Genomic DNA, 68,809 nt, shown 5'->3' on the forward strand with positions numbered 1-68,809 from the left:
CTGAAAGAAATGGAGTCACAAGAAATTCACCAGGAAATTCAGGAATTGGATTGTTAGGATGATGTTCCAGAAGATGATGACATGATTATCATTGAATAAATGAGTAAATTCTTGATAATGTAGGATTCAGTTTGTCTGGTTTGTGTTGACAACTACGGTACTACCGTACCATATACAGGTAATAAATTAGCCACATCCTTTATTTTCATTTAACAATAAATGTGTACCATATTCTTCTTCATGGAAAAATAAGACATCCCCTGAAAATAAGATCTAGCACATCTTTGGGAGCAAAAATGAACATAAGACACTGTCTTATTTTTGGGGAAACGGTATTAGTAATGGTAATTATGCCGATGCTAATATCTATATGTATGAAAGGCTAATATGCAAAGTGTCCCCTGGGGAGTTCTGGAGACTGAGTTAGATCGCTTGCTATGACGTGCGCCGACCACCAGGGGGTGGTGTGGAACTAAGGAAGGCCCTGGCTGGCCTTGATCACTGGCCAGGCCTAGGGACCATACCTGTGCACGAATTTCATGCACTGGGCCTCTAGTAATAATGACAATAGCAGTAGAGAATACAGGCCTAGAATCCTCCCCACCACTTCTCCACTGTGTGATCTTGGACACACCACTTAACCTTTTTGTGTCTTCATGTGTAAAGTGAGATAATCATGGTGTTTAGGACTTCTGTGAGGAGTACATGAGGTCCCAGCAGCTGTGCCTGGTAGAGTCAGGGACAAAGTTAATCATAATCATGACAATGACGGAAACAACGATTCACTCTTTATTATGTGTCACGTGCTTTATGTGTATGATCTCATTTAATCCTCAGATCACCCAGATCGGGTAGGCACTATTATCACTCCCAGCTGACAGATGAATAAACTGAGGCTTGGGTGGCTGAAGGCTCTTGTTCAAGGTCACACACATTGGTAGCCAACATCTGAACTCACCCTGTCTGACTCCAACGCTAAGGCTGATGTGGGGGAGTGGTGGGAGGGGTGGAGAGGAAGGGACTCAAGAGCTCTCTGGTGATGGGAAGTGGCCGACATCTTCTCACAAAACTGAGCATCCATCAGAACAGTGTGAGCAAACTGCTTTGCAACGTGCACAGCGCTTCCTGGTGGTTCATGGTGGAGCTTTTAAAAAAGAGCTTTTTTTAAAAAAAGCTGGGAGCTTTTAAAAAACGCCAGTGCCCATGCCCCACGCTGAGGGCTCTGATGCACAGCCAGGGTGACGGCCGGGTGTGTGTGGTGAGTTGGCCAAATGAATGAATTGGGCTCATCCTGTTGGCTCAGGGCACAGTGAGCGCCTGCTGTGCGGTAGAGTCCCCGGCATGCTCCCCCAGAAGGAAACCAGGCGGGAGGAGCATGGGCTTTGGGGTCACCCAGCCCAGGGGAGCCGGCTTGAGTCCGTTGACCTGTTGAGTCCGTTTTCTTGTTTGAAACAAAGCTCAGTGGGTGGTCATGGGAATGAGCAGGATCATAGACGCCAGGGCCTGGCACAGGGCACGGTGCCGGATGGACAGGTGTCACTCACAGGTCACGGCCTCCGTGGGCGAGGCCTCGTGGAGAGGCCGAGAGCCTTTGGAGATCCAGAAACCCGAGCCCTGAGCTCATCGGAGGGTGCACAATGCCCCCGTGTGGTTACAACTAAGCCTGCCGGGGAACAGCAGCGCCTGGGATGTGAATTTAAAACAACACGCACTGCTTTTAGCGGCACCACCTCATACTCGAGGTCGGGGCTATTCCGGTAACATCGGTTTGGCTGTTCACAAGCAGCTTCTGATGCGTAGGACTCCGCTTCAGCTCCCGGGGGATGTTAACAGGGACAACAACGTCTCATTTAGAGAGTCGCAGACGTGTGGTGGGGCACTGCAGTGCTGTCCCATGTAATAGAGGAGAGACCGCGCAGCTGGGAGGGCTGCGAATTAGACAGAACACGCCACCCGGCCAACCTGACACGGCCCCACCGGCGGCTCTAATTTGAGAGCCAGCCCTGTGGTCGCCCGGGCTGCGCGCGGAGGGAAAGGCCTTTGAAGTTCTGGGCCTTCTCCAGAAGCCACGGGGTCTCAAAATATCTTCGCATGTTTTAAAGAGAGGTATAGTTAAGAGAAGGGGCAGCTAGCTTCTGCCCAAACCAAAACCTCGACCAGGAAAGACAAACACGGCTTCCTTTGGAGGGGAGGGCGGTCTGAGGCTGTGAGCTGGAGTTCCAGGGATTTTAGCTGGCACTCGGCTGTGGGTGCCTCAGAAGGCCACCCCGGCCCTGAGCCCACAGCCCGTGTGCAGACAGTTCGGCATGAACCAGGTGGTCTCACCCGTGCGGGGCAGGGCCCCGGACGAAAGCAGCTTCTTCCCCGTGGCGTGGCTCGTCGGCCGCCGTCCACATTAGTGTCACCTGCCCAGACCTGACGCAGAGCCCTGGGCTGCATCCTGTATTTTAAACCCAGTGCCCAGGGGCTCCGTCCCTGCATCTGGCCCACAGCTTCAGGGTACTGTGTGAGCCAGCCTTGGCAGATTTCAGATTTCATAAATGAGTGAAATTACAAAAAGAATCTCCTGGTCTCATTTCGAGTTGTCCATCCGTTGTTACTCCGCAGAGAACAACCCAAAGGGCCGGTCCCCTCCTTCCACCCGCCCCCCCCCGTTTCCTAAGCATGGCGGTCTCTGTGCCCCCCTCCCGCCCGCTGTGCTCGGAGGGAGCACTGATGCCATGGCCCAGCACTTGGGGACCCAAGGGGCTCTGGGCAGCACTCTGGGGCGAGTGAAGTTCCCAAGAGATAAGGCTCAGGGGAGAAAACCGTTGTCTCACATTCCTTAATTTATTATATATATATGCAGATCTGTCTTATGTACAATACTTGGTTCTATCAAACAATCATACAAGGCATTCTATTGGTAATCCTCCCCAAAACAGATTCAGATAAAATAGATCTTTGTGCACTCCATGGACTAGCAAAACTCAAGACTTACTGATTGCACTTTTGAGGCTGTACACTCCATTCAAAATATACAGAATTAGGATTAAGGCGGTGCATGTGTGCTGAAAGAAACCACAGGATTCGGAACGAGTGAACTGTATTCTGCTGGCATCAGAGCCGCGGTGTGAACAGCAAGTGCCATGCATATGGCCTTCCAGTGCAGTGCGAGGGGCTTCTGAAGTCTAAGGGGATAGCGCGGGGCGGGCAGGCAGCTGAAGGCCCTGCTGAGGGCATCGCCGCGGCTCATTCCTTCTCCGCCTCTCCTTTCTTGGGCTCTTGCTTCAGTTTGTAATCAGCCAGGGCGGCCTTGATGGCGTCTTCAGCCAGCACTGGAAGGACAGGAAGGAGAGAGCCTGAGTTTCTAGACAGAAACAGTCTTAGGAGGGAATTTCTAAGAGGCGAGGCCAGTGGTTGTTGGGCAGGGCTTCATGGTTACCCAAGTTAGTTTCTGAGACTGTGGATCGACTTCCTTTTCTGTAAAACCGGACAATCCTGCTTTTCTTGCTGGGACTGTGTAAGGACTTACAATGTGGCTGGCACACAGTAGGGACACAACAAATACTCGTTCTCATCTGCTCCCAGGAGAGACTGAAGTGAACGTAGTGGGTGCTGGTTAAGCTAGCTGGCATAACTTAGGTCATGTCATTTGTGGATAGGATGGTGTCGGCCACATGACTCTCTAGTGATCTTAAACTTGAACACTTACTTAGGAGTGAGGCTGTGGAGGAAAAGAAAAACCGAGAGGGCTGGAATGAGAGCCTCGGCTCAGGCCTCAGGACCCGAGAAGCCGGAAGGAAAGGCTGGGGTTTTTCTGAAGGGGGAGGGAATGTTTACAAGCTGTGCCCTTTATTCACGGCTACTTGAAATTCCAACTCAAGTGGAAAGAACCTGGGTCTCGGCAGACTTCCTGAAGACTGCATCTGCGTGTCCCTGTCCCGGTCCTCGGCTCTCCTGGCAAAGGCCCAACTCTCTGCTGGTGTTTAACTAATTTGGTCAGTAAACCCCATCACTGTTAGGAATGCGGTTTCTCATTCCCTCCTTTCCCAACAAGGTTGAGAGAAGAGGGAAATAGCTTTAAATGTAAGCCAGAGACTGAGCTGGAAAGCCAAGCCTCAGTCTTAAGGCATCTGGGCTTAAGTCATCCCATAGACGCAGATACAGAGCAACGAATGTGCACAGGAAGTGAGGAAATACACACGAGCGGGTTTTGTGGAAGATGAATTTTCTCCTGTGGCCCTCACTTTCCTGCAAGGGGGGAAGGGGGGAACAGCACAGATTCTGGAATCAGAGACCGGGGTGTAGATTCTGGCTTTCTCGCTTAAGAGCCGTGTGACTGGTGCTTTCACCTGAACCTGTTCCCTCACCGTAAGGGGAGCGGAAATGGCACTTCTGTGGCCCCCGGGATGTCCCTGAGGTTTACAAAGGACGCTATGGAGTGCTCAGCAGGAGGCCTGGCTCACACCACCTCCCAGAGGCTGTCCTGGCGATGGCTGAGGCCGGGCTTGAGCCCTGGAGAGGTTATAGACGGACTCCATGACCACAAAGGACCCGTCATTACTGTCACAAATGCAGGTTGACTCCATTACCAAATTCCTCCCCAGTGTCCGGCCGCAGAGACTTACTGGAGCAGTGCAGCTTCACCGGGGGCAGGCACAGCTCCTTGGCGATGTCTGTGTTCTTGATGGTCAAGGCTTCCTCCACCTGAGGCACATGGGAAAGACACGCGGTGGTGTCAGCGATGCTGTCTAGAGGGACAGACAATACCCTGGGAGGCCCCAGAGGCCCTCAGGACAGGGTGAATGGGGGAGGTTGCTGTTAATGACCTTCTCAGGACCCCACCTGGGTGTCAAGGCTGCAGGTGGGACTCTGGGGCAGGAAGTGAGCACAGCGGGGGGCTGGGGTGAGCAGGGCCAGCACAGACACTCTAGGAGCTGAAGAGAACCTGTGAGAAGTCTCCTAGGAATTAGACTTTCTGGAGGCCAGAAACACGAGTCTTTTTCTTTAAAAGGCAGTGACTTCCTATTGCTGGTTTTGTGAATATCAGCTTCTCCGATATCCTTGTACCAAATGTTTAGAGTAAGTCCCTTCAACTAGCAGTGCTGATGGCACTAGGCGGTCGGAGGGACGGACAGGCAGTGGCACAGGTGGGTCCTGGGCTGGGAGCTCCCTTTAGGCTCATCCTCTGCTGAAAGGAGATCAGCTCTACCTGCTTGGGGCTCGGAGCAGAGTCCGAGGGCAGAACAAGAGGCAGGCGGCTCCCTGCCCACCTGGAACAGCCCCAGCAGCTTAAGGAAAGCCAGCTTGCCCCACCTGTCCCCTCACTTCCCAGTGCCACTCACTCTACTCAATTATGACTTAAGTTCTGTTCCTGGGAACTCAGATGGGAGGGTGTCAAGGTCAAAGAAAGGTCTTCTTCCCCCATTTTCTGACCACATCTCAGAGGTCCTGGAGCACAGGTGCCTGTCTCCTCTTCCCCCCTTTCCCTGCAGACAACTGGTGACATATCACCGCAGAGCCACCTCCTGCCAGTCAGGCCAGGCCTGGGCCTCCTTGGCCCAGAGGAGCTTGCCAGCCAGAAGGCCCCGAGCCACGGAAAGCAGGTGGTGTGCGGTGTGGCATATGCTGTGCTGTTGAGCTGCCCAGCTCCCCAAGCGCACTTCTCTTTAACCCTGAACTTGGTCCCTCAGGGCTATAAGGATGAGCAGCCTGCGGGTTAGCTTTTCTGAGAGGGTTGAATGACTAGGTTTTAGAAAGTCCAGTTCTTTACTGGGTCTGGGACCTTCTGCTTCTGCAGCTGCTGGGGAGAGAGGCGCTGGCAGAGAAAAGGATGGAAAGATGTTCCCGCTTTTCTCCACTCTGGGGGCCTGCAACCAGCCACCTGGGTCACTGTTTTGATTAGCTTGCTCACCCTGCCCCTCCCCTCGATGTGTATGTGATCCTTCAATCCCTCTGTTAGTACAGGCCGGTTTGTTATTCCACGAATCCTTAAAAGCCACCTGCAGTCCTTCCCGCAACAGGATGGGAGGACATAAACAAGAAAACAAACCACTACACAACACTCCCTGACCTGACGACAGTCCTAAGAAATTACACCACCAGCAGCCCTGGAGAAAGCTAAGGTTTCTCTTAAGCTCTATCTTGTTAGATGGAGAGGTGAGGATCTCTTTTCTATTTAATTAGAAAGAAAACATCACAGAAAATCCCAAATGAAAATAATCAACAACAACAAAAAACCCAAACTAAAAAACACTTAACAAAACAAGCCACTGTTCTCAATGTGGAGAATTTAATAAAAATCTGGGTAGGAGAAATTAAAAAGAAATTTAAAAAAATTATCAGAATGTATTTTTTTTAAAGTCAGTTATTTCTCTGCCCGCCTCCCCCCCCCCCCCCCCCCCCCCCCCGACCTTTCCCTTAACTGAGAGCCAAGTTTGTGGAAAACGTGACTTGATTCTGTCAGGCTTGCGAGTGACCTTACCGTCTTTCCTTTCACCCATTCGGTGGCCAGCGAGCTGGAGGCGATGGCGGAGCCACAGCCAAAGGTTTTGAACCTGGCGTCCACGATCTTCCCCTGGTCATCCACCTGGATCTAGAAGAGACAGGGTGGGGCTGTCTGTAGGAGCGCCACTCACAGGGCTTCCCGGGCTCTTCCCAAGACCTCGGCCTTGTTTCCCCTGGACGTTGTGGCACTAATGATGGTATTTTCTGAGTTTGCTTTGTCTTGAAGAGCTCAGGGATGAAGAGTTAAACACAGACAATCGTATAGATCTGATAAGCTAAATAATACGCCCCTCTGAAGTTCTGGTTGGTTGTTTTGAACCCTCACCTGCTTGTTGGCTGTGCAGTTCTGCTCGCGGCTGCTGTGTCTGTCTGCCCTGGAAACGCCGGGGGAGCCTACACACGGTCTCTAGCTAATGCTTTGTTCTTGGACACCACACTGCGTCTAGTGGTCCCGCCCTGCCCCATTGCTGTTTTCTGAGATAGATGGGGAGACTGGCGCGCTGCCCTCCCTCTGTGATGAAGCAGGTTGTGAATGAAGCTACGGTTTACCCAGCCTTCCTGTGGCCCTCAGTTTGGAGGAGGTCTGATTGACTGGATTTCTTATCTCACAGGGGATGGCTAGCTCAACGGCTGTGGTTTTCCTTTGGTAAAACTCACAGAATCGTTTACTTAACTGACAGTGGAACTGAAGCTGATTCAGTGAGCAGCTCAGGGTGATCAGTTGATTGTATCGGAAAGGGTCAGCACAGTGAACCAGCAGGAGCGCTAGGACAGGCTCTGCCCCGATCACCAGCACCCCCATCATCCCATCGGAGACCAAAGGAGATGTATGCAAGTGCTGTGTGAACTCTGAAGCCAACAGATTCCCATTCCCATTCCAGATGAAACCAGCCGTACCTGTAATTTCATCACATCGCCACACGCTGGAGCCCCCACCAATCCAGTCCCAACATTTTTAGATGTCTTGTCAAGAGACCCCACGTTCCTGGGATTTTCATAATGATCGACAACCTGAAATGAGAGTTAAGAGAAATCACTATCACTCTTTTTTGGTCTTAACTTAATGGCAAGCACCAAGTCAGCCACCTGAATTTGGCAGGCAATCACTAAATGCCAAATGAGAACCGTTTGTGACCCAAAGTCTTTTTGCATCTCCTTTCCAATGACCTTAAGAGGTTTGTGATGCTGGAGGAAAACCATGTTTTCCCTCCACAGGCTTCTAACCACCTGTAACGATTGGACCTTTAACCACCTAAATGGCCAGCTTGAGCTCCAATGGCATTTTTGTTACTTCCAAATACAGTTTCTTCTTGAAGGATAATGACTATTCAAAAGTTCTAAAAGTAACTATGAGCCATAAATTGAAGGCTTTCCCAGAAGCCTCGAGGAGACTGCTACAGGGAAACCACTGTGAAACGTGTCCGAGTGGGCACGATTATAAAAATCACTGTCCCATCACTAGTTCCGGGCCCTGAAACCTCCCCGGGGCAGCAGCGCACCCCGGTGGCCAGGAGGTGCCAGCCCCAATCCCTCCAGCGGGCACTGTCAACAAGACACACCCCTGGGTGGGGGAGGAGCCAAGTCCTGGGCGACTAGGAAGCCAGAATAAATGTTTATTCAGACTGGCACATGGAAGGTTCTAGTAACATTGAGATTTATTATTATTATTATTATTTTTTTTTTTTACCAGTGTACGGATCGACTGGTTCCCCTCCCCCCACCGTTCTGACGAGGATGTCGACTACAAGCCCAAGGACCTACAAGGTAATATCCAATCTGTACCGTTTGTCCCCAAGTTGAATTACCACATCCTTTAGTTAGTGGTGTCCGAGTGCCACTCAGTCTCCTGTCCAAGGGACTTTACACGTCTCTTCTCTCCCCCTTCCCCCCTCCCCCTCCTACCCAAGGCAAGGGCTGCAAATTACACACCCATCCCTATGCCCCGCCCCAAACAAAACATGAAAACAAACACAAGGCGGTGCATGGGCTCCACCCGGAGGCTCTGAGCTCCTACAAGAACCGCCACGGCGGCACCTAAAAGGTCTCTCTGTGCCGGGCACCCTGCCGAGGCCCCCGCGAGCATCACCTTGCGTGGAGGGTTCAGTTACCCACTCTACAAACGGGGAGGCAGGCTCGGCGAAGGTCAGCGACTTTCCCAAGGTCACCTGGCCAAGGCCGAGCTCCAGGAGTCCGGTCCTAACGGGACCCTCCTCCCTGGGCTCTTAGGATGTCCAAGGGCGGGATGCACGACGTCGCGGCCAGCGGCAGGGCCCGCGGACGGTTCTTTTTATTTCACGCGCCGTCACTGCGCAGCAAGGCAGGCGGAGGTAGTGTCACGCGAGGGGGGCGATCCCTCCATCCAAGGGCCGGGCGCCATCCCCACCCCGGGCCACAGCGGGGGCTCCCCCAGCGCCGAGAGTCCCGCGGCCACTCCTCCCCACCCTGGGCTTCTGTCCGGCACCTGCACCCGCCGGTCCCGTCGACCGTCCCCGTCCCCCCGCCCTGATCGCTGCGGACCCCGCGCACCCCCTACCTTCTTGTGATAGAGCCGGGCGGGAGCTGACAGCTCCCGGGCCGGCAGGCGCGGGGTCTGGAGCAGCAGGACTGACGCAGCGCGTCTCAGGCGGCCCGCTCCAGTCGCCGCCATCTTGCCGGCTAGCGCCTGCGTAGTCCGAGCGCGAGGCCAAGGGGCGGGGCGCGCCCGTGTGATGTCACCGCGATTGCGTGCCCGAGCCGTCACGCGCCGGGCACGTGGGCCACGCCCCTCGGGGAGGCGGGGCGCGGGGCGGAGCGGGAGGTCTGACGGGCAGGAGGGCTTGTCCTTGGTGTGTACGAGGGTCTCGGGGTGGAGTGCGGGACTCGCGTGGACGTCCACCGAGACCACCGCCCGAATGCGGCGCAGAGGGCCACCCAGCCCATATTTTTAACCCTAATGTGCAGCTGAGAGCTTTTCGGTTCCGAGCCGTTTAGTAAGGTATCCAGGGTTGCTCAGAGAGTTAAGTGCACTTGGGATTCAGATTCAGATAAACCGAGTTAGAACCCCGGCTTTGCTCCTCCCTGGTTGTGTGACCTCAGGGCGGCAAATGATATTAGCTCTCTACGCCTCGATCTTTTGTAACATGTAATTCAAGGACAATTTTTTCATTCATGGGTAAACACCTACTATGAGTCAAGGCGCTATTCGAGGCTTTGGGAATCTAACGGAAAGGAAACCAGACCTGCCTCATTAAACTTACTGGTGAAGGAAAAAGGCAATAAGTAAACACACAAAATACTCCCCTACCTCAAAATGGGAAGCTTAATGATGAAAGAATCGAACACCCTGTCCTGATTTTTTTCTTCTTTAAAAAGTATATGTCTATGTGATCTATTTCTGTATAAACAATGGTAAACTCATATGACAATATCTGGCAATTGAGTTTCTAATTAAATGCCTAGTGATGTAATTTATTAATGTTTCTTATAAAATGAGAAAACTCTCGTGTGTCTTTAACGCCTACATAAAGGGGGAAGAATCTTTTTGGGAAATGTAGTTTTCTCATGAATGGTGCATTCGATCTCCGAGGACTTGGGGTTTTCTCTGCGTTTGAGGGTCGCTCAGCTGGTGGGGACACTTGAACCACGCGCTAGGTCATAGACAGTAAGGTATTTATTCCCAGATCACTTTGACCTTCTCAAGATGGCGCCAAAGCATTAACTACAGTCATCACTCTCGCTCACGGATTTCCTCTGGGCTCTACTTCCTGTCCAAGGACCCCAGTCTGTCCGGAGTTGAGACGGAACACATGCCGTGTTGGGGGGGTTGTTTTTACTCAAGAGAACTTTCACAATTGTATTAAAGTAATATAATTTGGTGAATTTAGAGATTTTCCCGTCACCTGAAGCTCACATTTTTCTTTCAGGAGGCAAGACAGCGAGGTTTCTGGTCAGGCGCGCGCCGCGGACAGCCCCTGCCTCAGGGGGGTCCTCGGCGGCCCCGGGAAAACCCGGGAGTCGCTGGAAGCCCAAGATGGCGACAGCGGCCGCGGCATCGGCTGCTGAACTGGAGGCTGATCCCAAGGCGGGGCCCGAGGCTGAGGGCGAGGAGGACGAGGCGAAGGCGGACGGGGCCAGGAGGAAGGTGTTCACGCGCGCTGTTGCCACCGCGACCTACAAGTCCATGGGGCCGGCGTGGGACCAGCACCAGCAGCGGGAGGAAGGCGTGAGCGAGAGCGATGAGGATGAGGAGTTCGCCATGGCCTCCTCGGCGGAGAGCTCCCCCGGCGACGACGAGTGGGAGTACGACGAAGAGGAGGAGAAGACCCAGCTGGAGATTGAGCGGCTGGAGGAGCAGGTGCGCTCGGGGGCGGGCAGCGGGGTCCCCCTCCCCCCCAGGTTCCCAGGCCTGCCCCTGCTCCCGGGCCCGGAGCGGCAGTGAACCCGCCGGGTCAGCAAACCCGCTATTCAGCCTGGGGCTGTGCAGGCGTTACCCCATTGCGTCCTCACGACGACCCAGGGAGGCGGTAGTGTGTCCCCCGTTTTAGCGAGAAAACGGAGGCTCTTGGTGGAGGGAATTCTCTGGCTCAAGGTTACACTTCCTGCAGGTGGGGAGTCAGGTCTTGCACTTGCAACCGACTCCACACCTTCCACTCCTAACCACGCCGGGAAGCTATGCCCAGCAGCCGAAATACAGTTCTCTTCGCCAGGGAGCTATTTCCCTGTAGGAACGGCGATATTGACCTTGAGGACGATCATAGACGTGGAAAGGTAGGGATTTCAGCGTCTGGAGGCGAAGGCCCCTCCAATAGGAGGTCCCCAGCAGTGTGTGCTTGGCCAGGATTCTGCCGTCTTTGAGCCTCACCTTCCTCGTCTGTAAATTGGGCGCAGCATTTCCATGTCGTGTAATTGCAATAGCAGCAATGACAGTCAGCTGTCCGGCACCTCCTAGTAACGTGATCTCTCTAGAATCTGTTAACTCCGGTGTGATCCAGCAGGAGGTTTAAATTAGGATAGTTTGGGGGAAGGTTAATAAAGGGACTGCCGTGTTGGTAAAGGGCGGGCAGGGAAACAGGGAGGGAAGGTTAGAATCCTAGGGCTAGTCACAGCAGGACCTGTGTCCGTCCTAAGGCCTGAAGAGGGGAGAGAGCGGGACACCAGTATTTTGAAAGGTGGTGTGGATAGGAAGCCTGAGGGGAGCCAAGGCCTTTGATCGAGGGGTGCAGCCCTGGTTTCCAATCAGAGGAATACCCTGGCCCAGCTCTCTGCCTCGCCTCTGTTGGCGCCTGCTGCTGGGCACACCCTGCTGGAAGAGAGAACCAGAGACCCATCTGTGCGGTCTGTGCCGAGGTGGTAGGGGGTGATGCTGTGAATTTGAGCACATTCTTTCTCACGTGCAAGCTATTTCAGTCTCAGAGCCTCTGGTGTCCCAGTTGGTCAAAGGAGCGTTGTTGTAGTGTCCCTACCTCCCCACACGCAGGACTATTGTGGACCTTAAGTGACTCAGTGTGTGTAAAACTGCTGACGGCGTTTGACACATAGTAGGTGCCATCCCAGGCCTGCTCCTTTCTCCTTTCCCTGCCTTTCCCGTGGGTAGCACGTGTCCTTTCACAGGCCTGTTACTGCTGCAGCCCCTCTCCGGGGCCAGTGTGTGCCGTTAGGGAGTTAGGGGATTAGATCACTGCGCTGCCTAAGCCGCCTCCCTGTTGAGAGCATCATTTGTTGTTAATGAAGTTCTGAGACGGGAAGAGACCAGAGTGTGTACTCACTGAGTGAGCTCTGAGAAAATGTCTTTTATAAATGCAGTTCACGCACAGACTTTCAGAGCACTTCCTATATCATTGTTTGGGCCTAGAAATCGGACATTTAGACCCAAAACCACCGTAGAGGCAATTCCTCTACTTCGTGTCTTTCATACCTTTTTTTCTGAATTGCGCTCCCGTGAGGGACATTTGCACAGGCATTAATTCATTCCTCACACTAGCCGGTAAGCACGCTCCCACCTCTCCATGCTCAGAAAACACATGCAGGCCCAGGTAACTGTGAGTCGGGGGGGACAGGGAGAGCCTAGGGTGTTCGTTAATCAGGAAAGCACATCTTTCACAAACGTCACCTTTTAAACTCTTGTTACTTGTGTGCACACTTGACAGTCAGCTTTGACCTGTCAGTGTCCTGTCCTGGCCTAGTCCACCCCTTTCCAGCCATCACACAGTCATGGGATGGGTTCAGCTTGTCCAGCTTTATAATCACGCGTAAGAGAACCTTGCTACTAGTCTTTTAAGGTTTTTGAAAGAATTCTTATCTGTTGTTGATTCTTCTTTATCTTTGATGTGACTTGATACATACAAGCACAGTTCACATCTGTAAACGGTACCGTATGGTAATCAAATGAGCACCCCCTACCCCATCTGCGGGTTAGAGCTGCATGGACACTGCTGCGTGGGTCTGTGGGCGTTTCCCCCTCCCAGCCCTGCCTGCCCCTTCTCCCTTCCCCCCTCCTAAAACCCACGTGACTACCTTCTTGAATCTTGGGCGTTTCCTTCTCTTGGAAAACAAAGTTTCATCACTCAGGTATGCATCCTTAAGCAATGTGTCGTCCTCTTTTGTTTGTTCTGAGCTTTTAAAAAAGTACGTCCTGTTATAGATAATCTCCTGGGACTGCTTGCCACCCACAGTGGGTTTCTAAGGTTCGTCCACGTTACTTGTCATTGCCGTTTACTCATTTTGACAGCTGTTAGATCAGTTCTGGCATTTGGATTGCTGTAGTAGTCCCCCGCTTGGCCCTCCATTACAAACAGGCTACAGCAAAGCATTGTTTCTGTTGATCTGTGCTCCTGTTGAATATGTATAAGAGTTTCTCTGCATTGGTGTTTTCCAATTTATTTGCAATTATTTTTTTGCACCGGTGTTTTTCAAACTGGGCTCGTGGCCATGGGTCAAGAATTCAGTTTATTTGACTTTCCTGGTATTTATGTTTTACCACTGAGTGAGTGTGGAAGTTTGCCTTCCATTTATGCTCTTTTGCCATCCCTGCTTTTTAAATATCATTGTTTCGGGTTTCGGATAGTCTTAAAACGTTTGCTAATACATACAATTTAGAAAACGCATAAGGAGAAGGATGACTTTCTTACACTTACCCACATCTCTGCTCTTTCTTGTTGTTCTTTCTCCTTGATGCCAAGATTTCTTTAATCATTCCCTTTCTGTTTGAAGAACTTCCTTTAGCTATTCTTTAAGCGTGTAAGTCAGATAGTAACACATTCTATAGTTTCCTTTTGTCTCAAATGTATGATAGCTTTTTAAGCACTTATCTTAATTTATTGTTTTAATTTTTAGTTTGAAAAGTTTCAGGTATAGAAATAGATCTTTATGTGCTTATTACTCAGCTTCCACAGATATCAATCTGTTGTCATTCTTATTTCTTCCAGTAGGGGTCTTTTATTTTTTATTGAGTAGTAGAAAAGAGCTATGCTAAAGCACATTACTATGTTTAAAATCTTCGCAACCTCTGGGTCAGAAAACAGTGATTTCCCACTTAAAGGTAAGGAAATGGAGGCTTAGGAAAGTTAATAACATATCTAAGGCCACACTGGAATTTGTTTCATTGGAATGTTTTCTGTGTTTCAGAGAAAACAAGTGTGTGCTGGCGGGAATTGCGATGGACTTGAGGGAACTTTCTGGTTGTTATAAAAAGCCTCTTGTATTGCTCTTTTCCTTCCTTTTCTGTAGGATAAAGGTTTCGTTTGTGTCAGAGGCTCTCCTGAAGCACATGTATTTTGTTTGTGACCTATGTGTGCATCGTCACCAATGGTAAAAAAAGCTAAGCTATTTTGAAGACGGCATTTTAAATTTCACCTGCGGTTTCTTTCTCTTTTAGCTGTCTATCAACGTCTATGACTACAACTGCCACTTGGACCTGATCCGCCTGCTGCGGCTGGAAGGGGAGCTCACCAAATTGAGGGGGGCCCGCCAGAAGATGAGCGAGATCTTCCCTCTGACAGAAGGTAACACCTCACCAGCCAGGCTGCCTTTGTAGACACCGAATTGGCAAACCACAGAGGGCCCGGCAGCTGTAGAATATTACCATTTTAGTGATTTGATCTTACCTGGGCCCATAAACTTCTGTGCTTGGTGCAGGCTTTACGAATTGAGTTTTGTGACTGGCCGGTTTGTGTGAGATGATGAAACGCTCGCCTGCTGGTGACTCACAGTACATGGCTGCTGTCAGACCGCCCTCCGGGGAGGGGGGTAACGCAGGAGGTGTTGTCTTACAGAGCTCTGGCTGGAGTGGCTGCACGACGAGATCAGCATGGCTGGGGACAGCCGGGACCGGGAGCATGTGTACGACCTGTTTGAGAGAGCCGTGAAGGATTACATATGTAAGTCCCCGGGCGTTCTCCAGGGCGCCCCCTGTGCCACCTGCAGCAGCCTCTGCCGTCTGGGTCGTGTTGTGCGATGCTGTGCCCAGCAGACAGCATGCGTCTAGCAATTAGGAAGATTGAGTTCAGCTGTTACTGTTGTCGTCTATGCTTTTCAGTTGGAGACACTTGGTTTTAAGTCATAGGCATACCTCACTGTATTGCACTTAGCTTTATTGCATCTCACAGATGCTATTTTTTTGTTTGTTTGTTACAAATTGAAAGGTTGTGGCAACCCTATGTTGAACAAGTGTATCAGCACCATTTTCATCAACAGTCTCAGATGAGCGTTATTAGCATTTTTTAAAAATATATTTTATTGATTTTTTACAGAGAGGAGGAGAGAGAGATAGAGAGCTAGAAACATCGATGAGAGAGAAACATCGACCAGCTGCCTCTTGCACACCCCCTACCGGGGATGTGCCCGCAACCCATGTATATGCCCTTGACCGGAATCGAACCTGGGACCTTTCAGTCCGCAGACCGATGCTCTACCACTGAGCCAAACCGGTTTCGGCGAGCGTTAGCATTTTTTAACAATAAAGTTTTAAAAAATTAAGGTATGTACATTTTTTTAGACATACTGCTATTGCACACTTAATAGACTACAGTATAGTGTGAACTAAGTTTTACATGCACTGGGAAACCAAAAAATGTGTGTCACTGGCTTTGTTTCGATATTTGCTTCGTTATGGGGGGTCTGGAATCGAACCTGCAAATTTGAGGTCTGCCTGTACAAATAGAAAAAATATTTAAGTAAGTGGATGGATATACTCACACCCAGCATTTATCTGGCAGGAAGAATTTACATGGTACTAGTTCCAGATGGCTAAAGGTCACCTTTTACATATTGACTAGGTTTTTAGAAGTTTTGGACAGAATTTTTATTTTTCATATTAAAAACCTTGAAATTTCGTATTTTGAAAAATTCTGTATTTATAGGAAATTGCAAAAGTAGTGCAGAGAAGTCCTATTGTTTGACAAACAATCTTATTTCGTCCAGTTTCCCCCAGTATCTTATAACAGTAGAACAAAATCAAAACCAGGAAGTTGACCTTGGTGCAATGTGTGTGTGGTTCTGTGGATTTTATCCGTGTAGCTTCCAGTAGCCACCGAGGTACCGACCCTCCCCCACCACAGAGTTCCTGGTCTGGTGCTGACCGTTCAGTGCAACGGAATGGGGGTGCCTGGCTTCCTCTTAAGTCCCTTTACCCTCCCTGTTGATAGTTAATTCTCTAAATATTGTCTCTACATACATTGGGGAGCACATTAGTGCTGTAGACAAAATGCTTTAAAAAGCATTAAACATTCTCCCCTCTAATTAAGCCCTTCTTCCCCATCTGATTTTCCTGTCTCCGCTCTGGGCCTTTCCCTTGAGAGCAGTGTCAGCACTTAGCAGGTAAACTGCCCGGAGGGAGAGGATTTTTTGTGTACCTTTACCAGCCAAGAAGAATAGAAACTTAACTTTTCATAATTCAAATAATGAAAATTCTAGATGTTTGGTGAATATGACGTTATACTGAATGTGCCTTTAAAAGGTATCCTGTGTCTTTGTTCAGAATGTGCCGGCCCTGTGGCCTCTTAGAATCTCTGAGTTCCAAATACATGATGTTCCCTTGTTTTCTGCTGATCCTGTTACCCCTTTCTTAACGTCTCAGGGTCATTAACAGCACCGGCTCTCTCTACAAGGATTTTTTGTCCTTCCCAGACCGCCAGCGATGGTTTTCGGTCCCATAGGGTTTGCGGTCCTCCCTGTGGTCAGGCCTCCGCTGTCACTTAGTGCTGATGACAGCGTGCCTGCCCTCCCACCAGCTGCTCCAGGGCTGCTGTGGGCCAGGGACTGGCTAACTCCTCCTTAGAGGATGTCTTCTAAGCAGTTTTGAATGGGACCCCAGGGGTCCTTGTGTTATTTCCTGGAGCTTCAGTGTGTGCAAATTGTCACTGGTTTTGAATGTTCAGAAGCCACTTGGCCTGCTTTTTATTTTGTTGTCCTTTCTATTTATTTTTTCTATTCTTTGCATTTTAGTTTTTAACTATGTTTTTCATGTTTGAAGATGCCTGGAAGGCCTTCCTGTATTTCTCAGCACGTACTCAGTGGTGATTGCTGGGGTGAGGGATGCTCCTGTAGTTGGAGATGGCTCGGCCCTTTGGCTCCTCAGAGGTTTTGGAAACCAGGTTCCTGCCTCTTGGAGGAGTCTGGTGCGGAGGCATCGTGCCTGTTTGGGAACTTGGGATCCAGTGACACCTGGGTTTTCTGAGTTAAAATGCTGTTTATAATATTGGTCCCTGTCTAGATTATTTGTTGAGAGGGGCCATTTTGTAATCTGTTGAAAATCACCTTCTCTGAGAGGAGGAACCGTTTCACGGACCATCTGTAAACTTGACCTCCCCTTACTCAGGCCCTCACCTCCAAAGAGCTAGCTCATTTCCATTTTTATTTTGCAGCCCATCTGGCAGCTCTTTGTTGGTGCATGAAACAGAGTGGCTAAAGCTTTGGCTAAGTTCTTGAAATAAACCGATTTCATGAAAAAGCAAGCCTCGGGAAAACAGTCATCCTCAAATTGGCTTCTGTATCTTTCTGGTATTTTTATTTCACAAAGTTAGTGCATAGGCTTCTGAAAGTATTTTCAAGTCTTTGAAAAGTACAGGCAAACCATGTATAATAAGAATAGATACATTCATAAAGATCTTTTTACTCATTGGTCTGGTCTTAAAGTTGTGGTAGTGAGTATATAAACATTTAAAAGGAGTGAAAGGAACAAAGCAACCAAGCAACCTTTTTTTGTCATTGTTTAAAAATTATTAAAAATAGATTTTAAAATAGATTTCTATTAACAGTATTGCTGCTTTTAATTTTTTTCTTTCACTTTGAAAAATTTTAGGTTTTCAAATCTTTCTGAAGATTGACTCAGATTCTTAACTATTTTCATTGAAATCTATCACTGAGTTCCTTCAGTTTTAATAAATAAGCTTTGTGATCATGGTCTTTGTACATATTACCATGTGGCATATACTGTTTATTCAGTAACATCTCAACGAATATTCCTGCTAGGCACATGGTTGGGTATACTTTCTTTTTAGCCTGCAGCATTAGAATAGGTGGATTGGGATGCTTATTAATGATGCTGTTACTTTTTTGCATGAATGAGGACTATTTTGGTGGCACATTTCTTTTGTTATGCCTCATTTTTGCTATTTGGGTATTTCATGTTGTGAACTAATAGAACTCTTCTCATTTTTAGGTCCAAACATTTGGCTCGAGTATGGCCAGTACTCAGTCGGTGGGATTGGTCAGAAAGGCGGCCTTGAGAAAGTCCGCTCTGTGTTTGAAAGGGCGCTCTCGTCTGTGGGTTTGCATATGACCAAAGGACTGGCCATCTGGGAGGCGTACCGGGAGTTCGAAAATGCCATTGTGGAAGCTGCCCGGGTGAGTTCCCGTCTCCGGGACTGTGCCTGCCTTTGAATGGTCGGGCTGTCTCTGTAAGTGCTCTTGGAGGGACATAGTTCATAAAATGGGCTTCGCCAATTCCTTGGTGTGCGGGCAGGTAAATACATGAAATAAATAGTTTTTAGACTAGCAAGAATGATTTCTTTACTGTAAAGCACATGACTCTACAATTTGTTCTCGATACTTAAAAATATTACTGTTTTAGTTACTGACCAGAATAAAATACAAAAATAACCATGTCACTACCCCTTCCGCATCCCCTCCCCCCAAAAATGTCCAGTAGTTACTGTGAGAGATTTGACCCCATCAGAAATGCAGTTTTTAGACTGTAACTTGCAGAATTTTACCGTCCCTCTCCACTGTGTGTGTGTGGGCACACAGTTGCTGATACGTAGTGAAGCCCTCTATAGGTCGTTATTGTTAAAGTGGCCTAGTACATTCTTGAAAAATTGGCAGTGCTGTCTTCATCTTTACCAAGATATTACCTCGTGAAAGAGGTCATGATTTTTTTTTTTTTTAGTTTGAACTAAAAATGTGTTGGAAAAAAATTTTAATGAAATAATTTTGAGGTAGGAAGGACCAAAGTGTGTCATTTACTACAAATTTACTTCTTTAGCCCATGGCTGGCTTCCTTTCCCCTTTTGACCGGGAACAAACCTTTGATTCACAGCTGGAGAAAGTGCACAGTCTCTTCCGGCGACAGCTGGCAATCCCACTCTACGGTAAGACAAGAGCCGGCCCTTCGTGGTTTTTAAAGTGCTTGGGGTATGTCATGTGATTAGGCCTTTCCCAGCATCCCAGGAGGCAAATGTGGCTGATTTCCTTATTCTCACTGGACAGTGTCACTATGGACGAGTCCCTAGGTAAAATATACCTTGAATTATTAATGCTCAAGTTCGTTATGAGGGTCAGAGGCAGGAAGTCCCAGTCGTTCGGACATTGTTGGAGAGGCAGAGAGGAATAGGGAAACTGACTCCCTGTGTCTTATGGGGAAGCTGGATTGAGCAGAGTTCCATTTGGAGCATTTTCTCTTGAGGAGTACCCCCTTCCACGAGGGTACTTACGTGGCATAAACTGTTGCTAAATAAACAATATATGCCACGTGGGAGTTTACGTGGCCCTGGACCATTCCTCGGTGGGGTGATTTGGTTCGGGATTGCAAATATTCATCCCTGAATTCCCTGGGATTTGGTAAGGATTCTCCTTTTTTGAGGAATATATTTTGGCAAGCCAAGCCTTTGAGGTTCTGGAGCTGGAGCATGAGCAGCACTGGGAGGATTTTTCCGAGCACGAGAAGAGTTTGACATTGCCATCTTGTGTGTTGCCTAGACCTGGGGTACTGTGCACCCTCAGAACCTCTGGATAACTTCACTGAGCCCGGGAGTTATTTCTCATTTTACTTCACAGCTTATTTGGATTTCACTTGACAAATTATAAAGTGTCTCTCCAGTTGAATCTTTGGGTGTCATGCAGAAAAGGCTAGAATGGGACTGGCTTGTAGAGTTCATCTCATCCCAGTGTGAGGCAGCATAGCATAGTGAGTAGCGCGTGAACTTGAACCAGACTGCCTGGGTTCAAACCCTTGCTCTGCCATTTCCTGTGGACAGTGCAAAATGGGGAACACAGTAGAACCCACCTCATAGACTGTGAGCATCAGATGAGTTAATGGCTACGATGACTTAGAACCTAGGAAGTGCCAGGTAAGTGTTGTTAAAGCTTTGCTATTAGTTTCATTAATTCTGATTGATTAATGGGTAGGGACTGGACTGCCTGGGCTAATATTTTGAGACAGAGTCTAAGGCCAAACGTGAGCTCAGCAGAAGAGCTCAGGATTTGGTCAGTAAGAGCTGCTATGGCCACAGATGTGGGAGGAGTTAGTGGCATTTGACTCTCATGGTTTAATCTATGTTTGGATTCCTAAGATCCAATTACAAGACCCAACGTGCTGAATCCATTTTTCAATAGATATGGAGGCAACGTTTGCAGAGTATGAAGAGTGGTCGGAAGACCCAGTGCCAGAGTCGGTGATTCAGAGCTACCACAAAGCACTGCAGCAGCTGGAGAAATACAAACCTTATGAGGAAGCACTGGTAAGTGTGGGCTGCTTTTCAGTAAACGTCTCTCTGTAAGCTTTTCCCTGATGGGTAGTTGCAAGTGAAACAGTTTCTTTTAAACTTGTTTTATTGTGAAATATATAGAGTGTATAAATGTATATTGCAGTTTACATACTACTAATAAAGTGAACATCCATGTACCTACCACCCAGGTTAAGAAATAGGACATTGCCAGTTCCTTAGAAGTCTCCTAAGGGCCCCTCTCCGATTGCCTCCTCTTCCCTCTCCCGAGGTAACCACTTTCCTGACTTTTGTGATTCTCATTCCCTTGCTTTTCTTTATAGTTTTACAACCTGTGAACGTATCCTTAATTAATATATTGCTTCAAGTTTGTTTCTTGTATATAGTGGAGTCATGTTGTATACTTTTTTATTCAACCTGATTTGGGGTTTTACACATTGATAAGTATAGTGACAGCCATTTGTTTTGCTATAAAGTTGTCTGTATGTAAACAATCTGCCCATGTTCTTAGTTGGGTTATTTCCAGTGTCTGCTTTGACATTGCACATGTCTCTTGGACACGGGAAGAGGGTTTCTCTAAGTGTGCACCTAGGAATGGGACTGTTGGCCAGGTTACCAGTCTGCACTCCCCCAGCAGGACCTGAGATGGCCCCTTGCTTTTGTTACCTTGAATATTGCCATATTAAAATGTAGCCAATCCGTTGAGTCTGAAACTGGTGTTCTAATTTGCATTTCCCTGATTGCTAATGGGGTTGAGCATCTTTTCTCATCTGTGGGCCATTCAGATTTTCTTTTTTGGTGAAGTGCTTCTGTGGTGAAAAGTGTCTTAGACACATTTTCTTTTTGATTTATCCTTTTTCCTTTTTTTCTAATTGATCTGTGGGGGTCCTGGAACTTAAATCTTCCTTTTGATTATAGGTGTTGTAGAATGTGCGCCCCCTGCCCCCACTTCTTACTTTAAAAAATGGCATCTTTTCATGACCAATCTTCATGTACATGGACTTATCATTCTCTTCCTTTTGTTTATGCTTTTGTTATGCTCAAGAAATATCTCTATACTCCAAAATCATTACTATACTTAGCTCTATTACTTTTTCCTGGAAGTTGATAATTTAGTGTTTTATGTTTAGGTCTCCATTTGGAGTTGAGTTGATTTTTTGTATGGTATGAAGCAGGGTCCAATTTCATTTTCCATGTTTCCGCACTCGTTCTGTTAATTCTCTCTCTCTCCCCTCACGCATGTGCAGCCCCACATCGCCCATAGATTAGCTGTCCATGTAGGTGGGGGTCTGTTTCTGGCCTCTCTCTGCCATTCCACTGGTTTACATTATATCTTTTTAAAGATAGTATTTTCTAGTTTTTCTAGTTGCTTCTGGTGTATAAAATGTAATGTGTTTTCATACTAATTTTTTTAAATCTAACTTGCTAAATTATTACTAATATTAATAATTTATGCCCTGGTGGGTAGCTCAGTTAGTTAGGGCATCATCCTGATATACCAAGCTTGTGGGTTCGGTCCTCTGGTCAGGGCACATACAAGAATCAACCAGTGAAGCATAAGTAAGTGGAACAACCAATCCATGTTTCCCTCCCTCCTTCCCTCCCTCGCTCTCTAAAAATTAATAAGTAAAACTAAAAATAATTGATGGATTCTTTTGGATTTTCTGTGTTGACAATAGTTGTGTTTTCTTATACAATATTATTTGTAAGTGGCATTTTTTTTCTCTATCGTGGTCTTAGAATACTTTTAACTTCATTTGCCTTTCTTCAGACTTAGTCTCTTGTGATCTTGTATTTCTTGTCTTTTTGTTTGATCTATAAGCATCATTGTTAATTTTGCGTCACAGTCTAGTTTGTTTACATTTACTACATTCCTTCCTGCGTCCTAGTTTTTTCATCTGGAATCACTTTTCTGTTACCTGAAGTCTATCCTTTAGAAGAGTCTAGCACACTGGACATTTGCTCGTAACAGATTTTCTTGTTTTTTGTTTGTTTGGAAAAGTTTGTTGCTCTCCTTGAAAGTTCATTTCTCAGGATATAGAATTCTAGATTGACAATTGTGTTCTCTCAGCAGTTAAATATGTCTTTCTGTCTTTTGACTTCTGTTGTTTTGAAGTCAGCCGTCTGTCTAACTCTTGCTTCTTTGAAGGTAACCCTTGTTTTTTTCTCTGGTTGGTTTTAATATCACTGGTTTGTGTGATGTCCTGCAATTTCATTATCGTAGGTCCAGGCGTGAATATCTTTGTATTTATCCTGCTTGTGGTTTGTTGGGCTTCTTAGCTTTGATTTTGGTCTCTCTCATGGGCTAAAGAATGCAGATACTGAGAGCCAGGCTGCCTCCAGTTTGAATTTTAGCTCTGCCACTTAGCAGCTCTGATTTGGGGCTTGTACTTAGCTTCCTTGTGCTTCATTTGCCTTGAAATACGGGGATAGTAGTGATACCTGCCTCATAGGATTGTTGTGAAGGTCAAAAATATTTCTTAGGCCAGCAAAAGTTAACCTTCACTTAACCACCTTCACTTAGATCTTGTCCTTAACAAGGTTTTTTTTAACCTGTTTGTTGATGATTTTCAGGATGTTTTTTATATTTAGTCCAGCAGTTTTAGTAGTTTTCAATGGCACAGTGTCTGGGTCACTAGTATGTCATTATTACTAGGAACTCAGCTCTAAGACAGCTTCTTTCTATGTTTAGAACATGTGTGCTCTCTCGCTGTTTTGCATGTGCTTCCTCTTTTTTACATGTAAATGATTTGTATGTAATTTATTTCACAAAACTTCATCAATGACAGCCTCAGCCAGTTCAGTTTTGTTTTCACTATCAGCAGAGTGTGGCTGAAAAGAAAACAAGTCAAGTAAGAGGGTTTTGTTCAAAAAGATTTTTGATCGGGTCAGTAGACATTCAGTGTAGCCTCTTCCATCTTCTGCACGTACCTGCGCTTGGCAGGAGCTGATATTTGGAATGAGAAACCTGAACTAGCACAGGGTACCGAATTGCTCCAGTGTGGTTCTTTCATGTCCTCAGCAGGCCATGACAATAACTTCTTCGGAAGGATGGCTTATATTGGTCATTGGCAAGGGTGTTTCTCTTTCATTTCATTCCCGATTTAAATGCCCTGTAGTCCAGCGATGGATCTAGAAAAGGGTTTGAGGAGCTTTTGTAGCTAATGCGGTGACAGAGTGCTTTTGTAGAGGTTCTGCGAGGGGATTGGTGGTTCTTGGGGTAGCCAGTCTCACCAGAGATGAATGTGAAGATGTGTTGTGCTTCCTGACAGCGTCAAGCAGCTCATTTCATCTCCTTTGCCATTCTCCTTTGTCCAGTTGGAGGCAGAAACTCCCCGGCTGGCCGAATATCAAGCATACATCGATTTTGAGATGAAAATCGGCGATCCTGCTCGCATTCAGTTGATCTTTGAGCGTGCCCTGGTTGAGAACTGCCTGGTTCCAGACTTGTGGATCCGTTACAGTCAGTACCTAGTAAGATGACTGTTCCAATTTCATTTTACTTGGGATCTATCTAAAGAAAACCAGTAGAGCGCTCGGAGTTGTATGCCGCTCATCTCTGCTGGTCCTCATTTTTCCTTCATCCTCCCTTTGTCAGCTCACTTAGGAAGTCCTCCTAGTGTTTTAGGATTACATAGTCTCACTATTGAAGACTTTATCACAGATTAAAAAAATTTTTTTAACCTTTTATTATGGAAAAATGCAATCACATAAATGTAGACAGATTAGTAAACTGTAACCTTATGTACCCATCGCCAGCTTCAACAATGACCTAATGGCATTAATGTAGTTTCATCTATATCCTTACCTACTTTTCCCATTCCAAGTTATTTTATATTAAATCCGAAATCACGTTTCCTTGGCAAATATTTCAGTATATATGAATAACAGATTTGAATCAGGATCCAAACAAGCTCCATACATTATGGTTGGACATTTAATCTGCAGGTTGCCCTCTCCACCTCTCCTCTCTTTCACTCCCTTTGCGATTTCTTTGGAAAGAGACATTTCTAAGGAAATTTCTCTGTCATTTGGTAGCTCTGGAACTGTCTCATGGATGGTGAACTTTTAACGGTAAATTTTTCTCTCCTAACCCTGGACTTCTTTGTCACAGGACCGGCAGCTGAAAGTCAAGGACTTGGTTTTATCCGTACACAGTCGTGCTGTCAGGAACTGCCCCTGGACGGTGGCCCTGTGGAGTCGGTACCTCTTGGCCCTGGAAAGACATGGAGTTGACCATCAAGTGATCTCTGGTGCGAATGTTTCTATTGAAAACCTTCAAAGCTTTTTGTCCCAAGTCCGGAGCTAGAGTTCTGAGGAAGTCTCCCCAGCCTGTTCCTTTAGGAGAGTGGGGAGGAGTGACAAAAGGGCTCCCTCTGAAGTGGGAGGTAAACTGGTTGTTTTTTGACGTCTTAGAACTTTTTAACATGCTAAATGTTTGTGATCTTCCTGGAGTCTTTTCTCCAAATGGACTTGACCTGGAACTCTTACTGCTTTTTCTAGAACACAGCTGTGCCTTGCTGCATGGCTCTCCTTTGGGACATTTCTTTCTAGTGCATTGCATCTTATTATGATGTTGAATTATTTAGTACTTTATGGTCAGTAAAGGTTTTTATAATAATCTTGATAACTGTATATTGGTTTCTTTCTTAATTGACCTCAAACCCTCTTTTTCTTCACCTGCAGTGACCTTCGAGAAAGCTTTGAGTGCTGGCTTCATTCAGGCCACCGACTATGTGGAGATCTGGCAAGCATACCTTGACTACCTGAGGAGAAGGGTTGATTTCAAACAAGGTATTTAAGTTCATGTGCTTTATAGCAGAACTGTTTTTCCTTAACATATCTTTTGGTGAGGTGTTCTGGTTGCCCAAATACATTGTGATTGGGCAAATGTTACAGACCAGCCATTGGTAAACCCCCACTCCCAAAGTTTTAGTGGCTTAAGTCTTTAACAAGTCATGCTGTGGATTGTAAAGGAAGGGAGTAATGGTCCTTGTTTTATGCTGGCTCCTGCTAGCTTCTTCTGTCTCATTTTTATTTTCCTCTTCTCTCCATTCTATATGTCCGAAATAGTTCTCTAAGTAAGACTGCTGTGCTTCTATTAAATCTTTAAACCTCTGCAGGACTCCCTTTTTGTTCTCCTTTCTCCTCAAAAGGAATAGCAGCCAGAACCCCCATCTAACTCGTTCTTGCACGTGACCTTGAGCCGTTCTGCTGGCTGGGGAGACCGCACACTGCACCCTGTACCAGTGCTCACTGTCATCACTAAACTGCCCACCGTGCTGTGCTCTGCTCCAGTGTGTCTTGCCCTCTGTGTGATGAGGGCGGGGGCTGGCAATTTCACTCTGTGTCCCCAGCGCGATGCCAGGTGCATAAACAGGCCCCTGGGAGTTTCAGTGTGCGATAAAAAGACAGACCTCTTTTGCTTCCAGACTCCAGTAAAGAGCTGGAGGAGTTGCGGTCCGCCTTCGCCCGTGCTTTGGAGTATCTGCAGCAGGAGGTGGAAGAACGTGAGTGTGCGCCCCCCCCCCCCCCCCCCCCCCGCTTTGTCCAGTTGTATTTCTTGCTCCGGGTTGAGGTGCCTTTTCAGGCAAAGGCTCTTGGTCTCTAAGCTACTTTCTCATTTTGGTTAATTTTGTTTTTAAAGGTTTCAATGAGAGTGGGGATCCAAGCTGCATGATCATGCAGAACTGGGCCAGGATCGAGGTAAATGTTTCTTGACAAATCCATCGGTTCCATCCGCCTTTGAAGGGCCTTGGTCTGCTAGTGTGGCTGAAGCTGAGTCAGAATCCCAGCTGATGGTCTAGGCTCTGTAGGGACCTGTGCTGTTTACCTAGCTTTGTGCACATTAGTTTATATCTTAGTGCAAATATTAGCTCCCAAGAAGAAGGTGTGCAGCAAGGTCTGAACGCCAGGCGTTCACTCATGTACTTCTCTCCCTTGCCCAGTGTCCCATTCATGAGAGTTATCAGGTGGGTGCTGTTTGCCCAGGCACTCGACTGGGTGCTGGGAAATGAGGTAGGCATGGTTCCCTGTGCTGGTAAGATTTTATCTGGTGTGGAAGGCAGGCGGTGTGACAGATAATCACAGGATAGCAAGGTTGAGTTACTGGACCATGGACTCCAAGTGGAGTAGGACACGGGACCTGCCCTTGATCATCATTATAGAATTGTAAAATTCCAGTGTTTTATTCTCTGAGGGAGTCAGGCCAGAGAAACACTGGGGTGGTTTCTGGATGGGTGTTTGTGTTCTCATTTTCAAGCTGAGGCACCTGAGGTTCAGAGAGATTAAGCAACTTGCCCCAGTCACTTAGTAAATGGGGGAGTGGCATTTGCTTCCAGATCAGACTTTCTCTACACTGCTGCTCAGATTAACCCTGATAGTTATGTTTGATAAAAAGAAAAAAAGAAAAAAGAAAAAACACAAGCGAATAGTCGGTACTGCTGTAGTGTCCCCGGGCTCCCACTCTGAGGCCTCGGCAGACACCGAGGCTGTCGCTGCAGAAAGGCTGACGTGGTTGGCCTGGCCTGTGACCATGGAGGGCGGCCTAGGGAATGCCAGTGACGGGATGGCTTTTCAGGCAGATCCGTCTGAAGTCTGTTTTGGAAGGGCTGTTGGTGTCATGCGGTTCAGGTGCTTTCCTAATTGGGCCTTGTCATGCATCTTAGGCTCGGCTGTGTAATAACATGCAAAAGGCTCGGGAGCTCTGGGACAGCATCATGACCAAAGGAAACGCCAAGTACGCCAACATGTGGCTTGAGTATTACAGCCTGGAAAGGTAACGAACGGGGCGGGGTGGCGGTGCGCTGTCGGGTAACTTGTATTCAGTCTTGGCTGACACCGGCTGGCACCGGCTGGCACCGGCTGGCTTGGGCTTGCTTTTTGCAGTGGGCCACCACCTACTTTCACCTCTCTCTAGTGGGCCGGGCTAGAGAACTAGCATAGTATATTGTGTCTGGGCTGTTATAGCTAGGTGTTTCTTTTAAAAAAATATATATGTTATTAATTTTTTTACAGAGAGGAAGGGAGAGGGATAGAGAGTTAGAAACATTGACCAGAGAGAATCATCGATCAGCTGCCTCTTGTACACCCCCTCCTGCGGATGTGCCCGCCACCAAGATACATGCCCTTGACCGGAATCAAACCCGGGATCCTTGAGTCCGCAGGCCGACGCTCTATCCACTGAGCCAAACCAGTTTTGGTGCTAGGTGTTTCTTTTAAATTTGGTGGGTTTTTGGTTGGTTGGTTTTGATTTTTGCACATGAATATTTTATTTGACTTTTGGGGAGCTATTTTTATTAAATTTGCTTTGTATAAAAAGTGTAAAATATTAAAAAGCACAGGAGGAAAAAAAAACACCCAAATTATTTACAATTATGGACCCAATCGTAACCACCATTAGTTAATTGTTGGGTATCTTCTTAAGATACTTTCCTGTTTACAAAAGGAAAATGCAATTGTAGTGTACCTTTTACAAAGCTCTAAAATGACTTTACATTAAATAAGGTATGCTCAGTAATATTGATTACATGGAGAAGACATTAAGAATATGACCAGTTTGTTCTTCAGTAGATCTTGAACATAGAAGTGAAAGTTTCCTATAATCCCACCCCCAGAGAGGACACTAGTAAAGCTTGTTGGATTTCCCTCCAGGTCAGAGGTTCTCAAACTGGTTTCGGAACCCGTTGGCACTCTTAACATTTGAGGAGCCTCCCTCCCCCAAGCTTTTGTTTGTGTGAGTTATCTAGGACTCTAACATTTACATGTTAGGAAGTGAAAATGGAGTCCCATGAAAAAGCTGGATTAGACTGCACCCCGGACACCAGCAGCGTTTCCTTTGCTACAACATTGTACTGGTGGAGGGTGCTGGAGCCAGAGCTGCTGGTCCTGGGGCTCTGCCTGTGAGAAGCTGCCCTCCCTCGTGTGCCTTCTGCTCCTGTCTGGGTGGCAGCCTGTTCGCTTTTTGCCTAGGGCGCACGGCGACACCCAGCACTGCAGGAAGGCTCTGCACCGCGCCGTCCAGTGCACCAGTGACTACCCAGAGCACGTCTGTGAAGTGCTGCTCACCATGGAGAGGACAGAAGGTGGGACCCTCGGCTCTGCTTCTGCTTGGAGTCTAAGGACAGACTGTACGCCTACCCTTGAGTGGTGCTCACCATGAGATCGAATCCTCTGTGATCTCCAGATCCAGGAGGACCCTGAGCCGTCTAGTTCTAGCATGGGTTTTCAGAATTCTTTGTAGAGGCCCATCCTGTGCACCACAGTATCTTTAGCACTGGCCCCTCTGCCCACGAGGTGCCAGTAGCACATCTCCCTGCCCCTAGTCATGACTCCAGATGACCCCTGGGGTCAGGATCACTCCAGTTGAGACCCTCTGCTCCAGCAGGTCATGCATGCCAGAGGAGCACAGGTGCAAAGGAGTAATGTGTGCCTCACCTGCGAAGTTTAGAGCCTCAATGTTAAGTTTCCAGTAGGAAAATAGAGAATTTACCCCTGGCAGTGGTCTGGATTTTGGGTGGGAATCCCTCAGAACTTGAAATGGAACATCCAAACAGCATTTATCATTTGAGATGCTCAACTGCCTTAATGTGTCTTACACCTTTTGTGTTGGAATGTTTTCATCATCTTTGCCAGGGAGCACCCGTAATACACCATATTCTGGTTTTTAAGTCTCTTCTGAAAGAAGGGATGCTTTTTGTTGTGTTGTTTTTGTTTTTGAGAAGGGATGTTTTAATCACAGCTTCGAAGGACTTGGAATTCTAAACCTTTCAGTGAAATCACCTTAAAATGGGGAGCTGACTCTCGAAGGGGAGAGCTCTCCTGAGGGTGGGGAAATTCAGAAAAGCTTCCCAAACCCCAAAACTGAAAGTTTGTTTCTTTTTCCCTTAAGGTACTTTGGAAGACTGGGATATAGCTGTTCAGAAAACCGAAACTCGCTTAGCCCGTGTGAATGAGCAGAGGATTAAGGTAATGGTGCTGTTTATAGAAACCCTTAGGACCTTCTGATGGCTGTTTTAACCTTGTTTGCGGTGAATATTTTTTTTGTCAAAACTTTGAATTCTATCTAAAATATGTCTTTTGCTTAGAAAGTATTTATTCTGACATATTTGAATCAATATTTAAATCAGTCTTTTATTATTTTTTAGAACAACTTTAAACTTTAGCCCGAACAATAGATACTATTTTATGTAGTGGGGGGATTTTGGCCCTAAAATTTACTAGAATAAAATAAAAAATAATTAAGAGCCTCTCTAGTGATTGGAATATGAACACCCCAAATTCATCAGGGCCCCCGTTCCTCAGATTCTTTTCTTTCTCGTGGCAATTCCTGGGCTGTTGTGAGACACACTGTGGGTTGGAGAGGGATCCCGAGAGGCCGGGAGAGCCTGGCAGGGACGGTGTGAGCCCATCTTCCATGATCGCGTCCTGTCACTTGGGTAATGAGTTTCCTCGCCCTGGCCCCTCCGTCCACGCCCACCACCGGGCGGTAGTGTCATTGCTGCGTCCGGTGATGCACCACATGCCCATTTTCCAGGCTGCGGAGAAGGAAGCCACCCTCGCCCAGCAAGAGGAGGAGAAGGCTGAGCTCCGGAAGAAGGCCCGGGCCGAGAAGAAGGCGCAGAGAAAGAAAAAGACCAGAGGCGCAGACAAGCGCAAAGCAGATGAGGACAATGAGAATGAGTGGGGCGACGAGGACGAAGGTAAAGCTTTTCACAAACACGGTTTGGAACATCTCGGCCTCCCGGAGAAGTTGCAAAAAAACAGTACAAAGAACTTTTTTTCTTGAACCATTGAGAACAGGTGCTGGCAAGACACCCCACCACCCTTCCTGTCTCTGCCTGCCTCTGTGCCAGGTCCTGCCCTGCAAGGGGCCTGCGCTCCGCCCCCTTCTCTGTGCTGCTGCCTCCACTGCCCTCCTCACCACTCGGCCTCCCGTACCCCAAGCTGTTCCTGTCCCATGTTCATCCCCTTCCCGCCCAGGGTGCAGTGTCCCTTACCATTGCCTAGCCCAGTGGTCGGCAAACTCATTAGTCCACAGAGCCAAACATCAACAGTACAACGATTGAAATGACTTTTGAGAGCCACATTTTTTAAACTTAAACTATAGAGGTAGGTACAGTGTTATTAGGGTACTCCTAAGCTGGCCTTTGCTAAAACCTCAAGGGGCCAAAGAGCCACATGTGGCTCTTGAGCCGCAGTTTGCCGACCACTGGCCTAGCCCCACCTATAGACACTTGCCTTCTTGCCCTCACCTATGGTTTTGAGTCAGAGTTTTCAACCAGTGTTTCTGTCAGCCATGCAACTTCAGAAATGGGTAGGTATGTATCAGATTTATTTCCGCCGTCAGTCAAGGTAAAGAATTGTCTCTAGACATGAAGGAACTCTGCATTTTCCTGGTACAAAGTTGTCAGCCAGAGGGAAATGGGAATGGAGCCATCGTTCAGGTGACCTTTCTTGCACACCTTTTTGGGGCCTTCAGAAATGACCGCGGTAGCTCTTTGCCCCTCAGAGCTCCTGGGCTAGCAGGGTAAGGCAAACGTGCCATGTGACTGTGATGGTGTGTAATCTGTGGCAGGTGAGATGGGGATTACGGTGGAAGTCAAGGCCTGAGTGGATCAGCTCTTGCAAGAAAGAGTTCATGAGAGTGATGTGTGTGCACCTTGGCATCGGAGGAGGAGTGAGTGACTGTTGAGAGGGAAAGAAGGGAAGCCAGGCTGGTGTCAGCACGAAGCACAAAACAGCCTGGCATTCTCTCTGAGCAGCAAATGACTGGGTGTGTGCCCCGGTGCATGCTGGGGGCCAGGTGCATGGGTGGTGAGGCTGCAGCAGCAGCAGGCCAGCTGGCTGGGCCCCACTCAGGGGTGCTCTTGAATACAGTGTGCAGGGTGAGACTTCAGGAAGCAGCGGGAACTTGGTGGAAGGGTCTGGAAGTGGGAGTCCAACACCAAATGGGTTTCAGTGTTGTGCCTCTGGAGAAAGTGGGGAGGTGGGTTGGAGCAGGATGTTGTTAATCTTTCTGGAAGGACACAAGACAATAGTGGACGTAGTTAGGAACGGTAAGCCCTTTGCAGAGCTTTCCAGAGTGTGGTCACGTGAAGCACACACTTCAGAGTCACCCAGACGCTTGTTTAGACGCAGGTGCCCAAGCCTTGTCCTTGCTGACCTGAGGCTTGTGGGAGCGGGGCCGTGGGTTGGCCAGCTGTACTTTTCAGACCCCGTGACTTTCACAGAACTAAGTGGACAGAGAGGACTCACTGTTTCTAACTGAGTCAGCCCCCTCGTCCGAATGTCATCCGAGTCCAGGAAGGGGTGGACCGGCCCGCGGGCCAGGAAAGACGGCAGGCGTGGTGCTCGCTGGCCACAGGAGGAGCGGGTGCTGGTCCGTGCCGCTGCAGCAGCCGGCCGTGCGCAGTGGGAAGAGCCGTCGGGGGACCGGCTCAGTGACCAGTGAGGGAGGGAAGGTAATTGTTGCTGCTTCTCTCCCGACGGCCCGCAGAGCGGCCTTCCAAGCGCAGGAAGCTGGAGAACAGCGTCCCCGCAGCCGCGGAGGCCCCGGAGGCCCCGGACCTGGCAGCGGAAACGGGTCTCTTTGGGAAAAGCGCCTCTGCAGACGACACCCCCGCCTCGAAGCAGAAGGAGAGGGCCGCCGCCCCGAAGAAGGACGTGCCCAAGGTGCCCCACGACAGCAGCAAGGACAGCGTCACCGTCTTTGTCAGCAACCTGCCCTACAGCATGGCGGAGCCCGACGAGAAGCTGCGGCCGCTCTTCGAGGCCTGCGGGGAGGTGGCCGAGGTCCGCCCCATCTTCAGCAACCGGGGCGACTTCCGGGGCTACTGCTACGTGGAGTTCAAGGAGGAGCAGGCGGCCCTGCAGGCGCTGCGGTTGGACCGGAGGGACGTAGGCGGGAGGCCAATGTTCGTTTCCCCCTGCGTGGACAAGAGCAAAAACCCTGACTTTAAGGTATGTTTGTGGGGAAAGAATGGCTTTCCTGCAGGGCTGCTATAGACGGACTGAACATTGTGCACATACATGGAATAGCTATGTTCTGAGCTGGTTAATTAAGGTCCGATTCATGGCTCAGTCACTTGGAGCTCACATTAGCTAATACGTGATCATAAGATGAGGAATCGGAATAATGGCGATGGTCCATTGAGAGCATAGGAGTGACTGTGCTAAATGTTTTATGTATAATATCACCGTAGGGCAGTGGTTGGCAAATTGCAGCTTGAGAGCCACATGTGGCTCTTTGGCCTCTTGAGTGTGGCTCTTCCATAAAATACCATGTGTGGGCGCACACGTACAATGTGATTGAAACTTTGTGGCCCTCGCGCAGAAGTCTGTTTTCGGATCTCAAAGAAATTTCAATCGTTGTACTGTTGGTATTTGGCTCTGGTGATTGCCGACCATTGCCTTAGGGGAACCCACGCTGAGAAAAGCTCCTTTCATTGTAGCCGTTCTGTAGAGGAGTGACGTGGTGACATGCCCAGTTACCAGTTCCTAGCACCAGGTCAGCTCCGGCCTGCCTGGCCGGCCAGTGTGCTGCTGCGCCTCTGACTGTTGGTCCCCCCCTTCCTTCCTAGGTGTTCCGGTACAGCACTGCCCTGGAGAAACACAAGCTGTTCATCTCGGGCCTGCCCTTCTCCTGCACTAAAGAGGAGCTCGAAGAGATCTGCCAGGCTCATGGCACCGTGAAGGACATCAGGCTGGTTACCAACCGGGCTGGCAAGCCGAAGGTCAGTGTCGGAGTGGACGTCCAGGCTCGGGGGAAGCCAGCTCTGCGTCTGTGCAGATCATTGGGGTCCAGGGTGGGTTCCTAGTTTATCTGCTGAGAAATAAATGACACATTAGGCTCTGCTTGCATTTGGAGTCAGATTAACTGCATCTAATTGTACTCAAAAGATAATAAAAAAAAATCTAGCATGAATTCACAGGGGAGCACAGTGCGGAATTAGACGGAGAGGCCTTAGGGGTGAGGGGCTGCCCTCTGCAGTCTCCTTCCTGCCTGACTCCAGCCATTTCCTCAGCTCCCTCCACCCCTTCTAGTCTCTTGTTAAACCCTCTTTGCACCCCATTTTGAGTATTGGACCCATGTTTAACCTGGGTTTGGATTGCCTTTCTTCTCTGCCCCCTCCCATTGTCCAGGTTAATTAAGAGTTAGTATGAAATAAGGGGGCACAAAGGCACAGACATTAGGGCACACGTGGCTGCTCCCCTGGTCCAGGCACCTCATCCGAAAGGATAGCTGGATTTATTTACACTGGTCTGTCGGTCCTTTTCTTTCTTTGGCTGGAGCAACCACAGGAGGTACTGACCTTACAGAGGTCACTGAAGTTCCAGTCCGTCACAGACGTGAAGAGGAAGCGTAGGGCAGGGAGCAAACCTGTGTAGACAAAGGTGGCAGTGGTGGGAAGTCACCTGTCGACGGGGTACCTGTCCCGACCAGACTCCCCAGCACTGACCTGCCTCTGGCCCCTTTCAGGGCCTGGCCTACGTGGAGTACGAAAACGAGTCCCAGGCGTCACAGGCGGTCATGAAGATGGATGGCATGACTATCAAAGAGAATGTCATCAAAGTGGCCATCAGCAACCCCCCTCAGAGGAAAGTTCCGGAGAAGCCAGAGGCAAGGAAAGGACCAGGGGGCCCCACTGCGCCCCGGCAGACATATGGAGCGTAAGTATGTGCATGCCAGCCGTGCAGACTTTCCCGTCATACCACGGGGGCTTGGTCTCCTCTTAGCACAGCACGTTAGGGCAGCCAGCCAGTCCCCTGCAGCGCAGCCCTTCCCGGTGTTTGCCAGATACCCTGTGACTTCTTTAAGGTCACATCTTCTCAGTATTCTAAAGTCCTCTTTGCTAGTTGAATTCATGTGTTTAAACAAAGCCCGACAGCCAGGTGCTGGCCAGGGCTGTCTCCAAATGAACCAGGGTCACGATGGTTCCTGGAAAGGGTACATTCGGTGTCTGCTCTTCCAGGCGGGGGAAGGGAAGGACCCAGCTTTCCATGCTGCCCCGCGCCCTGCACCGCCCGAGCGCCACTGGAGCCCAGGCCGAGAACGGCCCCGCCTCCAAGCCCGCGGCCACCGCCTCCGAGGTCACCGAGGCTCCCAAGATGTCCAATGCCGACTTTGCCAAGCTGCTTCTGAGAAAGTGAACGGGACTTGGAGAAGGGAGATGCCTGCCTCCTTGCTGCCGGAGGCCCACCACCACCCAGCTGCACCGGGCACGGGAGGGCCCGAGGCAGCGCGGTGTCCCTGGCCTAGACAGAAGGGGGACGGGTGCCGAGCAGAGGCTGTCAGTGTTCCCTCACATTGAGGGTGACAGGGAAACAGTCACTCCACGGCCTGGGCACCAGGGATCGTTTCTAAGATATTTTTTGTCTTTAAGAGAAACGGGAGTGAAACTGGGACACACCCTTTGAGACACATCTGTCCAAATGTTTCACCAGCTCAGGCCCCTTCTTATAAGACATTTCTCTTACTCTGCACAGTCCGTATGCCTGTCACTCTTTTATAAAGGACGAAACGGCAAAAGCTAGCAATTCACCAGAATGGCCTATTTTAGTAAAGGGGTGGGCAAGTCACCTGAAAAACATGTGGTGGATTTTTGTCTTAGGGGCTGTGCATTTTTATATTATGTATTTGTGACACATCAATTCACTGTTTCCTCAAAGCAAAATATGTGACATTTGTTTTGTACAGGAATTCTGTGCGCCACCTGCCGTGGACCATTTTCTTTGCCTCGTGAATAGTGGGCTGTGTTGTTCTTTGTCTAAATATTGAGTTTCAGCCCTTAGGTTTTGTTTAAATGCCATGTCAGTGCAAACTTCAACTTTCCTCATGTAGCTTTGTTTATTAAACCGAAGTTCTCTTAAGAACCTCTTGCAGAATGGTGCTCCGCTGTGCATTCCAACTTGGGTGTGTTTTGAAATTCGTGTACCTTGCTTTACCTGGCGGGTGTGTAAGTAGAACTTTTAAATCAAAGTGACTGGGGTTTGACTTACAAGTCTTTTCAGCTGTGGTGTGTCTTCAGCTTTAACCTTCATAAAGAAGAGGGCTGAAGTCCTGACACAACCCCTCCTGCATCCTCCTGACAATGGGACCACCTCTTGAAAAAGACAACATAGTCTCAGGCATTTAATATAATAAAAATACTTTATTAGAGTCAGTTATTTAAAATAATGTCCTTCACATATAGCTAAAGTGCCAATTTCCATAGTAAAAGCAAGGACTTCCATCAGGCTTCCTTGGTGAGCTTTATAAAATCAAGACGACAGATTTAAGGTTAAATACCGTATGGCAGCACACAAGTATGAAAATACTTTTATAAAGGTCTGAGTAATTATCACTTGGGGCCATTTCCTACATCTTTATACTTATTTTCCAGAAAACCATTCTGAATGTGCTTGTTCAACAATTAACTATAATCTAAACACTTGCTACATAAGAGCAGTGACCTCATTACTATCAGGATCTGAATTCTCACATCAGAGACAACATCTTTTCACCGACATTCAAAGTGCAGCGCAGGGTTAGGCATCACGGCTCTGCCCATTCTCACTCAGCAGCAGCAGCTGTAATGGCACCTGAGCCGTATGTGATTGAAAGAGGAGAGTCTACGTCATAGGAGGACAGCTTGCCCATGTGACATAAAACATTTATAAGTTAGGAAAGTAAGGCCACTCCAAGACGATCTATTCTGCCTCCCCCAGGGGGAGGCTGGACAAACAGGGGCTGTGGGAAGGGGGACAGGTGAGCAGGTGCTGTGCTCGGAGGGTTTTTGTGGTTTAGCATAAACTGGTGCTCTAACGAACTCACTGAGATGCTGACACGGCATCTGATTTCTTTAACATCTACCGATAGGAGATGCTGAACTCGGGGGGTGAGGGCAGACTCGCGCGACTGCACGATACCTGGCTGGCAGCAGGATCAGCTGTTTGGTGAAAGCCCAGGGAGCTGTCAGACTAACACAGCTGGTCTGAGTTGCTGCAAATGAAGTGAGAGAAACATCAACAGACAAACCAGGGTGGCCGTTCCCTTATTAGAAAAATAACCTCTGACACTAGAGTCTGCAAACTATGGCTCTTCCCTGAAGTAAGCAAGGTAAAACTACAAATGGCAACACTCATTTCTTTCATTTTGGATCTCGGAAGTTTGCCCTGACAGAATTAGACACACGACTAACACCTCTACGAAAGCAAGCTTTCAATCATTTCTCGAAATTGGGATCAGGTTTTCCCGGGAGTGCTGACCTCCAGGCAGTCAACAGAGCTTTCCAGCCGGCCTCAGAGGATTCGTCCTGTCTCTGGACCTCACCCCCGTGTTGGCCTCTCCTTTCCTTAGTGCAAATTCTGCTCCAGAACTGGTCTGGTCATGCAAGGAGCACGGGTGCCCCCACTGCCTGCTGGGACCACCACACGATGGGCCGCCAGCACGGACGGCAGACACTTACTGGCTCAAAAGAAGAAAATAAATAACTTGGCTGAATTATAAGTTATCTTAGAGACGAGGCTTAATAACTTAGTTATTTTCTTTTTTAAAAAGAAACACATTTGGAGGTAAAGAACGTTGATGTTCCTTATCTGTTTCCTCCTGCTTCGGAGACAAGGTTTCTAGAAATGCTCAGTATAGATCCCCCCCCCCCCCCCCCCCCCGGAAACCTGTCACCAAGGGGAGACGTGGAGGGTTAAGGTTTCACAGGCAGCGTGTCCTTGAACCCAGAGTGATTGGGTTTGGCCTCCGGCAGGGCCACTGGGTACTCTGTCGTGGCGAAGAGCAGGGTGTCCAGGGTGGTCTCCGTACACTTGGCAATGAAGCGGATGAACGGCCTCACGTCGCCTTCGTTGGCGACCTCCAGCACGTGGTAGTACTCGGACCGCTGCTCCTTGCGGATGGTGATGGGCGGGTAGCCCGCCTGCATCAGGATGAGGTTCATCAGCAGGCGCGAGGTCCTCCCGTTGCCGTCGATGAAAGGGTGGATGTAAACGAGCTTATAATGGGCCAAGGCCGCACACTCCACGGGGTGCAGGTTCATAGCGTCCTCCGAGTTGAGCCACTGGACGAACTCCTGCATCTGCTTCTCCACATCCTGGGGATGGGGAGGGATGTGGTGTCCCACCAGGACCTGCGTGGTCCGGAACCTGCCGGCTTCCACGGGATCCACGTAACCCAGCACCCGCCTGTGGATCTCCAGGATGTCGCCGATGGTGACGGACCCCATGCGGGACACCAGCGTGGTGTTGACGTACTTCATCGCCGCGTGCATGCCGATGACCTCGTTCTGCTCCTCCAGGCTCTTCCCTGGCACCGCGTAGCGGGTCTCCAGGATGTGCCGGATCTCCGCGAGGCTGAGGGTGTTGCCCTCGATGGCCACCGTGTGGTAGATGTGGTGGTAGTACGTTTCCTCCATGACCCTCTGCAGCGCCGAGTTGCCCTTGGGGATGGACATGACCTTCCTCACCTTGTCGTCGATGATGCTGAAGTAGCGCTGGTCGATCTCCTCCACCAGCGGCAGCGTGCGGTCCCGGTGGACCAGCGCCTTCTCGTGGGAGGGCGAGAGGGTCAGCGCCCGGGTGTACAGGAAGTCCGCCTGGATGATGTCCTTCTCCTCCTCGGAGAAGATGCCGAACTCGGTGAGCGCGTCCACCGAGTCGGGGTCCATGCTCAGGGCGTGCAGGAAGAGCTTGTGGGCCTTCTTGCGCTTGCCCTGGCGCTTCATCTCCAGGGCCTGGTGCAGGGCCGCTCTGGCTTCCAACCTGGCGGCTGGGAAAGAGCCAAAGCAGCGTTAGCAGGGTGACCTGTGACCTCTGCTGGGCCCCGGGGAGGACATGGCCTTGGGTTTGTTCTAGGCAGGCTGTTCATGCCCGGTACCACTGCATGTGATGGACCCGCATGTATGCACGTGGTGGTTTTCCATGTGTCCCCAGAGCCATTCTCTGTACCCCAGGAGGTATCACCTGGCCCCCTGCCTTCCATTTGCCATATTGGGGGGCTATGAGCCATCAAGGCCCTGCTTGCATCTTCTCCAGCTCCTGGCTGTCCTGGTGATCCATCTGACGGTGCCTCCCCTGCCTCTAGGCCGGGCTGGGAACAACTCCCCGCTGGTGCTGGCTCCCTAGGCCTCCCCATCCCTGGGCCCTCAGCTTCAATTCCGTTCATCTTCAGCCACACCTGCTTGACATCTAGTCTCCTTCCCCCAGTCTCTCCCCGAGGGCCCCCCCACCCCCAGCCAGAATCAGCCACACACACTGGGCTTCTTTAGTTCCTTAAGTGCCCCGGGCTGGGCTCTCCTACCCTCTGGTCTCTGCTGGAGCACTCTCCCCTCACAACGTTCCACTGGGTCACTCCTGCTTACACACTCGGTCTCAGCTTAGGTGCCCCCTCCTCCGGGGAGCCTTCCTGGTGTGCTCCTGTGACCCCCTTTGCTCCCCCATCACCACACTGGTGACGCTGTACCTGTCACCTGTCTGCCTGTACAGGCTGGGAGGTCAGGGCTGACTTCTTCACTGTATTACCCATGCCCCGCCCCCAGGACACAGAGAAGTGCTGAAGAGAGCGGCGTCCGTGCCATGGGGGAGTGAGACGACTCCATTGTTTCTCCCTTAGAATGTACACAAAGACCACGGACTCAACGAAGGATCACCTCAACACCCCAATGCACCCAAAGGATCCCCGCGCAGGAGCGCCCGAGGGTGGGGAGCGGGGAGGTGGGACAGGGAGGACGGGGACAGAGTGTGGGAGATGAAGATGGAGAAGTGTGTGCAGCCTGCAGTGTGTGGGGCAGGGCAGGTTCCCGCCAGGAAAGGACACCTCCCTCCGGCTCCCCACTAGGCTAAGCCCCGGAGAGGCAGCTGGGAAGTCTTACCGGTGCCCTCAGCCTCTGCCGCTGGCGGGGCACCGAGCTGTGAGGCCACCAACTTGTCTCCCCTGCCCAGACACCCCGGCAGGACCCGGGAAGGGAAGCTGGGAAATGAGCGTCCGGGATGCCAACAATCGGTGCAGGGCGGCGGCATCTACAGCGTGCCAGTGGACCCGGACTGAACCCAGAAACACGCCCACACGTACAGGGCATCCCCCCAAATACAGCACCCAGCACACAACGTTTGTGATCCCATTACATTTTGCAAATGAAACGTATTTTAATAAACTCCGCCTTTATAGTTACTCAAAGTGCGTATACGTTTTGGGGGACACCCTAAATACATGGGCAACTGATTTCCGTAAAAGAAGCCAAAACATACACTGGAGAAAAGGAACGTCTCTTCCATGACTGACCCCGGGAAGACGAAAGAGCCACATGCAAAAGAATAGAACAAGTGCCAGCAGACCAAACACAAAAAGTAAAGCTAAAGTGGGTTCAAGATGTGAAGACCTGAAACAACAAAATACAGTCAACCCTCGGTTCTAGAATGTCTCTCATCTCAAACAATTTGCTTTCCAATCAGGTTGTTCACAGAAAGTCTTGGTTGTCGACCAAAACTTCAGTTTTCTACCTGACAACCCTTTCGTGCTGACAAAAAGCATCTCTTAGGCAACAAACACAGGAGAGGATGCTTTTGCTGCTGGTGAAATGGACAGTCAGCACAATTCCAAAACAGAAGAGGCCATCAAGAGCGCCAATGGGTAAAAGTGCTCACAAAACAAGTCAGGCGATTTGAATAGGTAGAGAAACTTGGGAATTGGGTACATGAGAAGCAGCTGGTGATGGCATTTTGGAGGCAGTGGTATAGTTCAGTGGTCGGCAAACTGCGGCTCACGAGCCAAGGCTTGTTGACTAATGAGTTTGCCGACCACTGGGACAGGGGCTTAATCACAAGGAACAACAGCCTGTGATTATTGGAATCGAGAGGCGTCTAGGTCAGTGGTTGGCAAACTCATTAGTCAACAGAGTGGCAAACTGGCTCGCGAGCCGCAGTTTGCTGACCACTAGTATAGTTTAAGGCTAGTAGGGGGTGGGTTAATAAATTTAAGAAAAGTTAAAACGAAATCATTTGGGGATCTGGAACAGAGTAATTCAATTTACATTATTTCTAATGGGAAAGATGATTCTGTTTTCGAACAACTCGCTTCTCAAGCAGCCTTCTGGAACTAATTGAATTCGAGAACAGGGGTCCCATTGTATAAAATATATATATATATATATATATATATATATAGGCACTAAACGTACAGACCTTGCTTGGTCTTAGGGATTTTTGTGAACTTGACCCCAATGGTAAGGGAAGTAAAATCAAATGAATGGCACTGCATCAAACCAAAAAGCTGCACGGCAAAAGAAACCATAAAAACAAAAAGGCAGCCAACCGAACGGGAGACGATAATTACAAATCACACCTTCAATAAGGGGCTAACATGCAAACTACATAAAGAACTCATACAATTCAACAACAAGAAACACGGTTAAAAAATGGGCGGGGGACCCGACTAGACATTTTCCAAGGAAGACACAGCCAACAGGCATCTGAAAAGATGCTCACCATCACTAGTGACAAGGGAAACGCGAATCAAAACTACAAGACACCATCTCATACCTGTTACAATGGCCACCATATGACTCGGACACCCCTCTTCTGGGTATCCACCCCCACAATGTGAAAACAACTTATAAAGACATCAGTAACCCTATGTTCACAATAGCCAAGACATGGAAACAACCCAAGTGTCCTTTGACGGATAAAATGGATAAAGCTATGGTACACACACATAATGGACTATCTATACTACTTAACCATAAAAAAGATGAAGTATTGCCATTTGCCACAGAATCAATGGATCTTTTTTTTCTTGATATTTTACAGAGAGGAAGAGAGAGAGTTAGAAACATCGATGAGAGAGAAACATAATCAATCAGCTGCCTCCTGCACACCCACTTCCAGGGATGTGCCCGCAACCAAGATACATGCTCTTGACCAGAATTGAACCCGGGACCCCTCAGTCTGCAGGCCGACGCTCTATCCACTGAGCCAAACCGGTTTCGGCAGCATGAAAAGATGGATCTTGAGAGTATCACGCTCAGGGACGTGTCAGACGGAAAAGGACAAGAACCGTATAAATTCACTCATATGTGGGATATAAAGCAAAAAGCAACAAATACTAAAACAAAATGGTGGACAACAGAAAGGTGGTTTCCGAAGGGGAAGGGGGTTGGTGGGAGGACGAAGAGGGTGCGCGGTGACAGAGAGAGACTAGACTTCGGGTGGGGAGCTCACAACAGAATATACAGATGTCCTCTTATAAAGCCGGACACATGTTATTAACCAATGTTTCCCCGGTAAACGACATACACGATAACAGATAAATAAAATGTGCCACAATCCAAAAAAAACACACAAAACCCCCAGAGCCGAGGGGAGGCCGCCGCTGCCTTACCTGGGGAGGCCGGGGCCTTGGGCGGCAGCAGGCCCGCGTCCCTGGCGGTGACGCTGAGCTCCGTGCAGGGGCTGGTGCACCTGCCGGCGGCCTGCTGGGCCCGGTCCCAGCTGCTCCGGAGCAGGGAGAAGCCCCTGAGCAGGGCCAGACGCTGCTCCTCCACGGCCCCCAGCGGCAGCAGCAGGGCCAGCAGCGACCCCAGCGCCATGCTCAGCAGCGTCGCCCACAGGAGGCGGCCCCAGACGGGGACCCATTTGGGTTCGGCCACGGCCATCACGGACGCCATCGGCGCGAGTGTCATCTGGGCCCGGGGGGGCGCCGCTCGCACATGCCGGGTCCTCCGAGAGCCCGCGCCGGACCTGGAAGGAACCGAGAGGTGTGGGGGCTGAGCCGGGGAGCCGCTGCGGGGAGGACACGTTCCTGTCTCCGCGCGGGCGTGGAGACCCTGCTCTTCCTGACTCGCATGACCAGGGGGTGGGGGCAAGCAAGGAGAGGGTACGCCTGGGGGCGGGCCAGCCTGAGAAGCAGCGCGGCAGTTGCCCAGCATTTATTTTTATTTTTATTTTTAAATATATGTTATTGCCGAAGCCGGTGTGGCTCAGTGATAGAGCATCGGTCTGCGGACTGAAAGGTCCCAGGTTCGATTCCGGTCAAGGGCATGTACCTTGGTTGCAGACACATCCCTGGTAGGGGGTGTGCAGGAGGCAGCTGGTCGATGTTTCTCTCTCATCGACGTTTCTAGCTCTCTATCCCTCTCCCTTCCTCTCTGTAAAAAAATCAATTATATATATATAAAAAATTAATTATATATATATATAAATAATTGATTTTTTTACAGAGAGGAAGGGAGAAGGATAGAGAGTTAGAAACGTCAATGAGAGAGAAATACCGATCAGCTGCCTCCTGCACCCCACACCACCCCTGACTGGAGGGAGATGTGCCCTTGACCGGAATCGAACCTGGGACTTTTCAGTCCACAGGCTGATGCTCTATCCACTGAGTCAGACCGGTTTCGACGCCCAGCATTTATTAAGCACTTGCTGTGTGCCAAGCAAAGACCTGCACAGACCCTCCTGCAATCTACAGCAGGAGCTGATGCTACTGTCACCTGCCCCCCCCCCCCCACACACACAATGAGGAACAGGCTCAGAGAGAGGAATGGCTCTTGCCCCAAGTCACCCAGTGGGCAAGTGGCAGCCTTAGGGCTTGGATTCAGCTCCCTGTGGCTCTAGAGCACATGTGTCAAACACAAGGCCCGCGGGCCAAATCCGTCCCGCCAGGCCTTGCAATGTGGCCCGCACCGCGCTGTCATCACTGCACTCCGCTGCGTTTCCATCACAATGACAGTTTATGACTGTTCAGTAAACCATTCGGCCCGCGATTTAGGCTGGATTTTAGATTTTGGCCCCTTCTCTGATTGAGTTCGACACCCCTACTCTAGAGTCTCCCCCTTCATCCTGTGCTGCCGAAACCTGTTTGGCTCAGTGGATAGAGCATCGGCCTGCGGACTGAAGGGTCCCAGGTTCGATTCCGGTTAAGGGCACATACGTTGGTTGTGGGCACATCCCCAGTGGGGGGGGGGGGGTATGCAAGAGGCAGCTGATCGATGTTTCTCTCTCATCGATGTTTCTAACTCTCTATCCCTCTCCTTTCCTCTCTGTAAAATATCAATTAAAAAAAGAAGTCAATAAAAATATTTAAAAAAAAATTCCTTTGTGCTGAGTGTCTAGAACACACACACACACACACATGGGCTACGACAGTTCCGAGGCCCATCTTTTCTGATAAGCATGACTGTCTGCTGCTCTGATTTATTGCCCAATGGCGGGGCGCCCTCTTCCCGCCCTTTCCCTGCTACTAGCCACGAAGCCAATCCCTCTCTCTGGCCTTCCTCCCTTTCCTGGCTCCTCCCCCAGAGACGGTGGGGTCCCAGCCTAGAGTGTGGGCAGCCAAGCATCTCAAAAAGAACGAACTCAGGGCGAGGGCCAGAGCGAGTGACCCCTCGTCCTGTGTCCAGGGGGGGCTGTGGTTGGGGCTGGCGGTGGGAGTGTGTGTATGGGGGTGGGGGTGGGGGGAGGGATGCAAGCACCATTATGCTAACAATAACCATTTATTGGGCAACTATGGGGTGCTGAGCACTGAGCTGTGTGCTAGCCATGCATTATTGCCACAACCCTCGGTACCTGGAGGAGGAGAGCTAGCCAGCTCCATTTTGCAGGAGGAGGAAACAAGACACAGAGGCAAGGCAGGGCAGGCCAGCCCCCCGGAGGTCCCCGGGGAGTAAATCGAGGCACCAGGAACGAAGCCCAGGTGCCTTCCAGCGCAGGTGCCCAAGTCTCTCCACCCCCCATCCACCACCAGGGCCTGTGCACCTGCTCCGGCTGCTCCTGGGGCGAGGCCTCCATGCACCTGAAGGGGCTCATCAGGTTTTTGATTGCTTCGGGCTGTGCGTCTAACGGAGGAACCTGGCTCCTTACACTGTCTAATGGAGACGGTGTGGGTCTCTGCTTCGTCCGGGTGCTCTGCGCCCGCACCCAGCGAAGCCCAGGTGCCTCCCTGCTCGGCGGGGCTGGAGTTCTCCGGGGACCCGGGTTCGCGCCAGGAGGGAGCAGGGCGCCCCTGGAGGCGCGGATTCCTCGCCCCCGACTACGCCGCCGAGAAGGGAGACACCGAGGCCCCGGGAGGGACGTGGACTGGGCTAAGGTCATCCCGGGGAGGCGTCCCTTTCCGAACCGCCACCCTCCGGGCCCTCGGCCCTGCCGCCCCTTCCCGGCCCTCGGGCTCGCCCCCTGCTCACCGCGCACCTCCGCCCGCCAGGCACCGCCGCCGCCTCCTTCCCGGCGTTCTCAGGCTCCCTCCGCCGCCGCCCGCCTCCTGACCCCGCCCTCCCCGACTCGCCATTGGTCGGTTCGTCACCCTCCTCGCCGCGGGTTGGCTCCCCTCACTGCTCCGCCCCTCTCACTTCCGGGTTCTCGCGTCTACGTCGGCTTCCCGGGAAAGACTCGCCGTGGGCTACTCCCATTGGCTGGCTTCTGCGTCGCTCTCGGGCCCGCCGCAGCCAATAGGCAACGGGAGAGGCGGGACCTGGGAGAGGGCGCGAGTGGCCGGTGCAGAGAAGGCCGTGCAGGTGCGATCTGGGCAGGTTCGGTGCAGGCATGGAAACTTGCAATCCCGCCCGCACCTCCCCTGGCCTCAGTTTCCCCAGGTGTAATAGGAGGATGCGGATGACTTGCACCTCTCCACCCTGCTAACCTGACTCCACAGCCCAGTTCTTCCTCTCCACCTTGTGCTACCAGGATCACCTTTTCCCCTTTTTTTCACCATCTCCCCTTTCCTCCCTGACTTTTAAATTTGGATCCTCCAGAGAAGGGCCTGGCTGCTTGCTTTGCTTCCTTAGAGAGACAGAGGATTTTTCCCCCCTTCACGCAGAAGCTGAAACCTCCATCGTAACTCACAAATACTGTACTGAAACATTCAGGACCTGCCCAGTAATTTTAAGCATGAAGATGTTATGTCAGCCCGGCTGGTGTGGCTCAGTGGTCCGGAGCCGGCCCACGAACCAGGAGATCACTGTTCAATTCATGAACCAGAAGGTCACGGTTCAATTCCCAGTCAGGGCACACGTGTGGGTTACGGGCTGGGTCCCCAGTAAGGGGTGTGCAGGAGTCAGCTGATCAATGATTCTCTCTTATCATCGATGTTTCTTTCTTTTCTCTCCCTTTCTCTCTGAAATCAATAAATAATATATATATTTTAAAAAGATGTTATGTCAACCAATGATCATTGGTGTGATTTCAACGCTAACAGGAGTCTCCCGTTTGGGCCGTGGAGAAGAGAGACTCTGCAGTGAGAACAGTCCGGGGTGAAACAGCACAGCTGTGGGACAGCAGGCTGTGAGGTGGCCTAGGAGAGGCGGCCCCAGTTTTTGGCACCGCAGCCTCCCTGTGACAGCACTCCTCTCTGGTGAGCTAGCTTTGGTGCCACAGCTCAGCTCTGGCCGTCAGGATCTGACCTCCTTCACCACACACATTCCCTTCCGGGAGCCACGCCAAGGGAGTGAGGGGCTGTGGGTGTCGCCTTTGGAGTCACACAGCCCCCAGTTCAAACCCCATGTTTACCACTTGCAAACTGAGCACATTCAGCGGTTTGACCTCCCAGATTCCCGTTTGCTTTTTGCAAGATTGGGACAATGTGTGGACCGTATAGCCCCTGGGGTCTTGTGTGAGGACGAAGTGACAAGTGTCTGCTATCGCAATGGTTTCCCAGAGGAGGGCCTGCTGGGTAAGCAGCTAAAGGACCGGAAGTGGTTGGTGGAGGAGTGGAAAGCAGTGAGGCCCTGGGGCCAGACAGATGAGTGTTCACATGCAGGGCCCAGTACTTACTGTCGGTGTGGCCTTGAGCAGGTCACTTATCCTCACTACACTGGGTCGTATGGGGCTTGTGGACCTATGTCCTCTAGGCATAAGGTGATAGAATCATCTACTTTTATTATTAAAATAATAATAATTATTATTAAAATATTTTTTATTGATTTCAAAGAGGAAATGAGAGGGAGAGAGAGATAGAAACATCAATGATGAGAGAGAATCACTGATCAGCTGCCTCCTGAACACTCCCACACCTTGCATGTGCCCCTAACTGGAATTGAACCCGGGACCTTCAGTCCTCAGGCTGACGCTCTATCCACTGAGCCAAACCAGCTGGGGGAGGGGGGGCAATCATCTACTTTTAGAGGTGCCATCCTTCCTTCACCCCTTCTTGGGATGCCAGTGCAAACACTTTAATGAGTTTAGGCCAGTGGTCGGCAAACACGTTTGTTCACTTTGAGCCAAATATCAACAGCACAACGATGGACATTTCTTTGGAGAGCCACATTTTTTTAAAACTTCTCCTAATGCCACTTCTTCAAAACAGACTTGCCCAGGCTGTGGTATTTTGCGGAAGAGCCACCCTCAAAGAGCCAAACGAACCGCATGTGGACAGGTGTAGGCCATGGTAACAAATCCAGAGGCTAGGTCAGAGCCGTGAGTGAGCCAATAGGGGAAGGTGGGGAGTGTGGAGGATGAGAAAGCACCTCTTTTGTTCAAAATGGGCAGCAGCGTCCCAGCACTGGCCTATGTTTGTTATGCTAGGGGTAAGGTGACCAGGCGTCCCGCTTTTGGCGGGACAGTCCCGATTTTCAACCATTTGTCCCGCATCCCGCGGTGTTTTAAAAAAGTTCTGATTTTTGGAAAGATTCTTTTAAATCTTTTGGGCTTTTCTTTTCTTTTCTTTTTTTTTTTTTTTAAACACCGCAGGATGCGGGACAAATTGTTAAAAATTGGGACTGTCCCGCCAAAAGCAGGACGCCTGGTCACCTTATAAGGGTGCGGTCCAGAAATGGGCAGATTTCCCCATTTCTTTCCAAAAGATGGGTCAGGCCTAGATTTTTCAATAAAATCTCCAGATTTTTAAAACAGTTGGCATGTTTACTTGCCGGCTACACAGAGCTGCCAGATCCCTGCTTAAAGGCTTTTAACGTGGGCAGGAAGCCAGCCCACGAGTCTGCTTACCTGAATGTGTTTATGTAGGGATTTAGAGAAAGCTGGCAATAGAAAAGCCATGTTATGAGCCGTAAAGACATTGAAGCCATTAAGGTCCCCGAAAATAACTGTAAGAAAAGAAAGGGGGGGGGGGGGGGGGCAGGAAATGATGGCAGCCAATATAAGAAGCAACTCCACCAATGGCTCTGCAAATGACTGCACCACCGTCTTTAGACACCAGGGGGCAGTCGTTCACCTGGCATCCCTTCCCCGGTTCAATCCCCCTTGTCAGGAGACACAGGCTTCAATTTTCTTTCTGGACTTCTGTCTGCATTCAGTTGTGTTAAATGCACAAAATGAGGTCCCCGAAGCGATATGGAAGCGCTGCTTTCCCCCGTCTGAAGCATTCTGTGGCCCACCGAGGAGGTTTCTAAAAGTTTCCCTCGACACTTGACAGAGAACCTGCAAAGTGGCTGTGCGGGAAACGCGTCCATTGTGCAAAAACCAGACAAAACCAAAACAGCCCTTCGGCGTCCTTAAGACACGGCTCTCAAGCACTTCTTGCTGGCAGAGGCAGAGGCAGATCCAGGGGCTCAGAAAACACAAAACTCCTTCCGACTTGAGGCTGGACTGCACTGGAACAGCCGCGGAACGACAAGGCTTCATTTAAAGGAAACACGCCACCCTGGTTCTCACTCCCTTCGCCCCCAGGCTCCTCTGTTCCCCAGCCTGCTCTGACTCCCTCACCCCCACCCCCCACCCCACCCCAACCTAAGGATGCTGCAGAGGAAGCAACTCTACACCCCTCCTCCCTGACTGCTCACCCTCCTCCTTAGGGATACCCAGTGAGGTCAGGCCCAGTGTTTTGAGGCACCTCCAAGAGACAGACTTTTGGGGACCCTGTGTGGGTGCCGCTGGGCTGATGGCTCCTGCTCTGGACTTGGGATGCTGCACGTATCAGACTGATTTTAGTTCCGTTAAGTCCCTAATCCACATGTGTCAAACACAAGGCCCTCGGGCCAAATCCGTCCCGCCAGGCCTTGCAATGTGGCCCGCACCGCGCTGTCATCACTGCACTCCGCTGCGTTTCCATCACAATGACAGTTTATGACTGTTCAGTAAACCATTCGGCCCACGATTTAGGCTGGATTTTAGATTTTGGCCCCTTCTCTGATTGAGTTCGACACCCCTACCCTAATCCATTAAGATATCAGACATGCACCTACGTGGTGTTTTCAGAGCAAATCGTTACTTTCAAAAGAGTCAAACATAACTGCTGTTTTTTTTTCTTGCTAAATAACCACCCACTACTCTATCCCATAAAAGCAGGACGGATCATTACAGATTTAACAGAAGACACAAATAACAAGAAAAACACCCAGGCACGACTGTACTGGATATTTTTCTATGGAATTACAAAATACTTCAGACACACAGAAGGCACAGCTAATACAATGGGTACCTGTCCCCCAGTTAAAAAAAGCAAACACCATAGGGTCTTACCAATGCCACCCCTTCCCCTATGACAGTGGTCGGCAAACTCATCAGTCCACAGAGCCAAATATCAACAGCACAACGACTGACATTCCTTTGGAGAGCCACATTTTTTAAACTTCAACTTCTTCTAACGCCAGTTCTTCCAAACAGACTCGCCCAGGCCGTGGTATTTTGTGGAAGAGCCACCCTCAAGGGGCCAAAGAGCCACCACATGTGGCTCGCGAGCCGCAGTTCGCCGACCATGGCCCTGTGACATTCCCTTCCCTCCCTCCCAGAGGTAACCACCACCTTGAACTTGATGCTTATTCTATCCAGGAATGGCCTCTTACTTTCACCCCATCTGTGTATATTCCTACAGAAGGCGTTGAAATGTTCTGCATGTTTTCACATGTTATATGCACACCGGTTTTTGGTGTGTGTGTGGGGGGGCAGCATTACGGTTTAGAGATTGATACCCATTGTAACATACGTCGCGCTGGCTCACTGGTTTCGCACTGCTGGGTAGCACTCCGTTTAGAGCCTGCTCCCCATGTACCGACTGACGGGCGTCGGGATGGCGTTCGGCCCTTCCCTAGGACACAGGCAGCCGGAGGCGTGCCTGTGAGGACAGTGGGCGCCCATGGCTGACCGCCTCCCCCCTCCCCCCCCCCTCCCCGGCTGTTGAATGAAAGCTTTCAGGCCCTGTCGCCATCACTGGCCAGAGACACAAAACCCATGGTCCTGGGGACACGGAGATGGGCTCAGGTGCTCCCCATGCAGCTGAACATGGAAGCCTCTGAAGAGGTGATGGGCGGGAAGCCAGCCCCTGGGCCTGCTTACCTGGATGGGGGCCCCGGGTGGCCACTTGGCTGCATGGAGCACAGCCCCCCGAGGAGCCCTGTCTGCACCCTCCTTCTCCCACGTTCTCAGACTCCCCTGCTCCAGGGCTGCAGGCGGCCCAGCCCGCAGGTCCATCAGCTCCTCCTGCAGGTCCATCAGCGGGTGTGTGTGTGTGGTGGTGGTGGTGGTGGTGGTGCGGGGATGGGTGGGGGAGAGGGGGTGGGAGTGGGGGGGTAGGGGGTGGCACGCTGCACAGACAGGCTATTTGAGCAGCTGGAGTGGACTAAAATGCAGCCCCTATAGGACTCGAACCCAGGGCTCCCCATTGCCACGCCCAGCGCTTCCCATTCTCTGCGTTCATCCGTCCATCCCTGGCGTGGCTTGTGTCTCCGTGTCTGCAGACTGGCTCGCTCCAAGGCTGGGCTCAGCGTCTATAGATTATTTATGTCTGCTTCTCGGGGCTCAGCTCAGCGCCTGGTGGGGCCCTGGTCCTCAGGGAGCCTTGCTTAATGAATAGATGCATGTTTATGGAAGCAGATGAATATTCATGGGGCCGGGAGCACTGCTGGGCTGAGGGCCCGGGGCTGACACAGCCTCTCCGAGGAGGTGCTCCCCAGCAGAGGAGAGAGGCCTGAGCCGCAGCCAGCACGCTGGGCTCTGGGGGAGGGCGTTCCAGGCTGGGAGAGGGCGGGAGCAGGACCAGGGGGTCAGTGCCCATCAACGTCTTAATCCCATCAATTTAGATAAACCCATCAAATTGTTAATCTCATGAAATCCTGAAACCCATCATGGGTTTGTGCTCCGGGGAGGCCAGGCTTGGAGAGTACCAGGCTCGGGGGGGTCTCCTCGCCGTTCCAGGGCTGGGGAAAGCTCCCTGATCACCTCCCTTTGGTTAGTTCAGTGGGTTTCGGCTTTGGCTGCCCATGACAGCAACATGGAGGTTGGGGGTTCAATCCTCAGTCGGGGCTCAATCAGGATGCAACTGATGGATGTCACACAATTTCTTTTTAAAAGATATATTTTATTGATTTTTTTACAGAGAGGAAGAGAGAGGGGTAGAGAGTTAGAAACGTCGATGAGAGAGAAACATCGATCGGCTACCTCTTGTACACCCCCTACCGGGGATGTGCCCGCAACCAAGGTACATGTCCTTGACCAGAATCAGACCCGGGACCTTTCAGTCCGCAGACTGACGCTCTATCCACTGAGCCAAACCGGTTTCAGCCACGCACAATCTCTTATATCAATCTCTCTCTCTCTCCCTCTTCTTCTCTCTCTAAAATCAATAAAAATATATCCTTGGATGAGGATTATTAAGAAACAAACAAACAACGCAGTGAGCATTCCTTGCTTTGTTCTTCTCCTACCTAGACCCAAGGCCAAGGTTAAGTGAGTCAAGGACATGGATGTGGGTGGCAAGGCTGAAGCAACATACAGCTCAGGGCCCCATTCCTCCCCCCCCCCCCCCCCCCCCCCCGCAGAGTGTGAGGGCGCTCTGCGATCCTCCTCTCTTCTGTCCTCAGGACTGGACTGGACTGGGCTCAGCAGTGAGACTGGCTGGGCGCAGGGGCCACCAGGAGCCCAGGCCATGAGGAGGAGCTGAGGAACAGGAATTACATCGCTCCAGTCGCCTCTAGGGGGCGCCGGACACAGCTTCTAACCAGAGGGCCCAGGAACCATTTCTGGGAAGCCCTGCGGTGTTTTATCAAATGTTTATGGCCGTTGGTTTAGGGGGTGAGTTTACAAGGCCCCGCCGGCGGAGCGCTGGGAAATTAAATTCTTTGCCTTGTGACTCAGCCCCAATCACACGGCCGCCAGCCCCGGGATTTATGAGCTGTAAAGTGTGGAGCACAACAGGGCAGGCCGGCCTGGCTGCTGGTTTCCAGCCGGTGTCCTTGGCCAGAGGCTCCTCTGCCCGCTGGTCCAGCAAACACAGGGCTTGGAGCAGCCGGACGCCAGAGGAGGCATCGAGGGAGGGTTTCCTGGACTGTCCAGAGGAACCAGGGCCTCATGGACACTGCATTCCGGGACAGAAAGAGAGTGAATTTCTGGTGTTCCAAGCAGGGGGCAGTGGCAGGGCCCAACAGGCTCTTAAAAGCGCTCTCTCTTGCCAAAACCGGTTTGGCTCAGTGGATAGAGCGTCGGTCTGCGGACTGAAGGGTCCCAGGTTCGATTCCGGTCAAGGGTGTGTACCTTGGTTGCGGGCACATCCCCAGTAGGGGGTGTGCAAGAGGCAGCTGGTCGATGTTTCTCTCTCATCGATGTTTCTAACTCTCTATCTCTGTAAAAAAAAAAATCAATTAAAAAATATAATATATATGTATATATAAATAAAGGTATGGCACCCAGGAATGGTACCCTGCAAGTGAAACCATTATTAACAGTGTGGGGGTTGTGAGTGCAAGGAGCGTTCATTCCCTGCAGAGAAGCCAGGGGCCTAGGCCGGCTTCCACCGCGGCCAAGGCGCGCCCTCTGCTGGCAGGATTGTGAACTCCAACGAACATGACAGGTGCTGGCCAGCTGGCCTCGCAGCGGGCTTCAGGGAACTTGGCTTTGGCTTGATTATAGGACCTGGCTGTCCCCAAAGAGGTGAGAAAATATATCCCACCCACCCTGGCTTTGTGCTCCTTTCTATTTCTCTCTTCATCTCCCTTCCCCCTCTCTGAAATAAAAACACATTTAAAATACAATAAAACCCTTCCCCCCTTTTTTTTTTAAAGTAAAATAAAATTAGTGTGCACCTTTGTAAAGGAGCAGCACGGTCTCAGTGGGGCAGGGCGAGAGAACCCTGCAGAGAATCCTGGGAAGGCATGTTCATACCTACATGTATTTCTAAATTTTTCCCTCCCTTATCTATTGAAAATCATGATACCACCACAGAGTTCATTCTGCTTTTCGTTCTTCTCGGGTTTGAAACTCCCTTCTCTGAGGGTGCCCTTATTCCAGTGTATTTAGTTTTTGATCCGTGAAACCATCCTCCTGTTACTGCTGTCATTTCTATCTTTTAAAAAAAAAAAAAATATATATATATATTATTGATTTTTTTTACAGAGAGGAAGAGAGAGGGATAGAGCGTTAAAAACATCAATGAGAGAGAATCATTGATCAGCTGCCTCTCGCACAGCCTCTACTGGGGATCTGCCTGCAACCAAGGCACATGCCCCTGACCGGAATCGAACCCGGGACCCTTCAGTCTGCAGGCCGATGCTCTATTTACTGAGCCAAACCGGTTTCAGCATGTCATTTCTATCTTGCGTGGACGCCCCCGTCATCCTGCCTACACTCTTACCCCACCGCGCAGTCCCCTGCTGTGGGTCACACTGCCCTCATCCTGCGTGGACTCAGATGGCAATGATTGCTGTTAGTGCTGTTATTATTATCATCTCGGTAGGTGGGTGGGGCAAGGGAGTGGGTGCTGCTCTCAGAGAAGAACCTGCTTGTATCTAGCCAAAGGGGCCTGTCCTGGAGGCTCCCGGGCATGTTTATATTCATACGATGCTTCTCTTCAGCCCCCCCTCGAAGAGGTCAAAGCAATTAAAAATCCTTAATTAGTACCCAGCGTCCAGCCACGGATGGCTGATTCTGAGCGCCGGGCCTTCCTTCTCGCCCGCCTGCCCCCTCAGACATCTACGGGAGGGGGAACACGGAGCAGCTGAGATGATCCCCCTGCTCCCTTTCTATAAAGAGGGAAATTAGCGGCTCTAATAATCATGAATATTAATGTATAGACAATTCCACTCAATTAAAGTGATGATCTATAATTTTGCCTCGGAGCTCGACGGAGGCCATGCCAGGGACTGCCGAGGGGAGCCGGGTGCTTTGCAGCGTGGATGCATTCGGCTTAACTCTCTCCCCTCCGTCTGCGGGCTTCCATGCAGGTCGGGACCTTGGGTTCTTCCCCGACCAAATGTCCCGTGCTCCGGGTTTACGCTTTTCCCCCTTTCTAGGGCCCAGGATACGTCATTGTCGTGGCAGGTTTATGGGATTCTGCCCAACTCACACTGATTGTTTTTCCTGGAACCCCCCAGCCGCCCAGTCCTCACCACTCCTGGGGTGTGTACTCAGGGGTCATATTTGTTCGACGAAGTTCCTCTCTTCCTGGCCAGAGCGAATTGGCCAAAGCGGGAGACCCTAAGCCCCAGATGGGCCAGGGAGAGACTCTTCTCTGGGAATTTGGGATCGGGACCACGAAGGACCAGTGTCAGAGGGAAGACGTGGAGCAACAGCGTAGAGCTCAGGAGCTGCAGGTGATTTCTTCGCCCTGCCACGGGCGCAGGGTACTTGCTCCGTAAATTCACATTTTTGCTTGGGCTCCGCGAAGAGGCATTGCTCTCCGCGGCAGAGCAGCGCCGGATGCTCATTCGTTGGCACATGGATTGGCTAGTTGCTTCAGCCAACACAGGACTGTGCATATGGTGGCCAGATGATTTGCCTCTCCCAGGAAGAAGCCGCCTCATGGAAGAGAACTCGGAATGTCGACCTTGGGCATGAGTATCTCATGCACAACCCAAGGCTACCAGCTGACGTCCTTAGGGTAGGAGTTGGAGGTAGTGCTGGGTGACTTAGACAAACCTTAGAGTTGAGAGGTGTGCATTCTGGTTCCAATTTTTCTGTTTTGACTTGCGAAATACACTGCGTGGCCAGATTATGATGATCTCCGAACACATAATAATCTGGCCACTCAGTATATATTAGAGAGACCCGATGCATGAATTCTTGCATGAGTGGGGTCCGGCGAGCCTAGCCAGGGAGAGGGGACAGAGGTGGTTGGCCAGCCTGGCTGCTGGTCGAACTCCTGGTCGAGGGGACAATGTGCATACTAGCCTTTTATTATATAGGATATACACTGTGTGGCCAGATTATTATGCGTCCAGAGATCATAATAATCTGGCCACTCAATGTATAGGTCCCCTCGACTAGCCCATTTTCCCATGGGAAAAATGTGGGTGTGACACACAGAGATCATTCAGCCTCAGGCCTTCATGTGCATCAGAAGTCTTTGGGGTGGTGTGTCACAGTGCACACTGGGGCTCCACCCCTCATATGTCAGAAGGAAAGGAGCCCCAAAACACACTTTGAGCAACTGTGAACGCATGGCCCTTGACATCTCCTCCCTGTGGTTCCAGCACTGCTACTGCCGGCACCGTCTCCGCCTTTAGCCTTTAGCACTCTGCCTTCTGAGGAAGTCCGGATTAAGGAGTCCCCTTGTGCAACCTTTCCGGCTGCAGGGAGCTTTCCATGGTGCTGAAGTCAGTTCCAGGGCTCTGCAGAAACCCAACCCGCCCCACACACCCACTCCCCCCAAGCATTGTCATCTTCCGAGCGGCTGTTCCTTCTTCACAAAGGGAGAGCGAATCCATCTCAAGGTCTCCTCCACCCGCTCTGAAGTTGTTCCAGCCTTTCCTGCTAGGCGTCGGAAAAAGAAAACCACGTTCTTATTCCCACGCCCCGCTGCCAGGGAGCTGGTTTCCATGACAGCAGAGAGAGGGAATAAAAGCCAGGCTCTCACCTACGGAGGAATTAAGGGCTGCCCTCTCGGAAAACAATGTCTGCAGGAGAGGGCTGGCAATGGAAGAGTGTTTTTTGTTTGTTTGTTTGTTTTTCCCCAATTCATGCAGCCACACAGGATGGGGCTCAGGAGGGGAGAAGGTGTGGGGTAGGGGCACAGAGGGGGAGGGTGGTTTTGTAAGGATGTTCATGGGGAGAGGGACACAGAGGAATGACCATGGCGGGGACAACATCTCACAAGTCCACCTCCTTTTAAATGCTCTGACAGCCGCTCGAGCCCTCAGTCTGTCCTACGGATGTTACTCCGGTGAAAACGTGGGCTTCGAGTGGAGAAGAGATTCACACAGCATCTTCTTGGGGGCTCTTTAGTGCTTGGGGCTTCTCATCCTAGGCCAGGACTTCCCCAAACATGGACACGCTGCCTCCTCTGCCTCCTCCTCCAAATCTGCCAGCCCCCCTCCCATCTGCTCCTTCCCTCCCTGACAACGGGTGCACCTGAGAGCCAGTCTTAGCTGGAGACCGATGGTGAACGGAAGGGCTGCTCGCTCAGGCCACGCTTATCTCTGGAGGCGGCATTCTCACCTAAACTAGCGACTCCAGGGGCAAAGAACTGGCACTTTGTCAAATTAGGAAAAAGAAAAAAAAAATGTGAATACAGGTGCATTTTCCCTCTAGTAGACCATCGAGGGAAGGCGGGGAGGGGGAAACCAGCCCGGAGGTGGGAAGAGGGAAGACCCCCGTCCTGCCCCATTGCCCCAAGCAGGCCGGACGTGCCAGGGAATGAATGCCGGTGGGAGAAGCGCTGGGATAATGGCTTACAGGAGCTGGTGTCCTTGGTGAGGCCCCACCGTGAGCCGCTTCAGCCCTGGCTCCCTGGGCTCTGCAGCTGAAGCCAGCCACCACGGCAGCTCTATTGACTCATCTCCTGCGCTGGTTCCTCATTTCTCCCAGCCCCCTGCTGGTGGCTCAAGAGATCACCTTCCAAACCAGTGACTTGCACCTGGTCAGCGTAACTCTATGTCTGAGCATCTACCTATGAACCAGCAGGTCACGGTTTGATTCCCGGTCAGGGCACATGCCTCAGGGTGGCAGGCTCGATCCCCAGTGGAGGGCCTGCAGGAGGCAGCCCATCAATGATTCTCTCTCACCATTGATGTCTCTCTCTCTCTCTTCCTCCCTCCCTCCCTCCCTCCCTCCCTCCCTCCCTCCCTCCCTCCCTCTGAAATCAATAAAAAACAACAACACACAGCGACTTGCTCTAGATCCCTTGTCTCAGAATAAGTCTCAAGAGATCTCACAATTGCCTTTGACAACCAATGAATGGGGGAGGTAGGATTTGAACCCGGGTCTGCCTCTCTCTGGTGCCTGTGCACTTAGCTGCTGCCCTAGAGCATCCTGTTAAGCTCACACACCAGCGTCCCGGGTGTCTGCAAGGCCACCACGGTGCCCACGTCTCTGCCACTCAACAACCTGCAGCCGTGAGCCCGCTGGACCCGGGCACGTCCTGGGGGGGGGGGGGCGATGCTGCAGAGCCCCGTCTTCCCGATGATGGAAGCGGCAGGGAGAGCAGGCCAGTCCCTGGCTGGAGCTCTGTCCTTGTCGGGGAAGGAGGAGGGGGTGTCTGTGGTTGTGAGGAACGGGGCCCGCGTGCCCATGCTCATCACACTAGTTAGCATGCTGCCGGAGTCCCTGTCTCCAGGCTGGCCACCTCTCAGCCGGGCGATAAAGTAATTTAACGAGGGCTGTGTTCCAGGCCAGAGCTCCCGGAGATGGCTCCCCATTCATCACAGAGGAGAAGCCTGGATCCGCAGCCCCGCGGCTGCCAGCCTCCCAGAGGCTGCAGGCCACTGGTCTCTGAACGGTGGAGTGCCGCTGAGGGTAATGGAGTCAGAGCCCGTCCGCTCCAGTGGCCGCCAAAGCGCCTCTCCGCCCGGTCCTCGGTCTGATGCGAATCCCCGGGCTCCCGGCATCTTGTCCTCCCCACGGAGAGTGAGCTGATGGGACCGGGAAGAGTCTGCTGCCCACCGACGCCTGCTCTGCTCTGCTGCTTCGCCAAGATGTCACTCCCCGGAGAAGGGATGGGGAGCAAAGGGAACGGGTTTCGGCCGAAACCGGTTTGGTTCAGTGGATACGTTTGTAACTCAAACTCGATGAGAAGCCATTGGAGGGTTTTAAAATATGCATGCGCCATCATCAGTTACGTGGTGCCGGACGGTCCCTTGGGCTGGGGATGGAGTAGAGATGGGGATGGAGATGGAGGAGGTGGGCGGAGCTCAGAGATGGCCAGGAAGGAGAGGGAGGAGGGAGACTTGGCTGAGGATTGGGCACAGCGGGAGGCAGAGGCGCTGTTGAGCTCCAGGGGTAAAGGGGTGCGTGGGGACAGGAACGGAAGCACTGTGAGGGAGGAGGAGGCCTGGGAGGGGTGAAGATGATCCATTTAGGTCTCCGCAGGTTTGAGGCATCCCTGAGACCTCCAAACGTGAGCCCTGCCGTAAACTGACAGGCTATTCCCCTCTCTGCAGGGTGAGCACTTTATGACCCATTAAAGCTGATTTTATGACTGCAATCAGGAAGCAACTGGGGTGGGGGGTGGGGCGCAAAAGGAAAACACCCCAACTGTACTGTGGACGCCCAATTGAGTACAACTCTGCAGCCCTAGAGAGAATCTGCAGGCAAGGAGAGGGTGTAGGGGAACAGCGGGAGAGGGGCCTGCTCTCGTCCCATCCCTCAAAAACTCTAGGACAGCAGGCTCCGGGTTCAATGCAACTGACCGGAAATCGGCAGCCCTGTACAGCGCCTGTCTGATGGCGGCTGCACGGTGTGCGGGGGAATTCTGCCTTTCTGTCAGGCTGCCCCAGGGAGGACACAGAAACTCTCTTTCCCTGGTCCAGATGGAGGGACCTCATGTGTGAACAGAGGCCAAGACCCCCCAAAATAATAATCGGGCCGAGTCATCAAAACGAAATGAAACCCACATGCTAAGTAGACGCTCCGCCAGCTCTTGCCGAGTGATTAGAACGGGACAGAGATCTGTCTTTCTTTCGCCCCCTCTCCAGCCTTTCCCCAGTGCCGTGTGCGTGTGTGTGTGTGTGTGTGTGTGTGTGTGTGTGTGTGTGAGTGTGTGTCTTCCCCCCACTCCTGAAAGTAAAGAGTCGTCTTAACAAGCCCCTCAGTGAATGATGCGGAGTTCTCTCGGAGTTTTCAATTTGGCTGTATTGATTTATAAGGTCGTTTCAATTACTGGATTCTTCTCGGTGGCAGTGCACGGGGCCGCGGTATGTGAGAATCATGCTCTATTGATCCCAGGTACTAAGACAGGGGGCATGCGTGTGTCTGCTGTAGATTGATGAAGTTGCAAATAATGAAGCTCCCCACACAGCATTTATTAAATGAAAACCTAGAATTCATTAACAGAAGAACTTGTCTCATATGAGAAAAGAAGGTGGGGGGAGGGGAGCTGGAGGAAAAAAAAAGTAGGGACTACTGTAGTTATTGGGAACATAATATATGAAGCAATTTGAATGCCGGGGAAGGCAATTTGGAATCTTATTAAATTTTCGCCTCTCCTTTTTTATTGTGTGAGCATGGTTGGATGGCTTCCGGGGAGCCATCGATCAAAACACAGGTACATGGGGAGGCAGGGACTGGAGATGAGACCAGATCCCAAATCCTTGCTCTCATTAAAATGGGATTGCTTTCCAGTGCCTCATATCAGGCCTCATCAGGAACACAATACATATGAGTGATAGACAATGGATGGATGGATGGATGGATGGATGGATGGATGGATGGATAAAGATTGGGAGAGACCATTGAGCACTAGCCATGGTTGCCAAAGAGGCTGCAGATTCCGTTTCCAACTCATTCATTCATTCTCTCACTCAACAAACAGGATTGAGAATTGATCCTGTTAATCCCTCTTAGTATTCTAGGGCGGTCCTACCAAACTACTACAAACCAAGTGGCTTAAAACAGCAGCAATTTGTTTTCTTACATGCTGGGGGCTGGAAGTCCAAAATCAAGGTATTGCCAGAGCTTTGCCTCCCACCTCCAAAGGCTCGAAGGAAGCATTTGTCCTTCTCTCTTCCGGCTTCTGAGGACCCAGTCCCTTGCTTTGTGGCAGCATCCCTCTTGTCCTTATCTCTGTCTTCAAAGGACCGTCTGTCCCATGTGCCTGTGTCTCCAGATTGCCTCCTCTCTCTCCTTACAAAGACATTGGGCCATTGGATTAGGGGCCCCCTCCAATCCAGTATCACGGCATCTTTAATAACTTGGTCACATCTGCTGCCACGACCCGATTCCCACCTAAGGCCACGTCCGTAGGCTCTAGGTGGACATGCCTGGGGCTCACAGCCACATGGGGGAGGAAAGGGAAGCGTAGAAATCCTGCACGTAAACACGAATGCACAAACACCTCCCGGTCTATAGCACGGCGAGCCGATGACCTGACGTGTCCCTGCTGCACCTGCTGAAACAGGGAGGACCATGCCCATTTTTAGAGGCGAGGACACTGAGGTTCGGAAAGGCGAGGTCTCAGAGCTGGCAAATGGCACAGTTGAGTCTTACTGATTCCTTTTACATGAGATACAGGGAGTGAGCCAACGCAGGTGAGCACAAAGAAGGAAAAAATGATAATCCGACCACATGCAAGTGAACACTGTTAAATGGGTGTGTGTGTGTGTGTGTGTGTGTGTGTGTGTGTGTGTGTGATCCTTCTGGAAGCTACAGTGGGCAATTTCTGTTCCCTGTTCCCTTCTTAGGAACTGGCCATCTTCCCATGCATGGTGCTCCATGGTGGGCACCTGGAAGCCATGCCTTGGCATCGTGCCCTCGTCCTGGCTGTGGCTGATTAAGTCAGACATGGGTGCCTGAACCCCACTGAGTCAGCCCGCCCCTTGACTGGGAATTTGGAATGCAGACTGAGAGGTGCAAGCCTCCATCTTGCTGACGCCTGCGATGGAGCAGGTGAGAATTCCGCCTGGGCATCACTCCGCTGCGTTGTAGTCTCGGAAGATGAAGAGAGTGGTTGGCAGAGAGAGAGCAGGAGGAAGCCAACAGGGAGAGAACTCAGAGATGATTCCCCTCACCCAGGCACAAGTCACCCTGGAGTTTTCTGAGTATCCTTAGGCATTCAACCCTCCCTTTTCCAAATCAACGAGAGCCAACGGGGTTCTGTCACTTGCAGCCAAGAACACTACGACAAGTGGCAGAAAAGCAAACCAACCCGTAAAGTAGCCAATAAACTCTGCCAGGAGTCTTAACTTAAGATATCATCTATGACGTCTTCCAACCTACGGCATTCACTTAAAACAGCGTGAGCATCTTTCTGTTTGGGTAAGTACACACAGGGCACGGTTTTATCCATTGCACCGTAGACGATGATTCTTAGCATAGGCGATCTAACCAGTGATTTCTGCCGTCTGGTGCCCATCCCTCCCCCCCATCACTCTGCTGTTGCCCTGGCAACCATCCTCGCTGGCCTGGTTGCCAAGGACAGTCGTCTTTGTCTTCCTTTTCTGCTCCTTTGTGAGAGACGATTTATTTTTCTCCCTCATGTAGGACGTAGGTTCCCGGAGAGGGTCGTCTTCGTTCTCCCTCCTCATCTGAGCATTCCCGAGGCCCCCGAGGATGGACAGGTCACACCGAAAGCTTGGCCAGGGGACTAGGGTGGCAGCTGGACTCTCTCTCTGGTGATGCTGGGTACCGTGCAGGGAATCCTTGGCCTCAAAGTGACCTAAATAAATGCCCGGCACAAGCTAAGCGTAGACTCCTTCGAACGTCATGTTCTTGCAGGCCTGTCTTTGAGCCACGCCGTCGATGGTGTCTCCGGGGGCCAACGGAAGAGCTGAATCCACCAAGACAGTCCACGAGGAGGAAAACCGTTTCTTGAGGCAGGAGAAAGGAACAGGAGGAAGCAATGGAGCCCAGCGCTCCCTATCCCGTCTTGAACGAGTCCATCACCCGTCACCTCGCTGGCGCGCGCGCGCACGCACACACACACACACACACACACACACACACACACACACACACATACACACAGTTACCAAGTTACAGTTCACATATCGGGGAAACAATTCACTCTGCTAGATTTGGCACCGGGATTCTGCGTGGAGAAACCCAGCCCAGCATGGGCTCTGGGACAAATAAAACTACTCCCTGGGCAGGTTCAGATTAGGCATCCATCCTTATTATCAACCCAATTATTTTTTATTTTTTTTTATTTAAAAAATATATATATATATTATTGATTTTTTTTTTTTTTTTTAACAGAGAGGAAGAGAGAGAGATAGAGAGCTAGAAACGTCGATGAGAGAGAAACATCGACCAGCTGCCTCTTGCACACCCACTACTGGGGATGTGCCCGCAACCAATGTACATGCCCTTGACCGGAATCGAACCTGGGACCTTTCACTCCGCAGATCGATGCTCTCTATCCACTGAGCCAAACTGGTTTTGGCAATTCTTATTATCAACCCAATTAAAGCTCCCTAGAATCACAAGACTTGTGAAGGGGTGGTGAGGCACACCGGAGATCTGAAACTCAGCGACCTGCAGAGGAGGGCCAGGCGGGCGCTGTGGAGTCACAAGGAGGCAGCCACGGCTTGCCACAATGGAAGAATGGGCCCAGAGATGCCAGTCCCAGCTCCATCACTTATCAGCTGTGTGACCTCAGGCTAGTCACGTAACATCTCTGAGGCTCTCAATGTCATCATCCACTAAGGGAGATTAATAAAAACAATGTCTACCTCTTAGGGCGATTGTAGAAATTAAATGGATCAATATGTTGAAGCACTTAGAACACTGTCGCTCCCCTAGCAAGAACTCAACACTGTTGGCTTGGTATTATTAAGTAGATGGTTTTAAAGAAGGGATCTTTGGAGCCAAAAATGGGAGCAAGAGTATTCGAGGCACTTTTCATAGAAGGGCTAATGGCATGAGGTAAGGGCACGTTGACTAATGAGTCCTTCATTTTGACTGGAAGGCTGGCTACCCAGTGCCGTCCCACTGGGACTTGCTGGCCGATAGGACTCTTGCTCACGTCTTCCGTTGATGAAAATGGGAGCAACTAATTAATTCTTTCCTGCGGTGGATTTCGTGGGCAAAAGCTTTTCAATGTAGGAGTCTCAGGGCTAGAATAGCCGGGTTCCGGGGGAGAAGAAATGCAGGTTCCCTTGTTCTACCAGCAGAGTGTAGATCTGGGCTTGACATCAGATGCGATTAAGTCCTCGGCTTCATAATGATTCACAATGAAGCTCCCTGGTCACGGAGCGAGGGTGCTGGCGAACCAACTCCTTGGAAAATAGAGGCGTCTAGCTCGCCTCTCCTAAAATTACGGGATCTCAGGGGAACCCGACAGCAGATGACACACTGTAGATATACTCCAACTAATGAATAGACACGGGATGCCAGATCGGACTATCACCCGTGTTCAGGTATAATTAGGTGTTCGGGTGGGGGAGGGGGTGGGGGTGGGGGGGACCTAGAGATACCCCAGGTGATTCATCAGAGCACCAAGAGTCTGTCCTCCTGAGGCTCAGAGCCCATTGTCTCTGCCAGGACAGTCTTCTGGTCTACCCACAATGCCAAGGTGGCAGCCATAGTTGTACGTACTGAGACTTTTATCGTGTCCCCCGATGGAAGCACCACCCCCTTGGAAATCAGGGCAGAGGTGGGGGGCTGGGGTGGGGGGGAGAAGGGATTGGGGAAACCACAAAAATCCTCCAAATGTAGGTTCCCTTGTTCTACAACCAGAATGTAGATCTGGGTTTGACGTCAGATGCGCTGCCCACCCCACAGCACCATGCAGCAGCGGGGGTGATGTGTGGAGTGGAGGGAGGGGGTGATGAAAATGGGCTTGCCAGGGTGAGCTAATGGCACCACGCGATGACCATTCATGGGTAAGCATCCCAGAGAAATGGGAGGAGCGCCGTGAGCTGCTCACATACCTGGCTTTGCTTGACCTTGAGGTTCCATCTGCAGGACCTTCAGGTCCATGGCCACTCTGTCATCCATATATTTTGTGACAAATTCCACATACTCTTCTATTCAGATTCCCCCGATGTTAATACAACACCCTTAGTTTCATCATTCTCTTACTCTAAAAATACACAAGTATATACCGAGTGGCCAGATCATTATGATTTCTGAATGTATAATAATCTGGCCACCCACTATATATATATTTAATTTAGAGGCCTGGTGCATGAATTCGTGCATGGGTGGGGTCCAGCCAGCCTGGCCAGAGGGAGGAGACATGGGCAGTTGGCTGGCCTGCCTGCTGGTCGAACTCCTGGTCGAGAGGACAATTTGCTATTATTAGCCTTTTATTATATAGGATATACACCGAGTGGCCAGATTATTATGCATTCAGAGATCATAATAACCTGGCCACTCCGTGTATATGAGTTCATGCATATGTATTACTTCCCCGTTGCTTCTTGGGCCCCTTCTAGTCTGGAACGGTCCTCTGTCTTTCGCTGTCGCTCACGACCTTGATGTTTTGGAGAATGTCCAAGTCTTTTGCAGAATGTCCTCCAGTGCGGATGTGTCTGTTGTCTCCTTGTGATCAGATCCAAGTCATGCATTTTTTGGGGAAATATCACAGAAGGATGCGAAACTGATTTTGAGCCAAGTATATGGGAGTTCTATGCACTTTTTCTTTTTTCTTTTGCTATTGTTCTGTATGTCTGAAGTAACTTTCAAAAATGTAAAGCAATCATACAATAACCAAAAAGGACTTAGATGCGCAATCATAGCTGGACATTTTCTTCAATGTTTTATTACAGTCCTAGCATTTTGGTCCTCACAGTGGACCCTTGAGGTGGGCAGTGTTGTCCCATTTTACAGACCAAGAGACTGAGGACCAAAGGCTTAAGAAACTTGCAGGCAGTCACCCAGGGAGCTGGGAGTAGACTCAGGATTCCACCTGGCATCCCAGGGGGTCAGTTCCTTCCTGGTGGGGAGGCGGGGTGGGGCGGGGGGGGGCGGGGGGGAGGGGGGAGGCAGGAACTGTGGGTTAGAGTTCTCACATTGTGGTCCTTAGACCAGCAGCAGTAACGGATTAGAAAAGTGACTTCTTAGGTGTCACCACACATGTCTTGACCAGGAGTTCGACCCCTCGAGGGCACCATGACAAGGCTATGCTGCTACTCCTGTTAGAGTCCCCTGGCTTGAAAGACTAGTGCTTGGCAGCCTGGTGGCGAGTTATTAGTTTTGTTTGTCATTCCTGCATTATTTACGAGGATTCATGAATATGCAAATGCCCGCCAATTGATAGGCTCGCCTGGCATGGTTCCATGCATCTCATAAACCAGAGGCCGCTGCGTTTCCTGTTGCATAATCCTCTCACTGTGGGCCATTCTGTAGCTGCAAGGAGATCAATAAACCCTCTACTCAGAGGGAAATGAGCCAGCCCGGCTCCCATATGCCCGGAATTTCTGCTGCTTGGAAGCTCCCCGGGGTCCCACGGAACTGTCAAGGGGCCCCCCCCCCCCCCCCCGGAGTCATTGGATTGAGGTTTACATTTCAGCTCCGCCAATTCCTGGCTGCAGGGGGGCAGAGCTGGTCATGTGTCTTCCCCGCCTATGTCCTTCCCTGTGAGATGGAGGTGGTAGAATTGTAGCACTGACGTGTGTAAAAAGGATCGGCCCTTGTTTTCTCCCCGAATCTTGGCCTCTGAGAGGGTCAATGACACCCCCAAGGTCATACCGCTCTCTTTGTGGTGGAATCAGGCCCTGTCTTCGGGCTTCTAAAAGAAAGATGGATTCAGGAAGGGCCAGGGCGTGGGAGAAAGAAAACAGGATGAGGACCCAGCCCCCATCTGGGGGCGTGTTGGATGTTGTCATTGACAGTTCAGCTGCTGGGCCGTGGCTGTTGACGGTGGGGAGGGTGGGGTCTGTGTCAGGAAGGCGCCCCAGAGTGCTGGCCAAGGAGCTCTGGCTTCTGTCCACCTCCGAGCCCAGAGCGCCGGGCCGGGGCTGGGCTGCGTTTCCCTCCCTGTGTCTCCATCTGTCTTCATCAGAGGAAAACACAGTCCTGAGTGGAGACGGAAGACCTGCTGTGGCCACAGCTGCTGGAGCGGGTGGCATGGGGCTGGGGTCAGGCAGGAGTCCTGGGGGACTTGGCAGGTGCTGGGTACCCCATGTCCTGGGGGGAACAAGGCAGGGACATGAAAGAAGCAGGTGATGGATCTTCCCAGCACCCAGGACTGAGTGGCAACTTCATATGTGACTAGCTGGAAAGAAGAAGAGAGCAAAAGCAAGAAAGCCAAGCGAGCCGAAACCGGTGTGGCTCAGTCGGTAGAGCGTCGGCCTGCAGACTGAAAGGTCCCAGGTTCGATTCCGGGCAAGGGCATGTATCTTGGTTGTGGGCACATCCCCAGCAAGAGGCAGCTGATCAATGATTCTCTCTCATTGATGTTTCTAACTCCCTATCCCTCTCTCTTCCTCTCTGTAAAAAAAAAAAAAAAAATCAATAAAATATTTTAAAAAAGAAAAAGAAAGCCAAGTGATTTTACTGGGTCAGAGCTAACATGGTCACCCTATGTCCCCATTTTCCAGACAGGGAAGTGGAGGCCCAGAGAGGGCGAGGGGCTTGCCCAAGCTCACCCAGCTGGCGAGCCCCTCCAAACCCTCCCGGCCTCCTCTCTTTGGCTGCAGGTTCCTCATCTGTCCCGGATCCAAGGGGATCTCATCCCTCCTTTGCATGAAACCTCTCTGGGGCTCCCCATGGCCCTCGAAATAAAGTCATGGATCCTCGATGAGACGGACACGTCCTGTGTGGTCCGACCCCGGTGGCTCCCACCCACTCCCCACCCAGCAGCAGCCTGTGCCTCACCCCCTCCATCTCTGCCTCCAGCTGCCCTGCCGACTGGCGGTGCCCCCACCACTCACACTCCTTCTCTCCACGGGCCTTTGCACAGCCCTCTGCCTGGTGGGTGGCACGGGATGCTGGAGTTTCAAATCCCTCCTCTGCCATGTTCCCCTGTGGGGCGACCTCAGCAACGTGTCTGCAAATACTCTTACCCCATGGGTGCCCAGCGGCTGGGCGCTGTCCGCGGTGCTGAAAGCAACACGCCCTCGGAGCTGAGTCCCCTACTGCTTGTCCAAACCCTTGCCTTTCCTGATTCTATTTTTTTTTAAAAATAAATCTTTATTGTTCAGATTATTACAGGTGTTTATCCCCCCCCCATAGCTCCTCTCCACCTGATTCCCCACCCCACCCCACACCTTTACCCCCGCCACTGTCTTCATCCATATGTGTACGATTTTTGTCCAATCTTTTCCCGCACCCCTCCGACTCCCTTCCCCCTGAGAATTGTCATTCCACTCCCTTTCTATGTCCCTGATTCTATTATATTCACCAGTCCATTCTGTGCATCCTATTTGGATGTCTGTTCCCAACCCCACCTCAGACGGCTGTCCATAGAACTATACCCCACTGGCGTGGGAAGAGTCCTGGAAGCCAGCTAATCCACCTCCCCTAAGTTGCATTCAAGGAAAGCGGAGGACCAGAGTCCAGCTCGGCCATTGCTGTGGAAGAGGAGGTTACAACAGCTTATAAACTGCAGGCATCATCTACCGGGGCCCCTCTCCGCTCAGCACAATGCGGCCCAGGCGGTGTTGCCACCTGAGGGCTGTTCATGGAGTGGTCCCCCGACTGAGAGGCACGTTGAAGTAGCTTGTCCCCGAGTCACATCAGCCCCAGCGCGAAAAGGATGTGGCAGATCTGCGCCTGTGGTGCCCAGGGCAGCTGGGTGGGCAGGCCCCGCTGGGTGCCCCGAGTTCTTGGGGTCAGCACGGTCTTATATGCACGCACAGAGGTGGGCATCGTTCTGCTGAATGCGGCCCCGGGTGCTTCCTGTGAGTCTCACAGCCCCAGGCTTCCACTTCCGGCATCGTGAAACCATCGATTCTGCAGGCCATCAGAAAAATGGACTCCGGGAGGCTGTTTTGTGGGTGGTGGTCCTTACAGAAAGCACTACTTCTAAGAATCTTGAGGACATGGTCACCTAAAGCTGCCTTCCATGGAGGGCCTGCCAAGTGTCAAGTGCTTTATACAATATATTGCCCCTGATCTTTTTTTTTTTTTAATCATGTTTTTATTGATTCAGAGAGGAAAGGAGAGGGAGAGAGAGATAGAAACATCAAGAATGAGAGAAAATCATGGCTCGGCTGCCCTCTGCATGCCCCACACTGGGGATCAAGCTAACAATCTAGCATGTTCCCTGACTGGGAATCGAACCTTGACCTCCTGGTTCCTAGGCTGATACTCAACCACTGAACCAGGGGTCCTCAAACTTTTTAAAGTGGGGGCCAGATCATGGTCCCTCAGAGAGCTGGAGGGCCGGACTATATGAACTACTAATTCCTACTGTAACACCTCGGCTGCGCTCACTGCCCAAAAAACCTGGCGGGCCGGATCAGACTCCTCTGTGGGCCGCATGTGGCCCGCGGGCCGTAGTTTGAAGACCCCTGAATGGCCTCCGGCAAGCCATTTCACCCTGCTCCCTGCCTCAGTTTCCCCACCTACAATCACACAGTTCCATCAACCTCAGGTGTTTGTCATTACACGCAAACAAGGCAATAAAGACCCTCAATGGTGTTTTCATAACAGCAGCAGCAGCAGTGGCTGTGTTTTCTTGAGCACCTACTGTGTGCCTTGCATGATGTCGGGAGATCCGTAAGCTCTATCTCCTTTAATCCTGAGCCTATGAGATAGGTGGTTTCATTCCCCGGGGTGAGCTCTGGGCCTCAGTACTTCCATCTGTGCAATGGGCTTGATGTCGTCACCACCGCACAGGATGCTGTGGGTAGTGAGCAAGTTCATGTATACACGCCAATAGATCAGGTCCTGGCACACCGCAAGTACTGTATAAGTGTCCCATCACCAGGCACATCTTTGTTATTTTTTTTATTTTTATTTTTTTAAATTTTTCTTATTGATTAAGGTATTACATATGTGTCCTCATCCCTCCGTCAATCCCTCAAATCCCCCCCTCCCCATTCATGCCCTCACCCCCCCCCCCCCAGTGTTCATGCCCATTGCTTAGGCTTGTATTCACCAGGCACATCTTGTAGCTGGGGAAACTGAGGCTCAGAAAGGTAAAGGACTTGCTCAGGACCACACAGCCGAGACGTGGCAGACCCAGGTCTTAAACCTGTGGGTTCGAATACTCATTCTTTTGCCTCTTCTTCTTCTCTTCTTTTTTTTTTTTTTTTTTTTAACATTTTTTATTAAATTATTATCTGTGTACATATTTTAACATTGCCCCCCCCCCATACATCATTCTTTTGCCTTCTGATCAGAGGCCCCCCCCCCCCTCCAGTGCAGTGACCCTGTTTTTTTGCGGGCGGGGGTGGTACCTTGTCCTGTTCCAGACACCAGATGGGATACCCTAGTCTCTGTAGCTTTGGCCTGTCCCCTCTTAGCCCAGGGAAGCCCCGGTCCCTCTCTCAGAGCCCCCAGGTCCACGGGGATAAACACGAAGTTAGCCCCGTGCTCCCCATGTCCAGAGGCCATGGTAGGCCTTGAATTATTCAGGCTGTTTGGGTGTGAGCTGTTAGTTTTCCACGCTCTCGCCTTGACGGCCGCCCTGACAGACTGATGGATGAGCCGGTAAAACACTCCGAGGCCAGGAGGAAAATTCTTAATCATAACTCGCTGATGGCTGCGAGTGTTTCTCTGCGCTG

At 50.8% G+C, this 68,809-nt stretch overlaps 3 protein-coding genes, 1 long non-coding RNA gene and 1 other non-coding gene across 9 annotated transcripts; 2 read left to right on the forward strand and 3 right to left on the reverse strand.

Moving 5' to 3' along the window:
- Window positions 1–2,810: 2,810 nt before the first annotated feature.
- Window positions 2,811–9,178, reverse strand: ISCU (iron-sulfur cluster assembly enzyme). Its single transcript, XM_036449255.2, has 5 exons — window positions 9,023–9,178; window positions 7,387–7,500; window positions 6,467–6,577; window positions 4,611–4,689; window positions 2,811–3,317 (listed from the first exon to the last, which is right to left on the reverse strand). The coding sequence occupies exons 1-5, from the start codon at window positions 9,134–9,136 to the stop codon at window positions 3,232–3,234; spliced, it is 504 nt and encodes a 167-aa protein (XP_036305148.1). The 5' UTR covers window positions 9,137–9,178; the 3' UTR covers window positions 2,811–3,231.
- Window positions 9,179–10,378: 1,200 nt separating this feature from the next.
- SART3 (spliceosome associated factor 3, U4/U6 recycling protein) lies at window positions 10,379–36,936 on the forward strand. 4 transcript variants are annotated; one of them, XM_036448934.2, is made up of 19 exons: window positions 10,397–10,822; window positions 14,342–14,468; window positions 14,739–14,843; window positions 18,125–18,309; window positions 18,947–19,052; window positions 20,296–20,420; window positions 23,724–23,879; window positions 24,520–24,658; window positions 25,092–25,199; window positions 25,838–25,915; window positions 26,053–26,111; window positions 27,074–27,183; window positions 28,377–28,489; window positions 29,296–29,372; window positions 29,941–30,106; window positions 31,903–32,366; window positions 32,987–33,139; window positions 33,886–34,076; window positions 34,379–36,936. In XM_036448934.2, exons 1-19 carry the CDS (start codon window positions 10,499–10,501, stop codon window positions 34,554–34,556), a joined length of 2,964 nt encoding a protein of 987 aa, XP_036304827.1. In that variant the 5' UTR covers window positions 10,397–10,498; the 3' UTR covers window positions 34,557–36,936. The 4 variants fall into 4 exon arrangements, 3 of the variants coding, with proteins under 3 accessions (XP_036304829.1, XP_036304827.1, XP_036304828.1); XM_036448935.2 differs by having other exon boundaries at window positions 10,402–10,822; window positions 19,001–19,052; XR_004989964.2 differs by lacking the exons at window positions 33,886–34,076; window positions 34,379–36,936 and adding an exon at window positions 30,207–30,259 and having other exon boundaries at window positions 10,379–10,822; window positions 32,987–33,125.
- LOC118725317 lies at window positions 17,916–32,679 on the reverse strand. The gene is made up of 3 exons (XR_004989967.2): window positions 32,432–32,679; window positions 19,457–19,461; window positions 17,916–17,927 (listed from the first exon to the last, which is right to left on the reverse strand). It is a non-coding gene; the product is annotated as an uncharacterized LOC118725317 (long non-coding RNA).
- Window positions 36,937–37,049: 113 nt separating the features above from the next.
- On the reverse strand, window positions 37,050–44,638 carry FICD (FIC domain protein adenylyltransferase). Of its 2 annotated transcripts, none has more exons than XM_045585645.1 (3): window positions 44,574–44,638; window positions 41,770–42,128; window positions 37,050–38,163 (listed from the first exon to the last, which is right to left on the reverse strand). In XM_045585645.1, exons 2-3 carry the CDS (start codon window positions 42,068–42,070, stop codon window positions 37,088–37,090), a joined length of 1,377 nt encoding a protein of 458 aa, XP_045441601.1. In that variant the 5' UTR covers window positions 42,071–42,128; window positions 44,574–44,638; the 3' UTR covers window positions 37,050–37,087. The 2 variants fall into 2 exon arrangements, with proteins under 2 accessions (XP_045441601.1, XP_036304830.1); XM_036448937.2 differs by having other exon boundaries at window positions 44,567–44,627.
- Window positions 44,639–47,297: 2,659 nt separating this feature from the next.
- Window positions 47,298–47,427, forward strand: LOC118725783. The gene has a single exon (XR_004990124.1). It is a non-coding gene; the product is annotated as a small nucleolar RNA SNORA33 (small nucleolar RNA).
- Window positions 47,428–68,809: the final 21,382 nt, after the last annotated feature.

The sequence above is a fragment of the Pipistrellus kuhlii genome, unplaced genomic scaffold (assembly GCF_014108245.1).
Source record: "Pipistrellus kuhlii isolate mPipKuh1 unplaced genomic scaffold, mPipKuh1.p scaffold_m20_p_20, whole genome shotgun sequence".
In the NCBI taxonomy this organism is placed as follows: domain Eukaryota; kingdom Metazoa; phylum Chordata; class Mammalia; order Chiroptera; family Vespertilionidae; genus Pipistrellus; species Pipistrellus kuhlii.

Coding starts and splice junctions, on each gene's coding strand:
- ISCU (XM_036449255.2), bottom strand. CDS start 9,136: ATGGCGGCGACTGGAGCGGGCCGCCTGAGACGCGCTGCGTCAGTCCTG. Junction 7,501..9,022: donor CCCGGCTCTATCACAAGAAG/GTAGGGGGTGCG, acceptor CTCTCATTTCAG/GTTGTCGATCATTATGAAAA. Junction 6,578..7,386: donor GCGATGTGATGAAATTACAG/GTACGGCTGGTT, acceptor TGTCTCTTCTAG/ATCCAGGTGGATGACCAGGG.
- SART3 (XM_036448934.2), top strand. CDS start 10,499: ATGGCGACAGCGGCCGCGGCATCGGCTGCTGAACTGGAGGCTGATCCC. Junction 25,916..26,052: donor GCAGCAGGAGGTGGAAGAAC/GTGAGTGTGCGC, acceptor TTGTTTTTAAAG/GTTTCAATGAGAGTGGGGAT. Junction 26,112..27,073: donor AGAACTGGGCCAGGATCGAG/GTAAATGTTTCT, acceptor CATGCATCTTAG/GCTCGGCTGTGTAATAACAT.
- FICD (XM_045585645.1), bottom strand. CDS start 42,070: ATGACACTCGCGCCGATGGCGTCCGTGATGGCCGTGGCCGAACCCAAA. Junction 38,164..41,769: donor CAAGGCCCCGGCCTCCCCAG/GTAAGGCAGCGG, acceptor GCTCTTTCCCAG/CCGCCAGGTTGGAAGCCAGA.